We start from the raw sequence: 54,586 nt of genomic DNA, 5'->3' as shown, positions 1-54,586 counted from the left end.
GACGGTGACACTGCGCTAACACCATGCAGTGACAGTGACACCCGTGACAACAGGCGCTGTGCAGTGACACTGGTGACACCAGTGCCAGGCAGTGACACCACACTCACACCCCCCCGGGCTGTCCCTCCTCGTGGGTACTGAGCACTCCCAGCCAGCTCACACCTGGGGCAGTCCCACTGGGGGATGTCACCCTGTCCCCACAGCCCATGGGGGGACATCTGCACCCCGCGGGTGTCCCATGACGGGGCTGTGCAGGGGATGCTCCAGGGATCGGGGGTGTCAGGAATGGGATGCACGGGGGGAAGGGTTACCCTGAGGGGGGGGGGGAGCTCCAGGAAAGGGGGTGCAGTGGGAGAAGGGGTGCTCTGAGGAAGGGATGCACTGGGGAGGGGGAGCAGCAGGGAGGGGGTGTGCTGGGGACGGAGGTGCTCCAGGTAGGGGTGCAGAGGGAGGGGGCGCAGTAGGAGGAGTGTCCGTCTGTCACGAGCCCCCGGCAGCCGCAGCGGAATCGATCCGGCCGCCAATTTGCACAGTCAAATATTTGGCTTCGCGGCGCGGGGCCGGCTCTGCTCGAGCCGCCCCGGTGGGCGCGGGGGTGACGCTGCTCCGCGATCGATGGCGGGACGTGGGACGAGCAGAGCCGGGGCTGTGGCGGGGCTGGGGGCCGTGGTGCAGCACCCCCCGGCCCTCGGAGCCCGCGTGGAGCCCACTCGGGGGGCAGCACACGTGTCACGAGCGCGGGGTCTCAGCCAGGGTGTCCTTCAAGGTGTCCCCTCCGCGGCCATCGATCGCGCTGCCGATGCCACCCAGCCCACGGGAGCTGAGCCGTCTGTCATCGGCGGGGGACACGGGCTTGTCCCCGAGGGGGTTTGGCTGGGAGGGGGCCTAGGGATGCTGGGGCAGCACCCACAGCTGGGCACCACACACCAACAGCCCCACGGCCGAGCTCCAGAGCCCTTCCCCGGTGGGTGCCAACACCCGGGCACGCAGCCCACGCAGGGGGCTCAACCCGCAGCTCCGCCCAGAGCCCCCCAAAATAGGCCCCCAGCAGCCCCACGGACAGCCCGGTGTTTCAGCATCCCCTGAAACCAGCCGCTCCCTCGGCCCCTCTAAACTCGTTAGCGAACGTCAGCCGGGCGGGAGCGAAGCGCCAAATGCGATTACGGCTCCGGCTCGCTCCCTCCTTCCACCCCCGGCCCCATTTATCGCGGGGGCGAGCGGGAGGGAGGCGGAATCAGCGCTTATCTCGGCCGAGAAATCGCGCTCGGGCCCTGATTTATGGCTGGCTGGGAGGGACTCCGGCAGCGCCGAGCACTTAAGGAGCATTAAGAGCAGGGAGGGGTTGTTTGAGGGGCTCCCCCCACTTGGGGGATGCTCTCTGGGGCTGCGCAGCGACCGCCGGGTCTCCCCAGATGGGTGTGACACAGGACCTGTGGGTGCACTGTGGGGCTCAGGGGAGGGTAGAGGAGCGGGAAGGGTGTCTGGCCCCTAAAAGGGGCACGTGTTGGCTGGGGACACTCTTGAGACGGTCCCTGTGCTAAAGGCTGGGACTGGGAACAGCCAGGACGCTGCCTCGCTGGGCCGAGCCCGGGAAGGAGGGTGGGAGCATCCTGGAGACCCCTGTGTGCAGGGAGGAGGGGTGGGCAAGGGCTGGTAGCACCCATCCTTCTCCAAGTGTGGGGACAAGGGGTGGCAGTGGACACAGGGGGAAAACGCTGGCACAGAGAGCCACAGGGGGCCCAGGATCACATCCCAGGAAGGCGGAACTGCTCGGAGCCGACACGGATCCACAGCCCACCCCCCCACCAAGGAAGCTCAGGGCAGGGCTGACGCTCCGAGCAGCTCCTGGAGCAGCTCAGGGATGTTTACCGGGAAGAGAACGAGCGCCCGCCAGCTCCGCCTGCGTGTGCTGAACTTTACAGAGCGCAGCCGTGCCCCGGCATAGGAACGACCTGGGAATGGGCCGGGAAGAGCTGCGGGAGCAGCCGCGGGAGCAGCTGCTGTTCAGTGTTTTATTAAAACAAAAGTGAAGAGCCAGCACCCGCCTCGCCCAGGCTCGGCTCTCCCGCCGGGAAAGCCGCCGAAAGAAGCTCAAACAGAAATGAGTGCGAAGGAGGCAGAGCCCGGGTCTCTGCTCGCTCTAGGGTGTATCAGACCCTCGGATCCACAGCCAAGGGCGACCCACGGGCGATGGCCACAGAATCAGAGGGCGGGAGGGAGGAGAGCGGCCACCTGAACACCCGACCCACGTGAACGAGGTGCTGCCCGTCCCCCCGGGCAGATTTAACACAGTTCCATTAAATCGACGTGAAAGAGGGGAAATCCCAGGTCTAAACTGGGATTAGGAGGGCTGAGCTACAGGGGATCACCCCAGGGACACTGCTGGCAGGGACAGGACCCAAGAGGCCACCTCTTCCCAGGGAAGAGATTGTCCTGGAAGACATTAAAGTGAGATTGTCCCGTATTAAAGTGAGATTGTCCTGGATTAGAATGAGATTGCCCCGGATTAGAATGAGATCGTCCCAGATTAAAGTGCCTCAGCTCACCCAAGTCCCACCATAGAGACCCACAGGGGGGACAACAAGAGCCTCACCCCACAGGCACATCTGGTGGGTGAGCACCTGAGCAGGGAGAAGGTGCCGGAAAAAATCCCCCCTGGCTACATTCACCTTGGGAAGTGTGCAAGGAGACACCTCTTGCTGCTGTCTGCATTCAGCCCGCAAAGCTCATTAACAGAGGTGGCCTTTCAGTGCCCTTTTCAAACCAGGGAATTCAGGCCCCTTTCCCTGACTGAGAGAAAAGGTGAGTTAGGAGATGAGATGCCGGAGCAGGAGGAACAGCAGCCCCCCCAGCCCGGCGACAGCCGCGCCCGCCGCCAGCCGGGCCCAGAGGAAATCCAGGGAATCCTCGAGGCGGGCGTGGAGCCGCAGCACCTGCCGGCGGGTGCTCTCCCGGTCCCCGGAGTTGTCGATGACGTGAGTCGCCCACTGGAGCTTCTCCTCCAGTGGGATCTGGGAGCCGATCCGGGCGTCGGCCGCGGCCGCGTCCAGCCCGTTCCGCCTCATCAGCCGCGCGCGCTGCGCCGGGGGGTCACTGCCGGGGAGCGGGGACGGAGCTCAGGGGGGTGGCAGGGAAAGGGGGTCTGCCTTCCTCGGCCACGAGGGGGGATAATAAAGTGGGAATGGAAAACATTCCCTCGTGTCATTTCTGCCCCAGCCATTATATCGGCACTGCCCGGGATGACCCTCGCTGCACATTTTGGCATTCCCACAGCACCAGGCAGTGCCCCAAATCCTGTCCCAGCTGATGGTGCACAGGCTGCAGAAGGCCCAGAGGAACAACATTCCCTGTATGATGGTGCTAGCTTCCAGGGAAAGCTAAAGAAGCTCCTCAAGTGCACTAGGATAAGGGGAGGTGCCGCAGGATAAAGGGAGATGTCACTTCTCTCGACAAACTTCACACCAGGACAGTGGCTGAGCCCTGAGCAGAGAGATGTGACAGCCCCCTCTAAGAGAGATGGCAGTGTCCCTGTCCTCACATGGTTCCTGGGGCACTTACCAATAAACCAAGACCGTGTATCTCATAAACTTGGTCAACCCGTGGGTCTCGAAGAGCAGAGGGATGTCCAGGATCACGTAGCGGTATCCTGTGGAAATGGCAACACCCCCCAGGAAAGGGAACAGCGTTAACCCCCATTCCCAAATCCCTCCTGCTACACGCACCCCATGGCCACGAAAAGCAAAGGATGCAGGAGCTCCAGCCCAGACCGTTCGCCCTCCTCCCTCTCACAGGGAGGAAACGGTTTCATTCCAAGTTTCCAGAGGAAAAAAAAAAACAACAACCCTAACCTGCCTGCTCTCAGACCAAAGGTGAAGCTGCAGAAATATAATGAGGAGCTGAAACAAGGAGCTGAAATGAGAGCAGCAGTGCCTGGCTGGCGAGAGCGGTAGCCGTGCCGGGCTCTCCCGGGAAGCAGTGTCCACAGCAGGATCTGCTCTCCACTCCTTCCCTTGTCCAAGACTTTGCCAGGCTGCAGTCATCTGAGCCAATCTTCCCTAGCTCAGTTTTCCTGCCTTTGTGCAGAGCTTTGGCTATACAGCTCCGTTTTTCCAAGGGGAGCAAGGAAATCCTTGCAGACCTCTCGTAGCTGTGACACTGAAACACGGGGGAGCCTCTGGGCATGGCCCTGGGGCTGAACCCTCACCAAAACTGGCCAAGTTTGGATTAAAAGCACTGTCACCACGAGGAGCAGAGCTTGCCACAGCCAGTCACCGTCCCCCCAGGCCCTGTGGCCCCCCAGTTTTCCCCATGCCTCCTGGCCAGCGGCATTTGGGGAGGTGGGAGATGCCCTGCTGAGCCTGGGGGAGCAGGAGAGGGAAGCCAGGACTTCAGTCCCCTGTGTGTGCCCCAGCCACAGGGACAACCTCAGGTTTTGCCGCTGCCCCCTTTTTATAATCCAGCCCCCTAAAACCCACGGCAGGCAGAGCCTCGACAGAGACACCACCCAAGGAGCCCCATTCCACCGCATCTCCGCCCCCAGAGGCCGCTTGCTGCCCTCCAGTTTGATCGATCAGAGCTTTCCTTACACAGCGATCCTCAGAGACAACATCCAGCTATCCCAAATCATTAAATCCTGACTAATGAGGACAAAGCTGCCTGCTGAAGCCACACGGCGCTCTCGCCGAGGGCCAGCGCAGCATCCGCCTCCTGAGCCCCGCAGCCCCGGGTTCAAGGCTCCATCTCTGCCTCCCGGCTTTCCTGCCTGTTGCTTCCTTTGTGTCCCTCCTCCTCCTCCTCAGCCTGAAGCAGAGCTTGGCCCCGTGGAGCCCCAGCACAGGCCTGTTCAGCTCTCGCAGGGCTCAGCTCCGATAAGCGCGGCGGATCCAGCCTGGCGCTGTGAAGCCTGTCCACACGGAGACCTCCGGAACAGCTGCTGATCTTATCTGGCATTTCTCCAGCCCTGCCTGACAGCTGCATTTGTTCCACGTAGCAGGGGGAAGGCAGGACTGTGGAACCCACAGCTGTCAGCTCGTTCCTCACCTTATCAGGGCTCAGAGGGCTGCGCAGCTCTGGCCGAGGCCGGGGTGGGCAGCGAAGGATATTCGGCCATCTGGGGAGTGTGACATTATCCAGGGGGTAATCTCAGCACAGGCCCCACAGATACACTTTAAAGCACAGGGGAAGGCGGTGAAGGGCAGCAGTGAAAGGCAGGAGTGAATCAGGAATGAATCCTCCAAAGGCCACCGCAGGCAGAGCACAAAGGCTGTCACTCAACGTCCCTTCCCTTTCCCCGTCCCTGTCCCTCTCCCCGCACTCAGGGACAGCTCCTGCCCGAGAGGAGTCCCCGAGGGCTGGGACTTGGCCTCTTACCGAGCACAAAGTACTTCAAGATCTGCTTCAGCATCTCCTTCAGGATCTCGGGGTGGGTGATGGAGTTCAGCAGCCGCCGTTTCTCCGGCTGGGAGAAGATGATGTCTCCGAGGGCCTCGCGGTTTATCTCGCCGTTCTCCAGGAGGATCTCGGTGCCAAAGTGCCTCAGGATCTGCTGGTGGGCCTTGGAGTGGGGCTGCACCACTGAGAGCATCAAACAGCCAGGGGTGAGGGCTGGTTTTACAACAGTGTTTGCATCAGCAGCTGCCCCCAGACGGGGTCTGGTCATTAACGGATGGAGCTGATCCTCCCGAGGCACCACATCTGCCTCCAGCACATCTGCCTCGGCACCAGCTCCTTCCAACAGCCCTCCCAGCCCAAGGTCCCTTGGAGGGCTGACACCTCCTGGGAGATCAAAGCGTCCTGCAGACATTAATTCAGCACCACAACCCTCCCAGCCCCTGCTGCTGCTCGGGGTGACAAGTCAGCAGGGCGGGCAGGAGGACACGGCCATGGCCACACGCCAGGGCAGGGGCTGGGCTGAGCTGCCTCCCACCAGTGAGGAATCAATCCAAAGGGACCAGGACCAGCTGAAAACCTCAGCACTACGTGAATACACACTCCTACAACCTGGCTGCTACTGAGGTGGGTTTTTTTTTTACTATCTTTGACCTCAGTCACGAAATTCTTCACAAAAAAACCTTCTAAAAGCTCGATCCCAAATCAGCCGTGGCGGGGACTCTGACGTCACAGGAGTGTATAACTTTAAAGCCACCAAAAAAAAAAAAGACACCAACAAAAGGGATGCAGCAATAAAATCATAATTAAGCTCCAGCTGAGGGTAACCACAGCGAAGGAGAGAGCAGATAATCATCTCTCCCAAATCCAGGAACATTGCCACAGGTTGTAACCTCAGGCCAACCTCATAAAAGTCTTTAAGACCAATTTCTTCCTCCCGTGGAATATCACATGGAGGCAGTTTTGGGATGGGTTAAATCCACATAGTAAACAAACACGTATAAAAAAGGAATTGGAGGAAAATAAAGTGATTGGTAGAGACCTGACACAAGGTATCTGTAGTGTTTTCCTACCGTCTCCGAGGGCTTTTAGCACCTCCAGCAAATTTCCTGTACCTCGAGGGGAATTACAGTGCAATAAAATGTTAAAGCATCACAGCTTTGAGTGGCTACACAGTAAGTTCTTCACCAAACAGAAAAGTTCAGGCACTTCCAAATGTGCACCACTGCACCACAGCTCAGCTGCAGCCCCTGGACTGGCCACATGCAGGATCCACAGCCCTCAGAATCCCAGGCTGGTTTGGGTGGGAAGGGACCTTAAAGACCACCCTGTGGGCAGGGATACCTTCCACTAGCCCAGGTTGCTCCAAGCCCTGTCCAACCTGGCCCAGGACACTTCCAGGGATGGAGCAGCCACAGTTCCTCTGGGCAACCTCTCTGTTCCCCTTTTTATCCCTGTGGGATGGAGGGATTAACATCTCACAGCTAATCAGGGAGAGCAGTATCTCTTCCAGTCCTGGAATTGTGGCTCTTCCCTCCAGCCCAGACAGCACATTGGAGAGCAGCAAGAGGTAGGTGAGCAGTGCAGGAGCACAGACCAAATTCCCTCCGACCTGGGATCTCCGGAGCCTCTTTTGGTTTTGTTTTTTTTTTATTTTGGAGCACATTAATTTTAAGTTCTGATCTCTCAGTGTCACCAAGAAAACAACATCCAGCACAGAGGGAAATTCTCTTTCAAGCCTGTAGTGATCCCACCCTACACGTGGGTGGCAGGATGGGTGTCCTGGATGTCAGGGGGGACACACTGGATTAGCCCAGGGATCCACACTAATTCTGCCCAGAGCTGGCTTTCAAACTGGGAAACACCACACTCCAGGAGAGAGAAACTCAGGCCACGATCTCCCCACGGCGTTTCTTAGAACACGATCTTCTTTTTTTTTTTTTTTTCTTTATTAAAAATACATCCCAGCTCCAATCCCCCTCCCTCGGAGGCAGCTCCGCAGCCTCGCGGAGCGGGAGGGAAACACTTGGACGTACCCAGAGCACCCTCTGCCGTCAGCCCTTCCCGGCAGCCATCCCAGTTGTCAGGGGAACCTCAGGGAGCGGGATCGGCCGCGGCAGAGACTCACCCTGCCTGGCGATGAGGTCGGCGTCGATGACGGCGCAGCCCAGCTCCCGCAGCACGGCCACCACCGTGCTCTTCCCCGACGCGATTCCCCCCGAGAGCCCCACCAGGAACATGGTGCTCTGAAAAGGGGGAAAGAAAGGAGCTGCAAAACGGGCCAGGACACGGGGCTGTTTGGTTTGTGCTGGGCACAGCAAATGTTTAGCCCCCCCCAAAAGGGGGGACTTTGTTCCAAGCTCGTTTTCTCGGGGTGTTATTGAGACATGGGCAGGATTTTGGCACCCTCTGGGCTGGGAATCCCTGGGTTAAACGAGGCTTCCCTGAAATCCCCCCTAACCCTGGATGTGCCTCTTGAGCCAGCCCTCAGTTCCTCCAGCTGTTTTATTTATCTGCAGCTGCAGCAACTCGTTCCCCTTTAGCATCTGCACCCACCAAACCATTCTCACCTCCCATAAATCATGGAATCATGGAATGGTTTTGGTCTGGAAGGGATCCTAAAGCCCACCCAGTTCCACCCCTCTGCCATGGGCAGGGACATCTTCCACTGGCCCAGGATGTTCCAAGCTCCATCCAACCTGGTCTTGGACACTTCTAGGGATCCAGGGGCAGCCACAGCTTCTCTGGGAAATCCATTCCAGCCCCTCCCCACCCTCACAGGGATAATTCCTTCCCACTATCCCACCTAACCCTGCCCTCTGGCAGTGGGAAGCCATTCCCTGTGTCCTGTCCCTCCATCCCTTGTCCCCAGTCCCTCTCCAGCTCTCCTGGAGCCCCTTTAGGCCCTGCAAGGGGCTCTCAGGTCTGCCTGGATCTTCTCTTCTCCAGGTGACCCTCCCAGCTGTCCCAGCCTGTCACCCAGAGCTGAGGGGCTCCAGCCCTTGGAGCAGCTCCAGGGCCTCCTCTGGACTTGCTCAGAGGAATCAGAGGAAATTTCTGGTAGGGTTGGTGAGGGTGACAGTGACAAAGAGGAAGAATGCAGACAATATTTGAACATGGGGGAACACAAGCCCTGCTCGATCCTGCAGCCGGGTGTGGCAGATCAGCCACCTCTGACACAATGGGGACACAGAACCCACAAGGCACTCAGTGCATCCCATTCCCACACTGCCTGGCAGCCCAAGGGGCACGGAAACCACGGCTCTGAGCAGCAAAAGTGGTGTTTGTGAGCTGGCAAACACAGCCCTGGACACGGATCCTGTGCCTGCCCATGGCCCCGAGGGCGGGAGGGGAGCCGTGACCCCTCAGCTCCTCTCCCAGAGATCCCTGCTCAACCCACACCCTGCAGTCCTCTACATCCAAAAGGCTCTGTAATGCTGAGGCAGCTCTGGAGGGCTGAGGGGACTCCTGGGAGTATCTGCATCCCAAAAAAGGCAACAGCCATGGGAGGCTGGAAATGGATCCTGTGTCTCCCCTCCAGTCCCAGCCCAGGGGGTCACCCTGTCCAAGGTGACACCACCCTCACAGGGAAGGGGCTGAACCTCCCCAACCCCCCATCTTTTGCCTGTTGTTTTGAGGAGGAACTGGCCCTGAGATCTTTGGCCAGGAGCCACAGGCTGCTGGTGCTCACCCCTCATCCCAAACTCCCACAGAGCCCTGTACCCCAAACCCAACAATCTCAGCCACCATCTCTCTGCCCAAACAGGTTCTGGCCTCTTCCCTCCTTCCAGACACCCCCAGCCCCCCCAAAAAAAAAACTCAGCACCCAGGTACCTTCTGCCTGCACAGTCCCCAAGGAACAGGGGGCTGCAGGAGGGCTGGGAGGGGTCAAACCACAGCACTGTGTCCTCTGGGCTGGAAAACACACACACAAAAGAGACATTTTAGTCATAAATTTGCTCCCACAAACAGGACTCAGAGCCAGAGTTTAGGGGCAGGCAGGGGTGGGGGAGCCCTGTGGCAGCTGAAGGCAGCTCAGCAGAGGGAAGAGGCAGAGCTGGAGCAAAAGGCAGCAGCTGATGCCAGCCCACAGCAGCACCACGTGCTGCTTCCCCTTCCCAGACCAACAGATGGGGAGAACTCCGGCACCAACAAGGGGGGATAACCCAAAGGGAGTCAGAAAGGGCACTCCTGATAAACAGCAGCGCTTTGGGGTGGCTGACAAACACCCCTAAGCAGCACCTGGACCCCCCCGGGGCGCCTTTGTGGGCTCAGTGTGACAGAGGGGCTGTTTGTTTATCCCAGCAGGTGAAAATCCTGCTCTCCCACCAGGATTTCATCCACCTGCTGCAGGAGGAGCCTCACGGCAGCTGCACGGGGAGGCTCCACATGCCCTTTTCTTTTGGAAAAATACACTCAAAACTCCGCTGCCCATGCAGAGCAAACACAGGGCTTTAACTGCAGCGACCCCAGCGTTCTGGCCTCCAGCCTCAGCCGGGACTTGCTCCCAAAAAAATCTTCTATTTCTGTCCCTCCATCGCAGGAATTACTGCAGGGGGAAGCAGCCCTTGGAAGGGCTGTCCTGGAATCCAGGGCCAGCCAGGGCTTGGAACACTCGTGCTGTGTCCAAGGGCCTGCACGGAGCTCAGCACAGGGAAAGAGCCATCAATATTTAACGAGCCTGGGCGTGAAGTGCCCACGAGGGGAGAGCCACTGCTGCAGCTGCCACAGGCAGGAGCCAGGACCAGTTTTTTCCAAAAATACGGTGTTTTTTTGGCTATATTTGGCCCGTGCCAACTAAATCAGAGATAGAGAAAGATAAAACACGAGGCGCAGAGGCCGTTTGGGCTGGAAAACCGGGAGAGCTGCTCCAGCCCTGAGGAACGGGGAGAGAAAGGCACGCAGGGCGCCGGGGAAGGGGTTTTTAAACACTGAGGTGCCCCAAATCCCCCCGTGTCCCGTCTCCTCTGGTTGCTGAGCGCAGCACAAGCCGCCAGCCCCAATCCACCCTCACAGGGATTGGGGACGGAGCTGCAGTGTCCTCCCGCACCACCCTACAGCCCGGCCCTCCCCCTGCGCTGGCACACGGACAGACCCGGCGTTTAGCTCGAGGAGAAGGAGATTAAAAGGAAAAATCATTAAATACGTGGTTAATTGGAGGGGGGAAGAGCCGCCCCATCCCCGCCCTGACCCCCCGTGCCGTGGGACCCTCACCCGCTCACACCCTGCCCGGCTTCACGCGCCCCGCAGTGTCCCGCGCTCCTATTGGCTGACAGGAGCCGGGCGCCTCTCCCAGCCAATCAGCACTGCTCTCATTGGGCTGGGCCCGCCTCCTCCAGCGGGGAGCGGGCGGACACGCGGCCTCGGCGCGGCACGGGTGGCCGAAGGGACCGGGGTGTTGTTCTCCGCCGCGGCGGGGCTGCCCCGGTGTGAGGAAGCCCTCCCGGCCCGGGACGCCCCCAGAGGCTGAAGGGAATTGCAGAGCCGGCCGCAGGGCAGCGCCGCTCCCCATGCCCGCGCAGACTACCGCTCCCGGCATGCCCCGCGGCGCGGCGCCCAATCGCGGCGCGGCGCCCAATCGCGGCGCGCCTTGTTGCGGGGGCGCGGCCGGCGCCCAGGCCCCGTTTCAAGATGGCGGACGACAGTGAGACAGCAGTGAGGCGGCCGCCGGCGCGGCTCCCGCGACCGGCGGCGGGGGAGAACGACCACGAGCACTGCAGCGACTGCGAGAACGAGGCGGAGCGCGGCTCCAACCGCGGGTGAGCGGCGGCCGGGGCCGCGCGGCGCGGCGGCCGCCGGGGCACATTGAAGGGAGGGCAGCGGCCGGGAAGTGAGCGGCGCCCCGCCCCCCGGGCGCGCTGATTGGCGGGCGGGCGGCGTCCCGCGCTGCGGTTGGCCGAGCCGGCTGTCGATCAGCCGGGGGGGCGGGGCGCTGCGGGAGCGTGTCCGGAGCCCGGCGGGGTCGGGCGGGGCCGCGGCGCGGGGGGGCGACCATCGATTTTAGTGCCTTTCCCTGCCAAAAACGAGCCCTTTCGCTGTGTCTCCTCGTCCTGGCCTCGGGATGTGTCTCCCCACATTCCCTCTGCCCTCCCAGCCCATGCCAGGCGTGCCCGCAGTGACACCCAGGGCGGTGATGCCGCTCCCCCGGCGCGTGTGGCATCCCCGGCGCCCTGCAGGAATCCCAGGCTTCTGCACGCCCATCCCGTCGTTATCCTACACACACAGAGCCCGGGGTTTTGCAAGGCTGTGCCCGCACTGTCTTGTGGCTGGAGGTGTGGAATGGTGGGATAACAACAATGAGGATGGGAATGAGCACAGGCAGCGAGGCACGTCCTTATCTCGCTAGGGAAGAGCTGGAATGCCAAAAGAGCATCGTCCTTACTTACTCATTGCCTTAATTAACGCAGTGCCGAGCTCACTGTGCGTCCAGGGTTTGCAGGAGAGGCTTGGTGCACATTCCAGCTGGGAACGGGTGTGTCACCCTGTGGCTTTCCAGAGGTTTTCCAGAGGTTTTGCACCCGGTGCTCCCCTCACCTGGAGCCCCAGCAGGTGTGCAGACCATCAGCCTGAAGAGCCCTTCTCCTTCCCAGGGGCAATCCCGCCTGCCCAGCAACGAGAGTGAATAAAAGGTCACCCAAGAAATATCCCAGAGCCTTTTTTTCCTGACAGCACAGCTGCCCATTTGTGTTTCCTCTGCCCCCCGGGCGTGGCTCTCCGTGTCTCGCTTTAATCGCTTTAGCCGCGCTCGGGGAGGGTTTGATTTTCTTTCCCTCTGACATGATTAGGTTTGTGGGAGCCAGAGCCGAGCAGAGCACAGACAAGGTGCTCAATCACAGCCACTTCCCAGCCCAGAGGTCCCTCCTGCCCTTTCTGCCAGGAAAAGGTGTGTTCTGGAGCCCCCCTCAGGTCCTGCTGTGCCATTCCTGTCACCTGGAGGGGCTGGGGTGTTTTTGGCTGCAGGTGCCACAAGCTGAGTGGGAGATGTCCAGTAGGGAAATAGTTTGGATTGCTTGAGAAATAACATTAAAGGCGTGGCTGGTGGGCACAGGGATGAGGAGCTCCAGGCAGGGGGGCTTTGGAGCTCTCTGGGAAATCTCCTGCCCTCCCAAAAACCTCACGAGGATCCACCCAGGAGAGACCAGGCAGTGGGAAAGGGGGTGGATTTCCTCCTGGATGTTGATTCCATACCAGCACATCCCACTGGGGTGTGGGAGTGTTTCGGGTCACCCCAGTGACACTGTCCCCAAAAACAGGGCAGGGGAAGGGCCTGGAGCTGCTGGGCATTGCAGAGCCACGCTGGGAGTGCTGTCACTGCCAGTCTGTGCTGGGAGCCACTGGGTCCTGGCACTGAGGCTTAAGACATGAAAGTATTCCTTAGTGAAAGCAGCACTTCCTTTCCTTTTAAGGCCAGGAAGGAGGAATTGGGTTTCCCCAGCCTCAGTGCCGTGTCAGCAGTGGGAAGTGGCTGCACTGCTCTCTGCTGTGGCCATCCAAGTTGATTTTTCCACTGAAGACACTCCCACTGTGGTGTTTGTCGTGTTCTCCTTCGTGTGGAGAGCGTGTCCTTCTGCTGTGTCCCTGCTGTTTGGGGAGGGGTTGTTCCCTGACTCTGGAAATGGGCTCAGGCTGGTGGGCTGGAGTGTCCCAGCCCCGTGAAACAGGTCAGCTCCAGGCAGGAAGAGCTTGGGAATTCCCTGAAGCACAGCTGGGTTGTTGCTGGATGTGAGAGGGGAAAAAAAGGAGCTTTTTCCAGAGGGGCAGCTGCCAGTTTGGCAATCCCTGCCAGCACTTCACCAGGAAAGGATGTCCCTGGGACAGCCCCACGTGGAATTCAGCTGTAGGTGTTGTGTGGGGCACAGTGACTGAGCTCTGCCATCTGCAGATCCTCCTCCCTGCCCAGCCCCCTAACGAGATTACGGCCTAAGAACCGCTCCTGATTAGCCCCAGGTTTGGCACACGGATTTTCCAGCACCTAAATAGGGAGCTGGGATCAACTCCTTCTCTCCTCTGACACCTTCCAGCCTCTCACCAGGCTGAGGGAGCTGAGCTGCCCCCCACATTGTGCTTCCTCCCTCACCTTGCGAAAGCAAAGCCCTCAGATTTGGGAATGGAGCAGGATCGCCCACAGATCCAGGGGATAGAGGGGGAGATGCCATGCACCAGTTTGTTACTGGATGTGTCTGGTGTTTTCCAGCCTCCAGAGGCTGGAAGCAGTCAGTTTGAGCGGGTCTCACCCTCAACAAGCCCAGCTGGTGTATTTAGGTGCTTCCAGACCCCGATTTTCGAGATCCCTCAGGTTTTGGGTGTTGTTTTCTGGGCAGTGCTTTGTGCTGGCGCCTTTCCCTCCCACCCAAGGAGCCGTCTGGTAACGGGAAAGGAGGGATGGGAGTGCCAGGCAATGGCCATGATGGTGGTGATGCCTTTCCCAGGAGAAGGGAAGAGTGTTTTCCTCAGCCAGAAGAGAGACCATCGTGATCCCATGGGGGAATTGGAAGATGTTTCTCCAGCGTGCCCTTCTCCACCCACTTCATCTCTCAAAGCACTTTGGAATGGAAGGAGGATCTGGGAGGAAAAAAAAAGGAGGAAAAGAGCCCTAATTGCAGCTGGGATGGCTGGAAGGCTGTTGGGTGAGAGCTGGGCTGGCAGCTCCCCTTCCTGGGGGTGAAACTGCTTCAGCCCCCTCGGCTCCATGGGTTGGGGCAGCTGCAGTAGTTGGGATTTTGGGTGGTGGTGACTTGTCCCAGGGCACTGGTGGGCCATTGTCCTTAATTTCAGTGTCTGAGGAGCTGCAGCTGCCCTATAAAGATGATTTTTGTTTCCTAACTAGTTTTAAAATAGAAAATACCTATAAGTTGTTGGTTCTGAGCGAGCTGGTCCTTCAGGTTTTCCAGCATTTCCCTAAGTGGTGGTGATTCCTCCTCTGGCTTGGATTTCACCTCCTTGATGGAGCAGGATCCTTCCCCAGGCAGATGCAAAACCTCATCCCACCTCCTGCCAGCCCTGATTTCTTCCAGGGCACGCCAGCTTTGCTCATAAATCAGGCAGGGTTTTACCTGTGAGCCTGGCTGGCTTGGGCTGAACTCATTAGCAGCACGCTGGGGCTTGGCAGCTCTGATTGATGGAGCCCCAGCGACGCCCACGGAGTACGAGGGGAGCATTTTGTTTGTCTCATCTGCCACCTGCAGCATCCCGGTGTGGGGGTGAGCTGGGAACACGTGTCCGTCTCCTCTGGAAGGGGCGGCTTCCGGCACAGCTTGGATGTGCTCAAGAATTCCCCTCGTGCTGTGAAAATCGGTCGGAAATGCTTTGGGTGTGTTTTGTCGCTCCTCCGGGGTGGTTTGGCTCGGAGTGGCCGGGATGTGCCCGGGTCCCGCCCCTGCCCCTCCCCGGGGAGTTAGAAAAGCCGTCCCTCGTTTGTCATGGAAATCAATAGCGCTGTCAGCGCTGCTCCGCTGGGATTGGCGCTGCTGTCATGGCCGAGCCGCCGCTCCTGCGTGGAGGCAAAGCCCTCTCGTGGCAGTGGGAAGGAAGGTAAGATCCCCCCAGGGATGGTTCAGCTGCTGCTCCTCTCTCTGCTCTGCTGCAAACAAACACTTCAGGTGCTTCTGGAGAACAGGGTGGGGCTCCTCTTCCCCTCCTTTTGTGGAGCAGCTCATCCTGAGTGCTTGTTCCCCGTGCCAGTAACGCTTCTTGTGTCCCGGTGTTCCACACAGGGCTCTGCTGATGGATTCTCTGATCCTTCTCCTTTGATCCTTGCTGGTTCCCTTTTCCCAGCATGTGCTGCTGGTCTGGTTTTATCCAGGGAAAAGCTTCCCCAGCCCAGCAGCTCCGTGTCCTGCAGAGCAGGACAGTGCAGCCCATCATGTCATCCACAGGCCTCCCATCTCCATCCCTCAAACCCCACATTTCTCCATCCACTTCTCCCTGGTTTCATAACCCACTTGCTACTCAGCTCAGGGATTTCACGGAATGGTTTGGTTGGAAGGGACCTTGAAGATCATGTGGTTCCAACCCCAAACTGCCACCTTCCACTTGTATTTTTTTAACCTCTCTTCCCCTCCCAGCTCCTCCTTGTTCTGTCCTCTCCGAAATAAATAGTTGGATGCCGCTCCAGCACATTTGCCAACGCATTCCTTCTCTCTCCTGCTCCGCCCTCCTCACCACTGAGTTGTGTTTGGTGGAGACACGAAGCTGCTCCAGGGGTGTGTGGTGCTTTGGGGGTCCCAAGGCTGGGCAGGTCAGAGCTGTGGGGTCGTCCCTGCTGTGAGAGCAGCAGTTGTTCTGGGGTGCAAGGAACGAGACACCTCTTGGAGAGTTAAAGTGGCAGAGCCACTCCAGGGTTGAATTTCCCTGTGAGCCCTGACCCTCTTGGAGGCTGTGACCTTGTTTTTGAGGACTGCTGAGGCTCCTGCCAGGCTTGGAGTGCCCCAGCTCTGCAGCAGTAACATCCCCTGTCCTGTGTCAGGGCATCCCCTGGGGGACCATGAGATCACCATCACTTGATCCCACGTGCCGTGCCAGGGGCAGGCACCTCTCCTCTGCTTTCCTCCTGGATTTGCCATCAGCCAGGCCAGGCTCAGTGTGGGGTTTCACCCCTGTGGCTCTTTTGGGGTGATCATCATCAGGGCTGTCCTGCATCCCTGGAAGAAGGAGCATTTCCCACCCTGCAGTCCCAGAAATGTGCTGCTCAGTCTCGATTTTCCAGCTCCAGCATAACAATATAATCATCTCCCAATAAACAGCATCCCTAGAGCGTCACCCCTGCAGGGGGGTGACACTCAGTGCAGTGTCCTTGGCCACCAGCCCTTCCATGGCACCTGGACCTGCTACAGGGCCTTGTCCCCAGGGCTAGATCAGCATTTGCTGCTCCCACATCCATCCTGGGGCTTGGGGAGGAGGAAAAAACCAAAGCTGGGCATCCCACCACCCCGCAGGGTGGATTTGGACACATGTGGCCACACAGGAGGGCTGTGACAGCAGATGGATGGTCACCTGTGGAGCAGGGCACGGTCCCCACTGCAGAGCAGACCTGCAGGGTGGGAGGTGTTGGCTCTGGTCCCTTTTTGGGAGTTCTCTGCTGTGAAGTGGGTGCTTGGCTGCACCCTCTGTGCATGGAGTATTCCCCTGGCTGGAGACTGGCACTCAGCAGGGAGCCTGTATTTTCTTTAGAGAGCTTCAGGAGCTCAGTAAATGCCCTCCCCAAAGAAAACCCCAGGGCTGCAATGATGTTTCTTTTGTTCCCCAGGGGCCTGAGTCCAGCAAATGACAGTGGAGCCAAAAAGAAGAAAAAGAAACCCAAACAGAAGAGAGAGAAAGGAGGAGGAGACCAGCCCGAGCAGGCTCAGGACCAGCCAGTGAAGGTGAGCCCCCCCTTCCCAGAATCCCAGCCCCATCCTGAGCCTTCTCCAGTGCAGCTCAGGGCAAGGAAGGAGTTCTCAGTGCTGGTTTTGGGCACTTGGCTGCTCAGTAAACTTGAGCTGTGCAGTGATTTCCCAGCCTGGTTCCGTGTGTGGGAATTGCTGTTGTGCAGGAGGTGTTTGCAGAGCACTCCAGGGATAATGCAGCCCTTGGCTGGCTGTCCCAGCCACTTCCAGGGTCACACTGGCGCCTCTGAGCAGACACCAGCTGCCTGTCACAGGCAGGAGCTGCCACCTACCTGCAGCAGCACAGGGCTGAAACCTGATGGTGTTGATTTTTGGCTCCCAGCCAGGGAGAGCAGGGGCTATCCTGTTCCCTCTGGGCTCTGCCTGATCCTCTCCAGCAGCATGGGAAGGGTTGTGGGACATGCAGGGTTTGTCCCTGCCAGGGTGGCACCATCCCATCCCCTCTGGTCCTGTGTCAGGGGACACATCAACAGAGACTGTTTTCTGCCTGGTGCCCCGTTCCCATCCAAATATTTGGAATATTTTGTCCATCTGACTGTGCAGAGCTTTCAGCTGGGGCTTTGCGTGTTTCAAACCGAGTTCCCCAGGGCTCAGGGAGCAGCCACTGCAGGAATGCCCAGAACTGGCTGTGGGTTGATCCAGGGGGTCCCTGCAGGGTGTGAGGAGGGGAAGTTTGCTCCTGGGGCTCACAGCACCCTCTTAACTGAACCTGAAAGCATTTTCAGGCAGTTCATCCACCCCCTTTGTCCCAGGAGTGCTAAAAAGCAGGTCTAGGTGTGTGGCTGGTGGAAGGGTTTGTCCATCCTATAAAGGATTGGGGCTGGGAAGGGGCTTCTCCTGCCTACTCTCCCCTTCCTGGCAGTGCCCTGAGGCAGGATCAGCTCCAGGATCCCCTGAGGAGGAGCCAAAATCCAGACCTGATGGCTCAGCTTACTCATTTTGCCTTCCCACCCTCCTTTCTTGCCCTCAGGTGAACTCTTTACCCGCTGAGAGGATCCAGGAGATTCAAAAAGCCATCGAGCTCTTCTCTGTAGGTCAGGGCCCTGCCAAAACCATGGAGGAGGCCAGCAAGAGGAGCTACCAGTTCTGGGACACGCAGCCAGTGCCCAAGCTCGGTATGTGCAGCCCCCTCAGTGTTCTGTGGGCCCTGGGGGAAGCCTTGTGGTCCCCAGGCTGCTCCAGGAAGCCCTGGAAAAGCTGGTGTGTGGCCACCAAGTGAGTCCCTGGCTGGCCTGGCCTTCAAAGGCATCACAGCCACCTCTCCACCATTCAGCACAGAGGGATGAGAACCACTTCAGACATCTGGTTTGATGCCTCCTGCATTTGGACACCCCTTAATCCCAGGCCTTGGCTTGGCTCTCCCCAGCCCTCTGTGCTCGGTTTTCATGCACGGTGTTGCCACATCCTGGACTATCCAGGGTTTCCCATCCAGGGGAAGGTAACCTGGGGTGAGTTGGGGCCAGACAGTGATGGGAGCTGCTCCAGGAGGCAGGTCCATGTGTCCAAGCCCACAGTTTCCAGGTTTTCCTGATGCTTATCACTGGCTGCTCTTCAGTAACTCCCTTCGTGGGGTTGTGTCTGACCTCTCATGCTGAAAATGCCTTATTTGATTCCCCTTCCATGGGAATTCCCTTTCCACGCTGTCAGCACCACTGTGAGGCTTTCTCTGGCTCTCAAAACCTGTTTGCTGGGAGGTGGTCTCAGCTTTGTGCTGGGAAGATCACACAGTGAGGTGGCAGGGGGGTCACGTGAGGCAGCAAAGCCTGGTCTTGCAGTTCCCATTTTTCCTGAGGATCCTGGACATGACAAACTTCATTTCTGCTTGGGAAAAGCCTGGAGGAAAGGTGGGAGGTGTCTTTTGGGGAGGGAGAGGCACAAAGCAACCCATTCCTCTCAATGCCATGGTGCTGGCTGGCTGTCACCATGTCCTAGTGTTCCTCAGGAGCACACTCTGGCACATGAGGATATTTAGAGCTGGATAACAGGATGGCTTTTTTAGGGATTTTTGGGGACCAAATTGCAGAGCAGTTCAGCCCCTGCTCAAAACAGAGAGGGCAGCCAGGGGTGAGCCTTTCGGGGAGCTGCCCGGGCTGGGTGTGATGGGGGAAATTCCTGCTCTGGGCTCTCACCACCTCCCCATTGCCTGGAAACCTTTTCAATGCCTTTTTAAGGGAATTCCTAATTAGCAGGACTCGCTCCTCCTGACATCCCAAATAAAGCTGGAGCTCGAGGTGACATCTCCTGGCTGAACCAGGGCTTGAGGAGTCAGTGGTTTTACAGAACAAAAGTTGTGCTGTTCCCTGCAGCTCCTCCTGGGGCTCAGTGGGCAGGAAGCACGATCACTTGCCAAGTGGCAGAAGCCAGAGCTGGCAGGAGAATTCACCATCCCATGGAGCAACTCCCAGGAAAGTGCTGGCCAAAGGCTGGGATCATGGGGATGGGGAAGGATGAGGACCTGGAGGGTGTAGCTGTGGCTGTGTTTGGTCACCTGAGCAGCACTGGTGGGGTTGTGGAAGGGGAAGATCTCAGGAGGACCATTTGCATCCTGCACATCCATGGAGGAATAAAACAGGCGTTGCTTTGACTGAGGTGTTTGTGTTCAGCCCCACCACTGCCCTGGAAGGAGTTTTGATTCCCTGCCCTGTGTTGTCCCAAACTGGGAGGGTGAAATGCTGCTCCAGGGACCTGGACTGAGAGACATGAGGAGTGTTGGTCAGCAGGTTGAGGCTTGGCCTCACAGAGTGGAGAATTCCATGGCTCCCTGCTCTCTCTTCCAGGAGAGGTGGTGAACACCCACGGCCCGGTGGAGCCGGACAAGGACAATATCCGTCAGGAGCCCTACACCCTGCCCCAGGGCTTCACCTGGGATGCCCTGGACCTCGGGGACAGAGGTGTGGTGAGTACAGGCACACGTTTGTTGGGAGGGCATCTGGGTTGGCACTGCTTTACTTGGGCTGTTGAAGATTGTTCTGGGGATGGGAACGTGTCCTGCACCCCACCGGGAGACTCCAGCTTGGTGTCACACCATCTCCTTGGGCTGGGATGGGTCTGACTTTCCTGGCTGCTGTTCCCTCTCCCCCATCCCATGGTTTCTTCGTGGGGACAGTAAGGATGCCTGAAGCCAGGAGTTTTCCCTTGGGAAGACCTTTTAGACACCTCCAAGGGCAGCCGGGCGTGTCCTGCAGCTCTCCCTGCTCTGCTACAGGACCGTAGTGCCTTTAGCACGGCTGCACGTGGCTGTGGTGGCCACACAGGAAGCATTCAGGGTCCCCTCTGGGGGCAGCTGGGGCAGGTGATGGTTGAGTAACCTCCTTAACCTGCGTGCTCTGTGCTGCTGTAGCTGAAGGAGCTCTACACGCTGCTCAACGAGAACTACGTGGAGGACGACGACAACATGTTCCGCTTCGATTACTCCCCCGAGTTCCTGCTGTGGTGAGTGGCACCAGGAGTGTGCAGCAGAGGGGGTTGGATGCTGACAAGCCTCATCTTAGTGACAGCACTGCAGCTGCCTTTGCTTATCCCATCTCACGTCCTCCTGAGATGTCCCTTCCCCATCTGTCGCCGTGCGCGGTGTCCCAGGGACACTGCCAGGGGGGCTGTCACCCAGCCCTGCCTGCCTGTGGCTCCTTTGAGATAGGGCCAGCCTAAAACTGGCCCTTTCTCCTCTTTGGTTTGATCCCTCAAGTGTTTGTGAACATCCCAGTGGCTGAGGAGTTTCTCAGTGCCCTGGAGCTGTGGGAGGAGGGCGGCTGCCAAGTGATGCTGCCAGCTCCACCTATGGAGTCCTGGTGCAGCAGAGCTGTTTCCTTGGGGTGTTCCTGCATCAAGGAACGTGGATTTCCTCCTGTGTCACTAGTGAGGACTGACCTTGGAGTGCAGGAATTGCCGTGGATCCCAGCATATCTGCCACCCTCCCATCCTTCTGCCTGCCAACAGGACACAGGGTGTCCCAGGGCAGGATGGGAGGCAGGAGCAGGCACTCCTGGGGACATGGGAGGTGACTGTGAGCTGTGTCTCTCCCCAGGGCTCTGCGTCCTCCGGGCTGGCTGCCCCAGTGGCACTGTGGGGTCCGAGTTGTCTCCAGCAAGAAGCTGGTTGGATTTATCAGCGCCATTCCAGCCACTATCCACATCTATGACACGTGAGTGCTGCTCCCCTGCCTTTCTCATCCTGCCTCTTGCTGGCAAGTGGGGCTTTCTGGGAGCACTGAGAGGGTCTGGCTGTGTTGTCCTCCCCAGCCCACAGCCAGACCTGCACCCTGCAGCCTTGCAGGAGAAGGTGGGGGATGTTTGAGGTGGTCAGGGCAGCTCTGCACGAGAACATCTCATAGTTAAGAACTGTGAAGGCTTTTCCTCAACAAGAGAGGTCGGCTCAGAGTTCTGGCTTACAGAATTCATCCAGTGCTGGATGGAGACATAGAATATCCTGAGCTGGAAGGGACCTCTAAGGATCATCCAACTCCTGGCCCTGCACAGACACCCCAGCAATCCCCCCCTGTCCCTCAGAGCATTGTCCAAACCCTCCTGGAGCTCTGGCAGCCTTGGGGCTGTGCCCACTGCCCTGAGGAGCCTGTTCAGTGCCCATCACCCTGTGGGGAAAGAACCTATTCCTGATACCCAACCTAACCCTCTCCTGACACAAATTCAGACCATTTTTCCTGGGAAAACCGTGGGTAACAGCTTAAGGGCAAGCTCTCCAAACCCAGCCCTTGCCCCTTGACCTTCCACGAGGCGTTGCCTTCCCATTCCCTTGAAGGGGCTGGAGGTGAATCACCCAGGGCCTTGGGGTGATCCTCCCAGCTCAGGGTCTCATGCTCTTGCATTCTTCCTTCCCCAAGAGAGAAGAAGATGGTGGAGATAAACTTCCTGTGCGTCCACAAAAAGCTGCGCTCCAAACGGGTGGCTCCGGTGCTGATCCGCGAGATCACGCGGCGGGTGCACCTGGAGGGGATCTTCCAGGCTGTTTACACTGCGGGAGTGGTGCTGCCAAAGCCTGTGGGGACTTGCAGGTGAGTGTGTCTGTGGCTCTCCAAAGGTTTCACTCTGCACATCTCCCGTTCCCGAGGGCCCCTCTGTGACCGGCAGCGCCCGTGGGATTCCCCAGGACGGGAGAGAGTGATCCCAGCCCGCATTCCATCTCCCCGTGCTGTCCTTCCAGGATTAAGCCCCGTGGCTTTGCTAAAGCTGCTGATGTAACACAGGAGAGGAGCCTTTTGCAGCACAGGCACCTCAGGGGGAGCTGCTGGCCTGATGTTCTCTCTTGCCCTCACGGCAGCTACGAGGCCCTCGTGCCCCAGAGGCATCTCCCACCACCGGTGTGTTTCTGCAGGTACTGGCACCGGTCCCTGAACCCTCGGAAACTCATCGAGGTCAAATTCTCCCACCTGAGCAGGAACATGACTATGCAACGTACCACGAAGCTTTACCGGCTGCCAGAGGTGGGTTCCAGCCGGGAGCAGAGCTCAGGAATTGTCTCTGGCTGGGCCAGGCTGGGAGCTGGAGGCACAAACATTCCAGCCGAGGTCGAGTCCTCTGCCTGGAGACCCGGGGTTTGCTCGGCGTGGTAAATGACTCTGTCAAGCAATTGTGCTTTATTTAATCTTTATTTAATCTTTATGTATTTCTGCCCGGGTACCTGCATTCTGAGGGCAAATTCTTGCAGTTAGAGGACCCTGTGAGGTTTTGTTTGATGGTGAGTCACAGCCTGTCCTCCTGGTAAAACAAGCAGGCAGATCTGACAGCCTTCATCTGTCCAAACACAGCCTCGGTGTGACCTTGGAGCGGGTTAGTCCCTCATTCTTCAGTCACACTGATCAGATCTGGCACTGCAGTTGTCCTGCTGGGGAGGTTCCCCAGCTGGATATGAGAGGAAAAAAACCAAACAAAGCATTAAAATTGCCACCACCTTCCCTGACCTTGTTGGCTCCTTTCTGTCGGCCAGAGCTGCCCCGTTTGGGTTGGGAAGTGCTGTTTCAGTGTGGGGCAGCACAAGGCTCCTGCCTCCTGCCATCACACTGGGGTGGAGCTGCTGGTTCCTGCACAGGAGCTCAGCCCCAGAGCAGATCTGGGCATGCTGAGCCATCCCAACCCTAGATTAGTAAGTGAAGCCAACTGGGAATATTACCAGGCAGTTCCTTGCAGAGCAAGGACACGTCTGCCAGCCTGTGCCTGCTGTGAGCGGGAGCAGAGACCTGGAGGGAAGCAGAGACCTGGTGCCATTAGTGGGTAGGAGGCCACTGCCAGTGGGACCTGCCCTGGCACAGGGGGCTGTGGGACGTGCTGTTCTCTCTCTGATCTTTGCCATCACATCCATCCTCTGCTGGGGGCAGGGCTGGGCTGGGGGGCTGAAAACGGGCTGAGCTAAGCAGAGAACATCTCGGTGCCGCTTGCTGGAGAGCCCGTGGGTGACAAAAAAACCACCGTGCAAGCAGCACAATGGGTTTGTCCCACTTTGTGTAGACTCCCAAGACGCCCGGCCTGCGGCCCATGGAGCACAGGGACATCTCTGCCGTGCACAAGCTCTTGACCGAGTACCTGAAGCAGTTCCACCTGACGCCCGTGATGAGCCGAGAGGAGGTGGAGCACTGGTTCTTACCTCAGGAGAACATCATCGACACCTTTGTGGTAGAGGTGAGGGGCAGGGGCAGGGTGATGGGGGGTGTTTGCCTGGGTTTTGCCTCTGCTGGAGCTGTGAGAGCAGCGAGATGCCCTTCCAGGGTGGGAGTTTGCTGGAGGGTGGTGCCTCCGTCCTGGGATGCTCGGAGTCCCCTCCCACCCACTGGAAAAGCCCCCCTAAGGCTCCATCTGGGCTTTCTCCTGGCTCTGACATGTCACGGTGTCACTTCTCCCTTCCAGAGCGCCCCGGGGGAGGTGACAGACTTCCTGAGCTTCTACACTCTGCCCTCCACCATCATGAACCACCCGACTCACAAGAGCCTGAAAGCTGCTTATTCCTTCTACAACGTTCACACCAAGACGCCTCTCATCGACCTCATGAGTGACGCCCTCATCCTCGCCAAGTCGGTGAGGGACGGCAGGGACGGGGTGGCACCAGGGCACCGGGAGGCTCACTGGGTACTGGCAGCTCACTGGGAGCTCACTGGGAGCTCACCAGGAATCCCCTGAGGCACCAGCAGCTCGCTGGGCACCAGCAGCTCAGCAGGAAGCTCATGGCAGGCTGGACACCCTTGTTTTTGTGGGAAGGGCCAGCCACAGGGCCGTTCCTAAAATCCTAAAGGATCTGCCACCAGGAGAGGGATGCAGGGGGGGGTACTCTGAGCCTTCCAGCTGGTGGTGAGCAGAGCTCGGGGTGTCTGCTTATGTCCTACAGCAAACAGTCCTGCTGTGTGTCCACAGCACTTGGATTGAGAGTGGGTACACTGAGGCTGAGCCCTTTTTTTGGGATGCAGAGCTGGGTAGGAGAGGGGGACAGGCAGCTCACAGGTGGGAGGAGCTCTCCAGCACAAGAGCAGGAGCTGATGGCTTTGTGTCTCCCCCGAGCAGAAAGGATTCGACGTCTTCAATGCACTGGATCTCATGGAAAACAAAACCTTCCTGGAGAAGCTGAAGTTCGGGATCGGGGACGGGAACCTGCAGTATTACCTGTACAATTGGAAGTGTCCCAGCATGGCCCCAGAGAAGGTCAGTGCTGTGGGGTGGGGGGTCCTCATGTGTTGGAGGGGGTCTCGTCCCCACAGCCCCAGGGAGATGAGTTTGGTGTCATGCACACCCCTCGGTGCTCCCAGGCTGGCTGGTGTCTGTCACACTGTGGTGACAGGTGAACCCAGTGTCAGCTCCTCTGTGCTGTCCCTGGGGAAAATCCCTGGGCACTCATCTCTCCAAGGCTCGTTTTAGTCTTGGACTAGTGCAGGTTCACCTCACACACCCCTGCACGGACAAGCCCTGCCCTCTGTGGGAGGAGGGCAGGCACAGAGGGCTGCAGGGTGACACATGGGGCACCAGGGTTTGTGGCAGTCACCTGGGAAGCAGTTGCTGTGCCCTGTGAGTCCTCACAGGACCTGGGTGTCACCACACAGCCCTGGGTGTCACCCTGTCCTAGTGGGGTGGGAGGAACAACCACCCCTCTGGAGGGAGCAGGAGAACTTGAGAGGTGTGGGGTTGTTGTGAACAGGATCCCGTGAGGATGAGCTGTGCCACCATGAACCATGGAATCACAGGGTGTCACCTTGTCCCCAGGGCCAGCAGCCACTCCCCACCCAGCTGCTCCCAGTGCTGGGCTGTGGGCACCCTGTCTGCCAGGCTGGGCTGTTTTTAGGCAGCACCTGGTTGCCACTGTCCCTCCACCCTGAAGATGTTCAGCATCTGTCCAGTCCACAGCCCCCTTGGAGAGGATGGTGCTTGAGAACCAGAATCTGCACAGCCACATCCCAGCTAATTAATGCCTTACCAGCTAATTAATGCCTTGATGGCAGTCACGGGGCTTTGCTTCCATGGTGTGAAGCCAGGTCCGTCTCTGGGTACAAAACACACACCCTAAACCAGCCTCACTTGGCCACTGAGCCTTCCAGGAAACCCCAGGAGGTGTCAGCAATCCATTTTCTCACTGGAAGAGCTGGGGGCTTGGAGAGCCTGGTGCTGGGAATGCTCCCAGGACATCTCCTGTGGTGGGGCTGAGCAGGGCTCCAGTGGGTTGGAGACCAGGAACACCCAGCAGGACTTGTCCCAGGACTGGGCTCTGGGAAGCAGCTTCTCCCAAATCATAGAATCATGGAATGGTTTGGGTTGAAGGGACCTTCAAACCCATCCAGTCCTACTCCCTGCCATGGGCAGGGGCACCTTCCAGCAGCCCAGGTTGCTCCAAGCCCCATCCAGCCTAGCCTTGGATGCTCCCAGGGATCCAAGGGCAGCCACAGCTTCTCTGGGCAACCTGTGCCAGGGCCTGCCCACCCTCACAGCCAAGAATTTCTTCCCAATAGAATTCCTTGCCATCATCCCATCTATCCCTGCCCTGTGTCAGTGGGAAGCCATTCCCTGTGTCCTGTCCCTCCATCCCTTGTCCCCAGTCCCTCCCAGCACTCCTGGAACCCCTTTTGGCCCTGGAAGAGGCTCTAAGGTCTCTCTGGAGCCTTCTCCTCTCCAGGTGAGCCCCTCCAGCTCTCCCAGCCTGGCTCCATGACGGAGCTGTTCCCTCAGGAACATCCTTGGCTCATGAGTCAGGTCTGTCTCACAGCCTGGCAGGGTCTGTGGTTCGTCACACCCCAAACATTGGTCACCTCCCCAGAGCTGGGCAAGTGCCCATGTGCTCATTCAGCCACAAGCCCGGGGCTTTGCTGCTCTCAAATATCCCAAAACTGGTGAGGAAACCCACATGGACAACCCTGAGCCCTCCCAGCCGGCACAGTGAGGGGTTGGGAGCTGCATCTGCCTGGAGCCAGGAACGCCGGTGCGCGGGCCCATCCTGACTGCCTATTTCCATTGCCCCCAGGTCGGACTGGTGCTGCAGTAGTGAGCCCTTGCCAGGAGAGCGTGGAGGAGCCGGGCCTGGTGGAGGTGCTGCCCCTCATCCTTTCTGCCAAAGCTGGACCCATGCCAGGCCAGGGGGAACCGGAGCAGCTGCCCACGGCTCCCGCCGCCGCCTCCTTGTCTGGTTTAATTTGCATCCTCTAAAGACACGATCAAGGGAATGTAACTGCTGAAACTAGATCATGATTGGCATAGAATGGAGCTAACGGGTGAATAATAAAAGTATATATTATATATATTTTAAATCTTTCCTGTTCCCAACTGCCACGAGTCGCATTGGGCTGCTGAAGGGCCCCCTCTGGGACTGTTCTCCGTGGGCACAGCGAGGCGGAGGCTGCGGCGCTGGCACGTGGTGGAGCACCGGCACGTGGTGGCCATGGCCAGGTCCTCCTGCCTGCCCCGAGGGTGCTTTGGGCTCTCCCCTGCTCGGCTCTTTGCCCCCAGTTTGCTCCCTCCTCTGTTAAACGGGGTCCCTCCCCGCAGGCTCGGGAGCACGTCGGAATTCCTTCCTAAGGGCTATTTGTGCAAGTGATGCCTTGTCCCATCTCCACCCGCACGTGGGGACTCCAGCTCTTCAACGAGGCGAGCGCTGAACTGAGGGCAGCAGCCCCCGAAGATCCAGGGGGACTCAGCTCTGGCACAGCCTGCTCTGCTCAGACTCCTGGGGCTCCTTCCCTCTAGCGCTGGGGCTGTGGGCACCAGGAGATGCTCCATCACCGCTGCCTCAGCTGCTTTTCTCTGGAAGCATGGAATTTTCTCTGGAAGCATGGAAATATGGAGACATGCCACCGGCATCACCCTGGGCCTTCAGGCTCCCCAGCCACCCTGGTGCCTCCTCCACCAGCTCCCAGCTCGTCATCTTGTGCTGTGGGATCTACCAAGATAAAGGAAACGTTTTCTCTCGTGGAAAAACCTTCATCCCCTCGAGATCCTTCGGGAAAGGAGCGCCTGGACAGCCTCCTGCCGTGTCACGAACCCAGCGCTCCGAGATGCTCCTGCCCTCCCAGCCAAAGGTTTCCAAAGCTGCACACCAAGGCCAAGACCCCCCTGTCTATGCACTCCCACGCCTCCCTGTCCCTGTCGTGTCCCTGTCACACCCTGTGGCACCACAGACCCCCCCTCAGGGTCTCTGCCCACCCCAGCCTGGACCTGCAGGGCCTCAGTGGGGACCAGGAGCCCGTCACGTCCCCCCCGGCAGCGCCATCTCACCCCCCTGCTTGGGGTCCTGTGTCACCTATGCAAGTACCTCTGTGTCCCCTGCTGTGTCCCTGCTGTGCTGGGGGGCTGGGTGTGTGTGGGGGCACCAGTGGGACCCTCCCCTTGCCCCCAGGGCGGGTTTGAGGGCTGTTCCCCCCCGGCTTCCACGGGTGCAGCACCCACGGGTGCTGGGCAGCTGCCTGGGGCAGTGCTGGTTTGGGGGTGGGCTTGGCCCTTACCCCCCCACAGCGGGCCCTGGGGGGTGACAGGGACACCAGGACAGGCTCTGTTAAAATAAAACCTTTATTGACTGGCTTGACCCCGGGGTATAAATGTGTGCCAGGGCAGGGGTGGGGGGGTGTCCCATGCCAGGCACAGTGGGGTGTGTGGTGGCAGGGTCACTGTCATTGCAGCTGGGATTCAGCATGGCCAGGGCTGGTGATGTTTGGGGGTTGCTGTCACCCCTGTGGGGTTTTCTATGGCCTGGTCACCCCGTCCTGGCTGTCACAGCATCTCTGCTCCCTCAGGGCAGGGAGGAGTGGGGCACAGAGGGGGTCCCCCAGCCCCTTGGGTGCTGTCACCACAGGCAGGTGAGCGGTGTCCCTGGGCTGTCCCCACGCGGGTAGCAGGAGGGTGCCCACCCCACGGAGGAGCACGTTGCCCCCCATGGGGGGACATGACCATCCCCCCCGTCCCACGGGGACCTCCCGGGGACCTCACAGGCTCCTGCACTGGACGTGCACGAAGAGCGTGGCCGGGGACAGGGACGCGCCGTCCCTGGAGAGCAGGTGGATGTGCCGGTACCCTGGGGACACAGAGGGGGCTCAGCGGGGGGCAGGGGGACTGTCCCCATCCTCGGGGGGGTCCAGCGGGGGGTCCCCCACCCCACCTGTGCGCAGGCTGGGCAGGGGCAGCGTGAACTGCCCCACGAAGTCGTTGCAGGAGGTGCTGTCGTAGTCCTCCACCACGAAGCGGAGCAGGGCCAGCTCGGGCACCCGCACCTGGAACCGCAGCGTCTCCTCCCAGCGCGGGTTGAACCCTGCGGCACCGGCACGGGGCTGGGCGGGGCCGCCGGGGCCACCCCCCGGCCCTAGGGACCACCCTGACCCACCCACCCACCCTGCACGGGGCGTGGGGGCAGCTGGGGGAGCGGGGGTGATGCTGGGGCTGTGGTGGGGTGTACTGGGAAAAGGGGGTTATATCAGAGCTGGACTGGGCTATACTGGGAGAGTGGGGGTCCTGCTGTGGGTACAGTGGGGTATGCTGGGGAAATGGGTCATACTGGAGGAATGGGGATTTTATCATGGCTGCAGTGGGATATACTGGGGGAACAGGGGTCATAGTGAGGGAAAGGGGTGCTGGACTGGGCCATACTGGGAGAAGAGTGGTCATACAGGGTCCATGGTGGACTATACTGGAGGGAATAGGGATCATACTGGGGCCAGGCTAGGCTATACTGGGGAAATAGGGGTCATACTGGGACTGTGATGGGCTATACTGGGGAGGACAGGCATCAGACTGGGCTTGGGCTGGGTGTACTGGAGGCCAGGAGGGAGCAGGACTGGTGAGGATGGGACACGCTGGGGCCTGCCAGTGACGGGGATCAGGCTGTGCTGGGGACAGAGCACTGGGGTGCCCTGAGGGTGCCCGGGGTGTCCCCCAGACTGACCGTTGTTGAGCTTGTGCCGGGTCTGCTGCCGGGCGCAGTCGGCTGGCACCCCGTGCACCTCCACGCGCACGAAGGGATCCACGATGGAGCTGCCCTTCTCCCTGTTCAGCTTGGGCAGCTGCTGCGCCGTGATCACCTGGGAACAGCGGGCTGGGGCACCAGGGGCACCGCGGGGGGCAGGAGTGTGGGGACAGGGCTGGTGACCCCGGGAGAGGAGATGTGGGTGGCGCTTGGTTGGGACTGGGGACGGTGCAAAGAGGAGGGAGGTGGTTCAGAAGGGTGATACCAGCTGGATTTGGGGATAGAGTTGGTGCCACCCAGGGGAAAGGACATGTGTGGCACATGTTTGGGTGCAGGAACAGGGTTGATGCCCCCAGGAGAAGGGACATGGGTGGTACCCAAACAGATGTGAGGACAGGGTCAGTGTCCCCAGGGCAAGAGAGCTTGGTGGCACCCAAGGAGAAGGTGTGCAGGTGGCACCTGGCTGGCCACAGGGGTTGGCATCACCCCGAGGGGACACAGGTGGCAGCTGCCTGGACATGGGGTTGGTGTCACCCAGCAGGGACACAAGTAGCACCCACGGGGGTCGTGGGGTGCCCTCACCCTGATGTGCAGCTCCAGGCGCCGGGACCCCTCTCCAGGGGGGCTGTGCAGGCAGGGGGGCTTCAGGACGTACCCGCAGCCCCCATTGCCCAGGAAGCGCCCGGTGTTCAGGTCCATCTCGTACCCCGGGGTCTGGAAGTTGAGGGCCACTGTGGGGACAGCGGGACAGGTGTCAGGGCGGGTGGCAGCTCCAGGGGGAGGGGGTGGCAGGTGCCCCGGGGGGCTGAGGGGTCTCACCCAGCTGGCAGCCGGCGTTCCACATCTCCTGGGGGTTGTAGTTGGCCGAGTTCATCTTCAGCCCCAGCGGGTACACCCGGCTCAGCTGCCGCGTGTTGTACCGGACCAGCGCCGGGCCTGGGGAGGGACGAGGCTGAGTGGGACCCACGGGGGCTGCTGTGGGGCCACAGCAGGGGGGGATGGGCCCTGCCTGTCCCTGTGTGCCCAGGGACAGGGGCAGAACCTGCCCAGAGCCTGCGTGGACCCCAAAACCAGGCCCTGCAGTTCAACTCCCAACCCTGGACCTTGAACTTGTAGCTCTCAGACCCTGGATGGTGACCGAGACCTTAATCTGAGCCCAGGATCCCAGAACTTGACCCCACACCTTGGCTTTAGACCCCACACCCTGACCCTGGACCTTGACCCTGACCTCACGCCCTGACTCCAAATCAAAACCCTGGACACTGACCCAGGATTGCTAATCCCAACCCTAGACCCCAGACCTGGACCCCAGACATTGACCCTGGACGCCTGATCTTGAAAATTCACTCAGATCTTAATCTCAGCCCTGGATTCCAGACCCTGACCTTGACATCCATGACCAGACCCAGATCTTGACCCTGGACCCTGATCTCCAACCCCAGACTTTGACCCCAGAGCTCAGTCCCTAGACTGTGACCCAGATCTTAATCCCAACCCCAGATCTCTCCCTGGACCCACATGCCACGTCCTAAAAGCCTGATCCCAGACCCTGATCCTAGTCCTGCATCCTCTGGCCCTAGACCCTGCCAGCAGACTCCCTCCCCAGACCCCAGTCCAGAGCATCCCAACCAAGGCCAGTGTGTCCTTGGAGCCACCCCGGTGGCAGAGCCCATCCCACATCCCAGTGACATTGGGGTCGTTGAGCCACTCTGTCCCCATCCCTGTCCCCATCCCTGCTCCCTGTCCCCATCCTGTCACCCTCACCCGCCTCCTTGATGAGCTTGCGTGCCTTCCTCTCGCTGAAGGAGGACATCTGGCAGGGCCGGGGGTGGCGCAGGGCCTGGGCCAGCCCGGGGAAGGGCACGGCCTGGCAATAAACCACCAGTGCTGACAGCTCCGGGGACACCTGCAGCGCGTCCTTGGCCTGTGGGAGCCACCACGGGGTCAGGGCCCCCCTACCCGCGGGGTCTGCAGAGCCCCCCACCCTGCTAGGGGTGAGTGCTGAGAGCCCCAAGGCCTTGGAGACCCCAAAGGGCTGGAGAGCCTGAGGCAACGGAGACCCCAAGGGGGTGGAGAGTCTGAGGCAATGGAGACCCCAAGGGAGGGGAGGACTTGAGACAATGGAATGATGAACTGTGGGCTGATGGACAAACCAAGCACGCTGAGAACCTGAGGCCATGGAGAGCACAAGGGAATGCACAACCCAAGATGTCAGAGACCCCAAGGTGACCCTGAAGTGATGGAGAACTTGAGGTGACAGAGACCCCTGAGGTGATGGAGAACTGAGGCAATGGAGAACACCCCTCCAAGGTGATGGAGACCCCCAGGGATCGCTCTGGAAGTGATGGAGACCCCAAAGTGAGGGACATCCCACCATGATGGAGAACTTGAGGCGATGGAGACCCCAAAGTGTCAGAAACCCCAGAAATGGAGCACCCAGCCCAGTGGGAAGAGGGAGGCACAGCTGAGGCATCCCCAGTATCAGTCCCCACTCACCACCCCCACAGCACCCAACCCATCACCCCCCCAGCACCATCCCATCACCCACCAGCAGAGGTTTGATCTCCTGCAGCGACTGCAGTGACTGGAAGAGGAGAGAGCGTGGCTGCAGGGGGTGTGCTGGCTGTGCTTACCTGCCCCAGGGCCCAGCACTGCTGGCACACTCCAGGATGCCACAGTCCTCCAGCCCACCAGGATGTCATGGTCCCCCAGCACCACAGCCTCAGGAGAGCCCCTTACCCGCCGGTTGCTTCTGTCCTGCACCTTCTCCTCCTCCTCCTCTTCCTCCTCTTCCTCCTCCTCCGGGTCCAGGAGGGAGGTGACTCCCTGGGGCTCCTGCCACTGGCTCTGGCAGCTTCTTGCCCTTCACCAGGATCTTTTCCTTCAGCTGCTGTGGGAGGAAGGGCCCAGCTCAGGGCTCAGAGGGGGCACGAGGACATGGGCAGAGGGGTGGCCTTACCTCCGGGGAGGGGAGATCGTGGGGGTCCTGCCCCTGCAGCGGCTGTGTCAGCAGCAGGTCCCCCAGGATGGCCTTCATGTGGTGGGCCATGGTGGCCTGCTGCTCCAGCCCACAGTGGTTCTCCAGGGACAGGATGACGGGGTAGGGTGATCTCTGGGCACAGGGGACGGGCAGTGCTCAGCACCAAGCACCCAGCACCCCTCCCGGCGCTGCCAGCACCCCCCTCACCTCGAAGGCCGTCCTGCGGATGCTCTCGATGACGTCGCGGAAGAGGACTTTGGAGGTGAGGGTGTGGCCGTGGTACACGACAGGTTCTCCATCCGAGCCCTCCCAGCAGTCCAGCTCCACGCAGCGGCACCCTGCCCTCAGTGCCCTGCCACCACACACCACCAGCTGAGTCCCCCTGTCCCCCTCGGGCCACCTGGAGCCCCACGGGCCAGGGACACCCACTCGGGGCCAGGGACACCCACTTGGCATAGGCCTCGGTGCTGCTGGTGCCGCCGATCTGGGTGCGGGTCAGGTAGGTGTTGTGGGAGGAGGAGATGAAGTAGTGGCTCAGGGGCTGGCTCATGTCCTGGTGCACCCGGGTGTGCTCCTGGTTGAGGATGTCGCCGGCGGCCGACAGCAGGTACATCATGAAGCCGTCCAGCATCATCAGGTCCTGCTGCCTGGCTGTGGGACACGGTGGTGGCCGTCACAGAGGGCTGGCACTCAGCCCTAAAGCCTAACCCTGGCAGGGTGGCACGCTGGGGGCTGTCCCCACTGGGATGTTCCAGCAGTGCCATGTTCATCCCAGACCTGGGACTGTGGGGCGCAGGGAATACAGAAGTTCCCTTGAGTGTCCCATCTCCATCCTGATGTCACTCTTCCTGCCAGTGACACATTCCCCCTGGAGCTGGCATGGTGGCACCCACGAGGTGTGGAGTTTCCCCGTCCCCACCCTCGCACCCTCTGTCCTCACAGTGCCATGTTCACCCTGGACCTGGCACTGTGGCACCCAGGAGATGTGGAGGTGCCCTTGGTGTCCCCCTCCACACTGATGTCCCCCATCCTGCTAGTGCCACATCCACCCTGAGGGTACTGCTGTGATACCCAAGGGACAGGGAGGTCCTTCATCCCCACCTTGATGTCCCCTGTCCTCCTGGTGCCATGTTCACCTGCACCTGCCGTGGTGGGGCCCAAGGGACACAGAGGTCCTTGGCAGCGTCACATTCACACCAGGGCTGGCACTGCTTCACCCAGGAGACATGGAAATGCACCTGCTGCCCATCCCCACCTGCACATCCCCTGTCCCTGCAGTGCCACAAGGACCAGCAGGGCTGGATGGCTGACACAGGTACCACGCTGGGAAGGGACACAGGGACACCCACCCAAGATTTGGAGGACCCCATACCTGACCAGAGGGGGTGACATCACCAAGCAGAGCCTCATCCCCACACCACCCACGACCTCCCGTCGCTCCAGCGGTGCCCACCCCACCGCCCAGCCCAGCCCTACCCTTGTCATTGAGCTCGTGCTTGCGGATGATGGCGCGGGCCTGGCGCAGGCTGGAGTCCTCTCCCTGATCCCGCAGGAAATCCCGCAGCTCCTCGGCCGACAGGACACGATCCTCGCCCGAGTAGCGCCCGAAAAGCTCCTCCAGCTCCGGCCGCCGCAGGAGCCGCCGGCAAAACTCCTCCAGCTCCCGGCCCTCCAGCCGCTCGTTGCCCGAGTGGTCACACTCCTGACAGGACACAGGTTGGGGATAGGAGAGGGCACATTCCCCCCTCCCCGCCTTGTCCTGCCTGGCAGTGTGTGTGATGAGTTTAGGGGAAGCTCAATCACTGGCATGTCCCCTCTCTCCTCCCACTCACAGCCCTCCCACCCTCCAGTCCGAGATGCAGCAGAGCTCCGGGCCTCGGTTTCCCCAGGTGGAAAGGGAAATGTCACACCTTGGGGACCCTGGGGGCGGTGGGAGGGGCTGGCACCTCACCCCACCCCACCCCACCCCACTGTGTGCTCCTGCTCCTCGTGGGCCCCAACCATAGGTGGTGGTGGGTGGCCTTGGGTGTGAGGAGTTGGTCAGTTCTCTGCAGGAAGCAGAGAAGGAGCAGTTCCCTGCAGTGACAGCAGCAGGGACAGCGGGTGGTGGACCCACAGGACGAGTACCTTGAAGAGTTTGGAGGCATAGACATTGTCCATGTCGATGTTGAGCATCCTCAGCATGTTCTTCACCTCCTGGAAGGACATCTTGTTGTCCTTGTTCTTGTCCGCTTTCTGCAGGACCCCGTGGATCCAACTACGCTGGGTAAGGAAACCACAAACCACCCAGCACAGCCTGTCCCCAAGTCCCCCCAGAGCTCCCACAAAGGATACTGGTCGAGCTTCTCCATCTGGCTCATGGCCTGCAGGCGCCCCATGAGCTTGGCGAGCCCCTGCACCCAGTGCCGGGCGTGCTCCTCGCTGCGGGCCGCCAGGTCCAGGTTCTTGCGGCGGCCCTTGAAGACCAGGGTGAAGCAGTGGCGCTCGGGGAAGGCGGCCCCGTGCTTGCGCAGCCCCTCCGACTGGTGTCCCTCGCGCACCCCCTCGATGTGCGTCACCGAGACTGCAGGGACACCGCGGGGACACCGCGGGGGTGGCGGTGGGCGCGCTGCCTCGGCGTGTCACCCACCCACCCGCGGGCATCCCTGCGGGACACCCCCCCGGGGGACAGCGCTCGGCTCCCGCGGGTGCGGCAAACCGGGCTTAACCCGCTAATCCCAGGCGAGACAGGAGCGGTGCCGCTGTCCCTGCGGCGATGGGGACGCGACGGAGCTGCCTCGAGGCACTGCCAGCTCCGGGCACCCGTCCCAGACGAGAGGGTGGAAAGAGAGGGATGACGCCAGGAGCGGGGACAGAGTCTGGCCAGGATGGGGACGGGACCTCCCAAGGCGGATGGGGAAGGGTGGGGCCTCTGGGAGCTCTTCTTGGGGTGTACTGGGAGGCACTGGGAGGCACTGGGAAGCACTGGGTGCAGTGGGTTGAGGTCCAGATCGGGAGTGGGGGCCTGTGTTCTCAGCTGGGGTTCACATCTTGATGGTCTGGGTCCCAGGCTGGGAGTGCAGGTCCTGGGCTGGGTCTGGGTCCAGGGTGGGAGGTTGGGGTTCAGCTCCCAGGTGGGGATCCAGATGGGGTGCAGGTCCTGGGCTGGGCTCTGGAACTCAGGTGGGGTCTGGGTTCTGGGTGGGGATCCAAATCTTGGGTGGGGGTCTGGGAACAGGGCTGTGGTCTGGGTCCAAGGTGGGGGTCCAGGTGGGGTTCTGGGTGCTGAGAATGGGTTTGGGTCTCGAGTAGGGGTCCAGGTCCTGGTGTAGGGTCTGGGTGAGGCTGGGTCTCATGATGAGGTCTGGATTGTGGGTGGGAGTCCAGGTCCTGGGTTGTGGACTAGGTCCTGGATTAGGCTCTGGGTCTGAGCCCTGGCTGTGAGTCTGGGTCAGGGTCTAGGTCCTGGACGGGGATCTGATCCACGGGCGGGAATCCCTGTGGGCATTTCTGTGGCACTACCCAGGTCCTGGCCCCTCCCTGCAGCTCGTGGCTGTGCAGGATGTGCCCCATTGTCCCCGAGCCCCAGGGGAGGGTCCCCAGCACACTCACAGCTCTGGGGGGAGCGGGTGCGGCCGAAGCGTCCCTCGAAGCTCACGGTCACCCCGTCCTCCTGCAGGCGGAACAGCCGCTCCCGGGAGCCCCCCTTGGTCCTGACCTTCCGGAGTAGGGACCCCTGGAGCATCTGCTTGATGTCCTCGTCCTCCGTCAGGCCTGTGGGGACCAGCCCGTGGGCTGCTGGAGGGCACTGGGAGCATTTGGGGTACGGGGGGTGGGGGCTGGAGGTTCTCAGGGGGTACTGGGGGTGTGGGGTGGGAGTGAGGGGTGTCGGTGCACATCTGTGTGCACATCTGCACGTGCACACCCCTGCACATCCCTTGGGATGGCACGGGACAGACGGGACAGGACAGACGTGATGCCACGGGACAGGATGGAATTGGGTGGGAGAGACACGATGGGACAGAATGGCACAGCACGGGCACGGGACAGGACGGAGGGGTGGGACAGGACAGGGTGAGATGGGCAGGAGAGGGTGATGGGATGGGAAATACGTGACACAATGTGATGGTACAGATGGGACAGGTAGGACTGGACAGGACAGGGTGGGGCAGATGACTGGATGGGGCAGAGTGGGCAGGACAAACATGACAGGACAGGACAGGACAGGATGGGACACGAAGGGACAGGAGTGGGTTGGGATGGGGCAGGAGCACTGCCCCTCCGGAGTGCCTGTCTGGGGGGGTCACAGTGACACAGCCCTGCTGTCAAACCCCAGCCAGGCTGCCCAGATCCCATGTGGAGGGCGCCAGGACAGTGCCAGCAGCAGAGCCCAGGCTGGGAACAATGACGGGGTGGCCTCGGGGGACTCGGGGCCCACGCCCCGGCCGGGACTTTTCCATCTGTTCAGAATGGTTATTTCCTCCCTTCCCTGTTTTGGCAGCCACTCCAACCAACCCCAGCGGCCGTGTCCCTCTCCTGGGCTGGGAAAGGGCAGGTGTGGGGCTCACAGGGAGCACCCTGAGCTGGCCATGGCCTCGGGGATGTGACCACCAGCTGCCACCACCCTGTGTGGTCACACCCTGCCCAAGGTGCAGGACTGAGGGCAGGTGCAGGGACACAGGTGCCACAAGCACATGGATGCGCGGATGCATGGATTCAGGGATGTATGGACACATGGATACCGGTACGTGGGCATGGGGATGGACATGGGGATTGTCAGACATGTGGGCACAGGTGCATGGATACACGGACACATGGACATATGGATCCATGGATACAGAGATGCAGGGATGTCTGGATCCATGGATGCACTGATGCAAGGACATACAGACACATGAATGTCCAAGTGAATGGATGCACAGGTGCATGGATTCACGGATACAGGCACATGAACACATGGATGTACACGCTGACACAGGGATGCACTGGTACATGGACACAAGGCTGGGTGAGTACACAGGTGCAGGGATGTATGGATTCATGGATGCATGGACATAGAGATGCAGGGACAGGTGGATGCAAGGACACACAGACACGTGGGCACACGGGGTCAGGGGTGCACGGGTGTGTGGGTGCATGGACACACAGACCCATGGACACATGGATGTACAGACACATGGATACAGAGATGCAGGGATACGTGGGCATAGGGATACATGGATGCATAGACACATAGAGGTACAGGGACAGGTGGATGCAGGACACACAGACACACGGGCAAGGGGTACATGGATGCACAAGTGTGTGGATGCACAGGCCCAGGGACACAGGGACACATGGACACATGGACACATGGACACAGGGACACATGGACAGAGGGACACATGGATACAGGGACACATGGACACAGGGACACAGGGACACAGGGACAGAGGGACACATGGACACAGACACATGGACACAGTGCTGCACCCAGCTGTGCAGCTCCAGGCCCACAGCCCCATGCCTAAAGCAGCCCGAGGCCCTGCCCTCTGTATCCACTCCAGATCCAGCCACTCCCGTGGGTGCCCCCTGACCTTCCTGCACACACCCCATGGGCCAGAGGGCCCCGGGCCAACAGCGCCATGGGCAGCACCCTTGGGTGGGGAAACTGAGGCAGGGCCTCGGTGAGGGACCCAGGGAGCAGGAGCTGAGCCTTGGGGACAACAAACACCCAGAGTGGGGGCTCCTGTCACCTGTGGTGTGGCCAAACCCTGACCCCGCTGCCCCTCAACAGCTGGGGTGATACACAGATCCCCTGGGGCTGCCGTGGGGACCCCTCCCAGCCACAGGGACCCTTCCCTGATGTGAGCGAATCCATCCACCTCGGGAATGCCCCCTGCCATGGGGACCCATCCCTGCCAGTGGGGACCCCATCTGCTCTGGGGACAATCCCTGCCACGGGGACCCTCGTGGCTTTGTGGACCCCTCCCCACAGCGAGGACCTCATCTAGCCATGAAGACCATTCCCTGGCTATCCTGAGGATCCCAGCCCTGCCATGGGGGTCCCCTCCCTGCCATGACCCCCACCCACGTCAGGGACCCTCGCAGTCACCGCGATCCTTCCCGGCCCCCCTCTGGCACAGCCCTCCCGGGGTTTCTGCCCGGCTCCCCGCGGTCCTCCCGGGACTCACCCATTTTCTTCAGGGCTCTCCCGGAGCGCCAGGAGCCACCGGCACCGTCCGACGGGGCGCGGGGCTGCTCGGGGGCGGGACGCGCCTTCCTGCCGCAGATCATGGTGCGGGACCGCCGCTACTCGCGGTGTGTCCGCGGTGCCCTCGGTGCCCCCGGTGCTCGCGGTAACCCCGGTGTTACCGGTACCGCACTACCCCCGCTGCCCGCGGTAGTTCTGGTGCTCCCGGTGCTCCCGGCCGGTGCAGCCGGGCTGGGCGGTGGCGGAGGTCGGGGCTGGGGCTGGACCGGGACTGGGGCTGGACCGGGGCTGGGCGGCCCCGCCGGGACCGGGGCCGGCCGCGGGGAGGGAGCGGGAGGAGCCACATCGCGGCCCGGGCCGGGTTAACCGTTTGTGCCGGTGGCGGACGGGGCCGCTCCGGGCCGGGGCTGCACCGGGGCTCCTTCTGCACCGGGGCTCCTTCTGCACCGGGCACGGGCCGGGCCAGACGGGGAGTCCCCATTGCCTGCACCGGGGACTGGCCAAGGGACACATCGGTCTCCAACACGGCACCAGTGGGGACCACGGGACTCCTTCCACCAGCTGAGGGACGTGGGGACACACGGGACCCCACTCTGCCACCACACCCGGGGACAGAAGGGACCATGGGACCCCCTCTGCCATCACACCTGGGCACCCAGTCCTGCCGTGCCCACTTGGTCCCCAACCCATGGGCTGGGTGGCACCAGGGCTGAAGGGTTGCAGGCAGGTGCTGGGACCCCCAGGTGACTGTCCCTGCTGGTGGGACAGCAGCAGGAGCCAGGGAGTGGCAGCAGCAGGAGCTGGGCAGTGCCAGTCCCAGAGCCCCACACGAGTGCAGGTCCTTACACGTGTGTGTGGGTGTGGGTGTGTGTGTGCAGCCATGTGTGTGTGCAGCCACAAACACACACACCACAGAATCCCTGAGGCTGGAAAAGCCCTCCAAGAGCATCGAGTCCCCCCTGTGCCCCATCCCCACCTTGTCCCCAGCCCAGAGCACTGAGTGCCACGGCCAGGCCTGCCTTGGACACCTCCAGGGCTGGGGACTCCAAACCTCCCTGGGCAGCCCCTGCCAAGGCCTGACCACCCTTTCCATGATGAAATTCTTTCAGATGTCCAACCTGACGCTCCTCTGGCACAGCTTGAGGCCATTCCCTCTCCTCCTGTCCCTTGTGCCCTTTCCACACACCTTTCCCACAGCCCCACTCGCTGGGGAGGGTGGGTGGCCACTGACTTCTTCCAAAAATCCACAGTGTCCAGGAGAGCTGGGAGGCCACCCCAGGCCTGGTCAGGCTGTGGGGACCAGGAGCTGCAGGACAGGGAGAGGAGGTGACTTTCTGTAGGGTCAGTGTGGCACCAGCACTACCAGACTCTGGGTGGGACAGTTGGGCACCCAGGGGTGACAGCTGGGCAACTTAGAGCAACATCTGGGCAGCATCTGGGCACTCTGGGGCAACTTCTGGGTAAACTGAGGGATACTGGAGTATCTTAGAGCAACATCTGGACACCTGGAGCAACACTTGGACACTGTGGGGTACACCCTAGGTGTACATCTGTACATGCAGGGCAGTACCTGGGCATTTTGAGGGCAATACCTGGGCATCCTGAGTGATGTCTGTGTACCTCTAGCAACATCTGGACACCTAGAGCAACATCTGGGCATTCTTGGGGGGATCTGTGGTTACCCAAGAGCCACATCTGCACCTGCAGGGGAGCATTTGGTCAGCCTGGGCATTGCCCTGGTGCTGCTGCTCAAGACCTGGGCAACTCACACAACATCTGGACAGCTGGGGACACATCTGGCCAGTCCCTTGGTTGTGTTTGGGGATAAAACCGCTCCTGAATATCCTGGGGATGTGGGGACAGCCACAACCACCCCAAAAACGCACTTGCAACCCCATAACCGGGCTCCGTTCCAAGCTCTCTTCCTCCCGTGGAAATTGCATTCCCAGGAATTCAGCAGCAGATGCCCCGAGCCGGTGAAATGAACCGGGATAAACACCTCTCACTGCAAAATCCACAGCACAAACAAATCCCGGTGCGATCCCCCCTCCTCCCCTCTCCCCGCCCGCGGCGTTGCTATTTTCTCCCGCCCGCCGGCGAGTTGGAAAGGATCCCGTGGAAAACAGCATTCCCGGCCGCTTATAGCACAGCACGTGTGCCGTGAATCAGCGCCCGGGAGCCGGGGCTGGATTTGCCGGGAGTGGGAGCCAGAGAGGCCTTGTGGCTGTTCCGAGCAGGAATCCTGAGTCAGAACTCGGAAATGGCCGGGGGGAAGGGGGGGATTTAAAAGGCTTTGCTGATTTTTATTTGTTGTGTTTCTTGTTTATTTCGTTTTATTTCTTTATTTACCTTCAATTTTTTTTTAGGAAGGAAATGTTTCTCCAGGGGTTGAGGGATGGGATTTAGGGGAATTTGGGGGGGGGGGGGTTGCCCCTATTTGGATTTGGGATTTGGAGGTGGGATTAAGGTTGGAAAACTGGAATGTGAGGCAATGATGTTGAAAGCTGCTCTGCATCTCAATCCCAGAATCCAGCCCTGGGAGAATGCTGGATCCAGGCAGTCCTCAGGGCACCCCAGAACATCCCACATCCCCAGGGCACATTGTACCTCCAGGTCACCCATGTGCCCATGTGCCCACAGTGCCCTGCTTCCAAGGAAAGCCCTCAGAGCAGAGGGGGAAGAAGAAGAGGAGAAGAAGGAAAAGCTTCACCTCGAGGGTTCAGGGACCCCAAATTCTGCCCCTTCCTCACTATCATAATTAATAAAGTTGGATAATAACTAACAGTGGATAAAAGTATACACTGGACAAAAGTAAGAGTGGATAAAGCTGGATAATGATTAACAATTGCTCTACCTGAGCCAGATGTTCCCTCTGCGTGCAATGGGATTGTGCCCCTGGCCAGGGCCCTGGTGCCACTGTCCCAGTGCCATATCCCAGTTCCTCAGTGCAGTGTCCCTGTGCAATGTCCCAGTGTCCCAGTGCCATATCCCAGTTCTCCAGTGCACTGTCCCAGTACTTCATCCCAGTTTCCCAGGGCAGTGTCCCAGGCCCCCAGTCCATTCCCCTCATCCCTTTGGTGGGTGGGACAAGTGCCTGGTTGTGGAATCCCACAATGGTTTGGGTTGGAAGGGACCTTAAAGCTCATCCAGTGCCAACCCCTGCCATGGGCAGGGACACCTTCCACTAGCCCAGATTTATCCAAGCCACATCCAACCTGGCCTTGGACACTTCCAGGGATGGGGCAGGCACAAATTCTCTGGGCAACCTGTGCCAGTGTCCCCGAGAATTGCTGTGCCCCTGCACTTCCCACCTGCCCTGTCCTGCTGCACAGCCCAGGTGGGTGAACATCCCAGCGTGCTGTCCCTGTGCCTGGTGCAGTCACGGAGCACTGGAGCACAGTCCCACTGCACTGTCCCACTGCGCTCTCCCTGTCCCACCATCCCACTTTCCCATGCTCTATCCCACTATCCCAGTGCCCTATCCCTCTCTCCCTGTCCCATTATCCCTCTCTCCCTGTCCCATTATCCCTGTCCCATTATCCCTGTCCCCCATCTCTCTCTCCTGTCCCATTATCCCTGTCCCATTATCCCTGTCCCCCATCCCTCTCTCCCTGTCCCCTCCCTCTCCCGGTCCCTGCAGTACCGCCCATCCCCACAAGGCGGCGCCGGGACCTCCCCCCGCACCTTCCCCCACCCACCGGCAGGGGGCGCCCGCACCGCGCTCAGCGCCGGGAACGGGAGGGGAGAGGGGGCGGGGCGTCCCATCCGGGGAGCGGGGCTCTGATTGGAGGGGCCGATGAAAGGCGAGCGCTGATTGGGCGCGGCGCGCCAGGGCCGATGTCAGACGGGTGCTGATTGGCCCCGCGCTGTCCCCACACGGAGGGAGCCGCAGCGGTGCCGGTGCCGGTTCGCGGCCGGTGCGGGGTCCGTGCGGGGCCGGTGCGGGGCTGGTGCCGGTGCCGGTCCCGCCATGGAGGAGCCGAGCTGCGGGGCGCAGTTCCGCGCCGCCGTTCAGGTGATCCAGGGGCTGCCGCGGAGCGGTGAGTAGGGGGGGGGCCGGGGCCGGGGCCGGGCGGCCGCGCCGCCGGGGCGGCCCCGCTGAGCCGTGTCCCGCAGGGGCGTACCGGCCCTCCTACGAGGAGATGCTGCGCTTCTACAGCTACTACAAGCAGGCCACGGCGGGGTGCTGCCAGGGCCCGCGGCCCGGCTTCTGGGACCCCATCGGCCGGTACAAGTGGTAAGAGCGGGGGCTGCCCGGGCTGGGTCCCGGCCCGTGCCCCGGGTCGGGCCGTGCTGACCCGCCCGGCCCCGCAGGGACGCGTGGCACAGCCTGGGCGGGATGTCCAAGGAGGAGGCGATGGCCGCGTACGTGGCGGAGATGAAGAAGGTGGCCCAGAAGGTAACGGGGCGGGCGGCGGGGCCGGGCCGCGCTGCCGGGGCCGCCCGTGTCCAGCCGCGTCCCTCCGCAGGTCATCGACACCGTGCCCATGGACGAGAACACGCGGGACATGTTCCGCTACTTCGAGCCGCTCTACGAGGTGATCCACGACATGCCCCGGCCCCCCGAGTCCTTCTTCAAGAGGAAAGGGGGTGAGTGGGAGCTGCTGCGCCCCGGCTGTGCCCGGCGCATCCCTCCCCTCCGTGCTGCCCTGCTGGCACAGCGCTGCTGCCGGGCCCTGCCTGGGGCTGTTTGGGCACCCCGAGTGTCCCGTTGTGTGACAGAGGTGTCTCTTCAGTCTGGGCTCTCTCTCTCTCTGCAAAACTTCACAGTGAGAGTTTGAGATTTGGCTTCCAAGTGCCCCTTGGCCCCAATCCCTGTAAACAGTGCAGCAGGGAGGCTGAGCTTTCCCTTGGCTCTGGCTCACCTCCAGGTCATCTGATGTAAACATCTGGATAGACCAGCCAGTTTTTTGCACAGAGTGGATGTGGAGAAACTGGGCTTGAGAAATGGGATTATTTAATCCGGGCTGTGCTAGAGGAGAATCCTTCCCAGCCCTTTTCATGCCTCTGGCTGCTCCCTCGTGCTGGGAGGGTGCTGGGGGCCTGTCCCACCGCTGGCTCTGGGCTGTCCTGGGTGTATCTGACTGGTGAGGAGCACCCAGGGGAGCGAGGGGCCAATGTGGGTGCTCACTGTGTCACCAGTGGGTCAGCTCAGCAGCACAGGAGTTTCCAAGGCATTTTCACAGCAGGTGAACTGTCAGTACTTCGGGAGAGCCCTGACTAACAGACTCATTCCCTGCCTGTCCCCTGGCTGTCCTGTGCCTGACAGCTCCCTGTAAGGCTTGGCCTCAGGGTGGCCTCTCCTTCCCGTGGTACCCGGGTGCTTTGTTCTCCATGTGGATGTTGCATCCCTTTGAAAGGCAAACAGGCTCAGTTTTTCACTGGGCTGTAGAAGCTGGGTCCAAACTCCTGGTCATTATCCACTTGGCAGTGCCACTGACAGATGACACTGTCATTTAAACCTAAACCTGGTGGTGTCTGAGGAGCCAACAAGCCCGAGGAGGCTGGGATGGTGTGTAAAGCACTGAACTCCTGGAGCTGTTGAGTCATTGGTGTTAAAGGTTCCCCAACCCACCTGCAGGCTGGGGGATTGCAGCTTTGGTTGCCCCGAACCAGAGCAGAGAGGGGATTTCAGGGCGCAGAGCGTGGCAGGTGCCCCTGGCAGGTGCTCTTGGGGGACAGAGGTGGGAGCGTGGGCACGTTTGGTTTTGTTTGGTTACAAAGTCAACACGCTGTAAAGTGGCACTTGGACCCCAGTGGGTGGGTGCAGGTCCCAACAGATCTCCAGTGAGTTGTGCTTTCACCACAGTCTTGGGAACGTGGCTGGTTGGAGCCGGGTCTGTCCTGCCGTGGTGCTGTGGGAGGTGACAGGACCCTGCCTGACCTGGTGACAGTCCTGGAGCAGGGCAGACAGAACCCTGGAGCAGGCACTAACCCCTGTGCCCCCTCAGTGGGCTCTGGGGGTCCCGTGTCCTGCCCTGCTGGCAAGGACAGGTTGGGAGCAGCAGAGAAGTGCAGGCAAGGAGCAGCAGGGCAGCATTGCCACACACCTGCCTGCCCAGGAGCAGGGATCAAAGTCCTGGGGGTGCTGGAAGCAGGGCTGGGATTAAAGCCATGGGCTCCACGGGGCGGTGGGAAGGGCTGGAACCCCATCAGGACGTTCTTCTTGGGGTGTTGCTGCCCAGACGAGGCTCTTGCAGCCGACGCTTCTTGCGTGAGGCCGTTTGTTGGGGTGGGTTGTGCCGTGGGCCCTGCCAGGGGACAGCACAGTCACCTGGCAGTGTTTACCCAGCTGTCACCCAGCACTGAGCCCTCTGCCTGCTGCCTCCAGGGGGGCCTCGGGGACAGGGACCCCCCTGCACCCCTGGGTGGTCTGGGCTTAGTTCATGTTGGTTCCCCGGGCAGCAGAGCTGAGCCCAGCCGAGAGCCAGCACTGCCAGGACACCACAGCACGTTAATCCTGTGCCTGTTCCCTCCCTGCAGACAGTGGGGAACAGCTGGATGGCCCCATCCAGGATGTGCCCGGGAGCAGCCCGGAGTGCCCCGAGGAATCCCTGCCCGGGGAGCAGCAGGACGGGCAGCACGTGCCAGGTTGGTCTCCCTGGTGTGTCCAGCACCCGGCAGAGACCCCATGGAGGAGGCACCGGGGCTGGGCCTCCACCCACCCACAGAGCTGTTGGCTCCAGACCCCCTGCTCCAGCCCTGCCAGTGTTTCCAGGCAACCTGGGGCTGTTCTTGGGTCCAGCTCTCCGTGCTGGGGGAACCCTGGGTGTGAGGATTTGACTCTGCCTCACCTGTACCTCTGCAAAGGGGTCTAAACTGCAGGCAGTAAGGGAGGGTGACTGGGAAAACATCCCCCTGGAAGGTCCACGATCCGTGTGAGGATGTTCTTCCTCAGCTCAAGCCAATCCCGCCCCTTCCTCGGCACTGGAATTCCCGGGGCCAAGCCCTGGCTCTCCCTGGCTCAGCCCTGGCTTTCCCCACACAGCCCTCGTGCCCACGGCCTCCCTGTGCCCCCCTCGAGGGGCCCCTGGCTGTGCCCGGGGTGGGTGGGCAGGGTGCTCCCTCCCTCAGGGAGGTCCCTCCCGCCTCTCCAGCCTTTCCCCCGGGAGCAAAGATGGTCAGGGAGCAGGTCCTGGCTGTGCCCAGCCCGGGGCCCTGGGGCTGGCAGTGCCTGGGCAGTGTCCCTGCCCGTGGGACAGGAGCTGCCCCGGGGCTGGGGGGGTGTGAACAGACACTGTGGGCTGCAGAAGAGGGAGTTCAGTCCTTGGATTCACAGCCACGAGCTGGGTGCTGTTAACAGAGCCAGTTCCCTCCCTCTGCACCTCAGTTTTTCTCCTCCTGCCCCCCCCCGTGCACACAGGGCCCTCCTTGCCCTCCCAGGGACCTGCTGGCCCCGAGACACGGCCACCACCCCCTGCCCTGCCCGTGGCTGAGCCGGCTGCTTCCCTTGCAGGAGCTGGGCTGGCTCCTGCCACCGAGGGGCTGGAGGGCAGCCAGGTGACCAGTGACTCCGAGGGGGACACCTACTGCGACACCCTGGAGCAGGGGGAGCCCGACAAGGTAACGGGGCTGGGGAGCGCTGGAGGCTCTGCCAGCTGCCAGCCCTGCCCTGCCTGGGCTGCTCAGGCACATCTGCAACTGCACAGACACCTTCACACTGCTCAGAGACCTCCACACTGCTCAGACACCCCCACACTGCTCAGACACACCTCTACACTGCACGGAGACCTCCACACTGCACAGAGACCTCCACACTGCACAGAGACCTCCACACTGCACAGACACACTTCCCCACTGCTCAGACACTGCTGGGAGCCCAGCAAGCCTCACAAAACCTGTGTTGCCACCCAGTGCACCTGTGTGTGCTTGGTGTCACTCCTGGGGCCTGGTCCTGTCCCTCCAGGGGAGGCTGAGGAGCCTCCCCAGCCCCCCTGGTTCCTGGGTGTGACTCTGCTGGGGCACCTGAGCAACACCAGCGGCCGCACACGGGGCTGGTGCTGGCACTTGGGCTGCACTCCTCCCACTTCTCCTGTAGCTGCCTCCTGGTTTGGCACTTGAGGTGTCCACCGTGGACAGGAGGGAGGCAGCCCCCCCTCTTTTGCCATCTGGAGCCTGGGCACCTCACTTCCCTCAGGTTCTGGAGCTCTGTCACCTCCCAGATTGGGTGCTGACTGGTGTTACCAGTGGAGTTCAGCTTCACTCAGCCACTCTCCCCACCACCACAAGGCAGAGAGGGGCACCACTGCTGCCCTGGCATCACCCACTGTGCCCCCCAGCCCCAGGGAGGGCAGTGGGGTCTCAGGGCCCTTCTTCTCCCCCTCACACAGGCTGGGGGACCACGGGGCCTCACCCCAAACGGCATCCAGGCTGGGGCTGAGCCCCTGGAGCCCGAAGGTGCTGGGCAGGGGCCATGGGGTGAAGGCAGAAGAGCCGAGGGGAGCAGCAGCACTGACCTCGGAACCCTGGGCTCCCAGAGAGGTGGGTGCAGCCTTGGCCCCTTCCTGCTGCTCCCCCCTGCAGGCAGGGCTGGCCTGGGGGGCTCTGGGGGGGTGAGACAGGGGCAGGGGCTGTCACCACTCACAGGGGACCGAGTTGGCTCCAGCACCCAGGGGTGGGTCATCAGTAGCTGCAGGAAGCCCTGAGTGTCCCCCCTGTGCACCTCTTGGTCCCCAAGTGTGGTGGTTTTACCCCTCCAGGACACAGCCCCTCCACTGCCTGTTCCTCACAGTGCCTTTGGGTGTGGTGGTGCCAGGGGTGGGCTCTCCCCAGGAGGGCAGGGGGGTGAAAACTGGGCCCTGTGCCCCTGGAGGTCTTGGGGACACCCTGTTACTGTGGTGCCACCCACCCCTGCTGCCAGTGCCTCGGGGGCACCAGCTGCACTGTGGGGAGGGGACAAGGAGCCTCCTGCCACCCTCTATGCTGTCCCCAGATACATTTGGGGGGCTTGCTGCCCCAGAGTGGCATTGCAGGGGTGGTGTCATCACCTTCCCCTGTTAACTGTTCCCACAAACTGGGCTGCTTGACCTTGGGCAGCTGTGCCGAGGCTGATGTGGCCAGGCTGGGCTGTCCCTGGGAGCTGCACTCAGGGGGTGGCAGTGACTCCCTGTGCCCCCCTCGCAGCACAGACTGGCCAGGGCTTTGCCAGGCTGGTCTGGGGCCCGAGGGTGGGCAGGGAGGCAGCTGCCCCAGCCAGGTGTCCTGCTGGTGCTGGGTGTCCTGCCTGGTGCCGGGTGACACAAGGTGACCCACGAGCACCACTGCACCTGCCACATGCGTGGGCTGGAGGTCACCCACTGCCACCAGCACTGCCGGCCCTGGGGACAGCCCCGGTGCCACAGGACTGTGGGGTGGGGCTGGGCTGTGCTGGGGGCAGCCGTGGCGTGGGCAGTGTGTGGCACTCCACGGGAGCCGTCGCTTGCTGCCGGTGCAGGGTGAGCTGTGCCAGCCCCGGGGCTCCTTGGCGGGCTCGCCCAGCCTGCCGTGCCACCCGCGTGCCCGTGTCTGTGCCCCCAGATCTGCGGCCCACGGGGGGGGAGCGGGACCCCGGGCACACCGGCGAGCTCAGCCCGGAGCTGGAGGCCCACGTGGCCAGCGCGGTGCGGGCCCTGCAGGAGGAGCTGCGGCGGGTGCGGGAGCGGCTGAGCCGGCTGGAGACGCTCACCTGGCCACAGGTACCCTCCGGGGGAGGCCGGGACACCACCCCGGGCCGGCGGGGCTCGGCTCCGGGCCCTGGCACCAATGGCCGAGGGGGTGGGGACACCCCGGGGTGTGGTGGCACCTCCCGACGGGGCCAAGGCTGATCTACCCCGGGGTGCAGGCAGGGAGCTGCTGCTCCCTCATTCCCACTGTTCCCCTCATTCCCATTGCCCCTGGGGTCCTGGCCCAGCTGTGGATCCCTCACAGGAGCCCCACATGGGCTCCCTTCAGCCCCTTCCCTCCCTCTCCCAGGGGTGCAGGCACTGGAAGGGGGTGCCAGCTACACCCCAGACCCTGTCCTGTCTTGCAGGGGGACACGGCTGGGACAGAGCCCGACCCGGCACTTGCTCCGCAGGTGAGTTGAGGGTGAGGCAGCGCAGTGGGGTGGCCCTGCTGGCCCATCCCCCACCTCATGGGGCCTGGAGACACTGAGGAGGGCAGGTGACATCCCCAGGGACACCAGGGACGGTGCTGATCATCTCCAGGGGAAGGATGTGAAGGACCACCGAGCAGCGGAGGGCTGGGGCAAGGGGGGTTGTTTGGTGACGCTGGTGCCATCTCTGTGCTCCCCCCACGCCCCCCTCTCTGTCCCCTTGCCAGGTGACGTCCCCGTGGCCCCTGACGGTGTCCCCCCGCACGCTGCTCTTCCTGGCCACCTGGCCCTTCCTCACCCAGTGGCTGCTGCGCCGCTGGCAGGGCAGGAACAGGTGACCAAGAGGCGCCCACCACGGCCCCGCTGCCACCCCATCCTACCCCATCCATCCCGCTTGGCGCCAGCCGGGGGAGCTCCACGGACCCATCGCCTCACCAGCCACGGGGGCTCCGCGGGCGGGACCCACCCCGGGCGGGGGGAGCCCCCGGGAGCCACCAACGCCACCACTGTCACTCAGGGCCAGCCCCGAGGGGAGCGGGGCCGGGATCGCTCGGGATCCACGCGGGATCCGGGGGGTCCCATCCACGCACAGCCGGCCCAGCCGCCCGGACACCGCGGGGTGCTGGGGCACCATCCGAGCCTGCCTCGATTAAAGTTGCCTTTTCGGTGCAGCCCCGCCGCCTGTGCCCTGTGCGGGGAGGGGACGGGGCCCCGCGGCCTGGCCTGGCCACGCACTGTCCCCAAATGGCCACCCGCTGTTCCCACATGGTCACCCCCTCCCGCCGGGCCACCTGCTCCGGCCAGGCCACCCCGCTGTCCCCAACTGGCCACCCACTGTCCCCTCCATATCAGAGGGTCCCGGTGGCAGCTGCCCCGCTCTGTCCCCAGCCTTCCCCCAAGGCCGGGTCCCATCCCCAGGCGAGGGGGGTGGCGGTGCCACCGCGAGGACCCTCTGGGGCCACCAGGCCTCTGCCAGCACCACCCCCGGGCCGGGGGAGCTGGGCAGGGCAGGTGACACAGCGGGTGACACACACACAGCCACCACCCCCGTGTGTCCCACAGCGGGCCCCCCTGCCCCCCTGTTCTCCCCGGGCCCCCCCAAGGCCGTGGGGCCCCCAGCCCAGTCCCGCCCCGGACGTGGGGCCCCAGGGGGACATCGCCAGTGGGGTGGCAGGACCGGGCCCAGGACCAGGGCCAGGACTGGGACAGGGACCGGGAAAAGGCCTCACTCCGCCTTATCCCCCTCCTCCCCCTCCCCCAGGCTTTGGGAGCGCAGCCCCCGCAGCCCCTGGAAAAAAAAAAAAAAAGGGGACGCGGCGTCTTTAAGGAGGGACTTCTTTCCGCTTAGGTTTGTTTACATCTCCTCCGCAGGCTGCAGCGGCCGCCGCACCCACCACAGCCCTGGGATCCTTCCGCCCGCCCCCTCCCCTCCCAGCCCCGCTCCCCGGGCCCACCGGGCACTCCCGCACCCCGCAACCCCGGGCCGGGGGGGCTGTGCTGGGGCGGGCGGTCCCGGAGCCGCAGCACCGCCCGCGGGTCCCTCCGCCCGTTGCGGGGATTCTTTTCGGGGCGGTCCCACTGCGGGGCCGACGGGGGGGTGGGGGGGGCGCGCGCCTGAAGGTCGCGGGACCGCGCACGGGGGGGGCGCCCCCCTCCTCGCGCGCGTGGTACGGCCTGGTCCCACCCCCCGCCGCTCGCGATTGGCTGCGCCGCGCGTGAGTGACGTCCACCTGCGCCAATCGCCGGCCAATCCCGGGAGGGAGGCGTGTCTCGGCGCGCGGCCCCGCCCCCGGGCAGTCCGCCGATTGGCCGCGAGGCGGCGGCGGCTCGCGGCGCTGGACGGGGGCGGGGCCCGGCGCGCGGCCGGGGCGGGGCCGCGGGAGCGGCGCCTGCGCGGGGCGGGGCGCGGCGCGCGAGGGTACTTAAGGCGCGGCGGCGGGCCGGGAGCGGCAGTTCGGAGCGGGCGGCGGCGGGCGCGGGTCGGGGCAGCAGGGGAGGAGCGGGGCGCGGCGGGAGCGTGCGGGGCGCGCGGGAGGGGGGCGGGCCCGGCGGCGTTAACCACTCCCCGGCCCGCCGGGCCATGGCCGGGGCGGCCTGAGCGGGGCCGGGCCCCCATGAGGTGCCGGTAGTGCCCCGTTCAGCCCGGAGCGAGCGCAGCCGAGCACAAGCCGCGATGGCCGACGCGGCGCCCGCTGAGGAAGCGGGGCCGGAGCCCCAGTGCGAAGCGGAACCCCAGTGCGAAGCGGAGCCTCGCTCTGAGGCTCAGCCGGAGCCGCCGGCGCAGCCCGAGCCCGAGGCGCAGCCCGCGGAGGCGCCGGCGGAGGACGGCGATGCGGGGCGGCTGCCGCCCCCCGGGGCGGAGGTGGAGGCGGGCGGCGCCGAGGGGCGGCCGGCGGCGGCTGCGGGCGGAGCGGCGCGTCCCGGCCTCGGCCCGCGGTACCGGGCCGTGGGGCGCGCCGAGGAGTGGCCCGGTAAGAAGAAGCACCGTCGGCGGCCGTCGAAGAAGAAGCGGCGCTGGAAGCCGTACTCGAAGCTGAGCTGGGAGGAGAAGCAGCAGTTCGACGAGCGGCAGAGCCTCCGCGCCTCCCGGCTGCGGGCCGAGATGTTCGCCAAGGGGCAGCCCGTGGCCCCCTACAACACCACGCAGTTCCTCATGGAGGACCACGACCAGGAGGAGCCCGACCTGAAGACCGGGCTGTACCCGCGGCGAGCGGCCGCCAAGTCGGACGACACGAGCGAGGAGGATTTCCTGGAGGAGGCGGCGGACGAGGACGGGGGCAGCGACGGGATGGGGGGGGACGGCAGCGAGTTTCTGCAGAGGGACTTCTCGGAGACCTACGAGCGGTACCATGTGGAGAGCCTGCAGAACATGAGCAAGCAGGAGCTGGTGAAGGAGTACCTGGAGCTGGAGAAGTGCCTGTCGCGCATGGAGGAGGAGAACAACCGGCTGAGGATGGAGAGCAAAAAAGCCGGCGGGGAAGCGGCGGACCCGGCGCGGGTGCAGGCGCTGGAGCGGGAGGTGGACAGGCTGCGAGCCGAGAACCTGCGGCTGCTGCGGGAGCAGGAGCTGCCCCGGCAGGAGAAGGGCCCCTGCAAGCCGGGGGAGTGACACTGGGCACGGGGGGGGCGCGGGGGGGTTTTTACAGTCCCGGGTGGAGCACACGGTCCTTGTACAGAGTCGCCGCGGACCCTTTTTGAGGGGCTGAAGCGCTGGGGGGGGGGAGGCGAGGGCTCCCCCTTTTTGAGGTGGCTGTGATGGGGCGAGGGGGGGGGGGTTGATGTATTGGTGATATCTGGTTTTTGGGGTTATTTTATTTTATTTTTTTTTGTGTCTAAACCAAAAGAGAAAAAAAAAGGAAAAAAAATTCCCCAGGAAAGCTGTAAATTGGCCAAAACTGACTATAAAAAATATAGAGGTCTAATAAATTTAATTACTTGTAACTGTTAGTGGTTTCGGTGTGATTTCTAGAAAATAATCAGGATGGCATTCCAGCAGGGAATACATCTTGGATTATTTTCATTATGTTATAATTGTTGTTTGATTAAAACTAGTTGTAATTCCCCACTTAACACTTTTTTGTTATTATTTCCCTCCCCCCCCCCATTTATTTTCAATTTGAATTCTGCTGAAATAGTTAAAAATACCTGGAAAGGGGGTGAAACGGTGTGTGATGGACACTCACTGAGGTAGGAGTAACCTGAGGTCTGTTTGCCTAAAGGCTCACTTAAACTTGACTTTGTCTCCTCCCAGGTCTGTAGGAATCCAGGTCATCAACTGAAATCTGGGCAAAAATTGCCTAAAAAACACGAAACTATAAATCTACTTAAAGCTACAAGTGAGGGAAAAGCCTTAAAGTTTTGGAGCAGCCCAAGGAAAAGTTTTGGTAGTCAGCACTTGGCCCCTGAAATGGCTGACAGGGAGAGGGGAAGGCGATGGCTCAACCTCCCTCCTGCACCTGAGGGGGGAGGAGGAGGGAAAAGCAGGAAAAGCTCCAAGCAGTGAAGTTTTTTTTTTTTTTTGGGGGGGGACACAGGTAAATTAAGAGGTAAAAAGGTGGAGGAGAAGGCCACGGGGCTTGGAATTGGAGTGAGTTAATGGAAGCTGTACCTGGAGAGGAGGGAGCTGGGATTGAGGCAGGAGCAGGGATTGGCCTGGGCAGAGATCCTGCCCACAGGAATTGGGGGGGGGGGGCGCTTTTACACAAAAATAGAGGGCTCGGGGAGGGGGAGGAGGGCACGGGGGTGTCCCCAGCACAGGTGGGTTGGGACAAAGTCGAGGGTTAAAGCGGCAGCGCTGAGGGGCTGGAAGGGTCAGGCCGATTTTTAACCCTGGCCTGGCCAAACCTCCCTAAAACAGGAGAAAACCAGGCTTTTATAGAAAAGAAAGGGAGTTTATGGCGAGGGGAGGAGGGGACAGGTGGGTTGGTACAAAGCCGGGGGTCAAAGGGGCAGCGCTGAGGCACTGGAAGGGTCACACTGGGTTTAAACCCAGCCTGGGCTTAAACCAGGTTTAAGCTGCAGAGGGGGAAAAACAGCGTTTATTGCGGAACAGAGGGGGGAAGGAGGGGACAGGAGTGTCCCCAGCGCTGCCGGTGCAGGGGGGTCGGTCCCACACTCGGGGTCACCTCAGCCGAGGGAGCCGCCGGGGCGGGGGAGGGTCCCGGGTTTGACGCTCCCCTCTCTGGGGCAGCGGCGGGGGGAGGAAACGGGACCGGGAGCCCCCGGCCCCTTCCCTCTGCCGTGACATCACCGCAGCACGGGGATGATCCATCGGGATGGGATCCCGCGGGATGGGAGAGGGGCCGAGCGCTGTCCCCTCCTCCCCCATCCCGGGCGTTTCTGTCCCTGCCCAGCGATTCCCTCTCCGGCATTCCCGTTTTCTCTCCTGTGCGATGGCACCGGGCTGGGTCCCACAGGGCCCTGGCTCCTGGTCCATGGGGACACCTTGATCCAAGGGGATATTCCCCTTTATCCACTTACCCCAAACCTGCTGTGTTCAACACCCCCAAATAAATATTTTCTCTGCCAATGCTTTAAAAAATAGACCTTAAAAAAAAAAAAAAAAAAACCAAACAAAAAAGGACCATAATGATCAACTCTCCAACCTGCTCTGGCTCCACCAACTTCTCCTGCTTCATTCTGCTGTTTTAATGAACCAGGTTATCCCATTCCCAAGGGAACTCCAGCTCCTGTGTCCAAACCCCCAGCTGACAGGGACCAACAGCATTTGGGGACCTCTGGAACCTCCAAAGGGTCAGGAATGGACAGGGAGCTCACCCCTGGCCAAGAGGAGAGCTCCCCATCCCAACCGTTCCCAGGAGCTCAGAGCCAGGCTGGAGCTGACTGGATGGCAGCAGGAATCAGCCTGGGACCAAAAGGTTGGAATCATGGAACGGTTTTGGGTTGGTTTTGGTTGCTGGGAAAGTGGTGAGGCCTGGCACAGGGTGCCCAGAGAAGCTGTGGCTGCCCCTGGATCCCTGGAAGTGTCCAAGGCCACGTTGGATGGGGCTTGGAGCAACCTGGGCTGGTGGAAGGAGTCCCTGCCCATGGAATGGATGGGCTTTAAGGTCCCTTCCAAGCCCAACCATTCCAGGACTCCATGGGCAGGAATCACCTCACCAGCACTCCATGGATGGTGCTGGACTTGGAGCATCAGCCTTGGAAAAAGGGGGCACTGGGAGACCCTCTGGCAAAGGGCTTTCCCAGCCCCTCCCCTCCCATGGGGTTTGTTTGCTGAGGAAAACAAATTTTGGGAATTTCTGAGCTGAAATTCTGTCCTGGGGAGAGGCAGAAAACACAGCACCAACTCAAAATTTGGGATACCCTACATCCCACCTGTAGGAACAGCCATTCCTCTGGGACAGAGCAGATCCCTGAAAACACTGGAAATAAAAGGAGGAATCAGCCTGGCAATGCTGCAGTGGGGTAAGGGGAGCCCCAAATCCTGTTCCATGTCCCAATCCAGGCCTGAGCCCACCCTGGGTTATAACCCAGGACACAGCACTGGCAGCCCCTCCACGTCCTGCCAGACTTTACCTGCACCTCCCTTCACTGGCTTTACCTTCCAGGACACTCTCATGGAGCTGCTGGGAATATCCTGGTGCCTCTGGGTTGTGAGATGAGCAAGAATTTTGGTAAAAAATTAGGACAGTCTGCAGCTGGTGTGGCCACAACCAAAAACCTGCAGCTCTTGGTGCATCTGGAGCACATCCAAACCCTGG

At 61.4% G+C, this 54,586-nt stretch overlaps 5 protein-coding genes across 6 annotated transcripts; 3 read left to right on the top strand and 2 right to left on the bottom strand.

Annotated features, from left to right (window-relative positions):
* Positions 1 to 1,774: 1,774 nt before the first annotated feature.
* On the bottom strand, positions 1,775 to 10,638 carry DCAKD (dephospho-CoA kinase domain containing). The gene is made up of 6 exons (XM_050327565.1): positions 10,603 to 10,638; positions 9,223 to 9,303; positions 7,517 to 7,634; positions 5,371 to 5,574; positions 3,559 to 3,646; positions 1,775 to 3,093 (listed from the first exon to the last, which is right to left on the bottom strand). The coding sequence occupies exons 3-6, from the start codon at positions 7,626 to 7,628 to the stop codon at positions 2,808 to 2,810; spliced, it is 690 nt and encodes a 229-aa protein (XP_050183522.1). The 5' UTR covers positions 7,629 to 7,634; positions 9,223 to 9,303; positions 10,603 to 10,638; the 3' UTR covers positions 1,775 to 2,807.
* Positions 10,639 to 10,996: 358 nt separating this feature from the next.
* NMT1 (N-myristoyltransferase 1) lies at positions 10,997 to 27,770 on the top strand. Its single transcript, XM_050327475.1, has 12 exons — positions 10,997 to 11,147; positions 16,634 to 16,748; positions 17,743 to 17,887; positions 19,550 to 19,668; positions 20,113 to 20,204; positions 20,797 to 20,913; positions 21,610 to 21,780; positions 22,101 to 22,209; positions 23,231 to 23,401; positions 23,627 to 23,794; positions 24,275 to 24,412; positions 26,217 to 27,770. Exons 1-12 carry the CDS (start codon positions 11,020 to 11,022, stop codon positions 26,235 to 26,237), a joined length of 1,494 nt encoding a protein of 497 aa, XP_050183432.1. The 5' UTR covers positions 10,997 to 11,019; the 3' UTR covers positions 26,238 to 27,770.
* Positions 27,771 to 28,081: 311 nt separating this feature from the next.
* Positions 28,082 to 38,489, bottom strand: PLCD3 (phospholipase C delta 3). Its single transcript, XM_050327474.1, is given in 17 exon segments — positions 28,082 to 28,256; positions 28,341 to 28,490; positions 29,121 to 29,256; positions 29,724 to 29,872; positions 29,961 to 30,077; positions 30,906 to 31,065; positions 31,690 to 31,725; positions 31,881 to 31,985; positions 31,987 to 32,031; positions 32,101 to 32,253; positions 32,329 to 32,473; positions 32,571 to 32,772; positions 33,598 to 33,823; positions 34,249 to 34,378; positions 34,456 to 34,684; positions 35,713 to 35,874; positions 38,274 to 38,489. Coding segments are annotated over 17 exon segments (2,337 nt in total). The 5' UTR covers positions 38,377 to 38,489; the 3' UTR covers positions 28,082 to 28,167.
* Positions 38,490 to 42,162: 3,673 nt separating this feature from the next.
* Positions 42,163 to 49,036, top strand: ACBD4 (acyl-CoA binding domain containing 4). 2 transcript variants are annotated; one of them, XM_050327569.1, is made up of 10 exons: positions 42,163 to 42,308; positions 42,410 to 42,530; positions 42,608 to 42,692; positions 42,763 to 42,883; positions 44,777 to 44,884; positions 45,750 to 45,856; positions 46,624 to 46,774; positions 47,810 to 47,967; positions 48,303 to 48,347; positions 48,593 to 49,036. In XM_050327569.1, exons 2-10 carry the CDS (start codon positions 42,436 to 42,438, stop codon positions 48,701 to 48,703), a joined length of 981 nt encoding a protein of 326 aa, XP_050183526.1. In that variant the 5' UTR covers positions 42,163 to 42,308; positions 42,410 to 42,435; the 3' UTR covers positions 48,704 to 49,036. The 2 variants fall into 2 exon arrangements, with proteins under 2 accessions (XP_050183526.1, XP_050183525.1); XM_050327568.1 differs by having other exon boundaries at positions 42,172 to 42,333.
* A 1,286-nt stretch (positions 49,037 to 50,322) lies between these two features.
* On the top strand, positions 50,323 to 51,806 carry HEXIM1 (HEXIM P-TEFb complex subunit 1). Its single transcript, XM_050327571.1, has one exon. The coding sequence runs from the start codon at positions 50,539 to 50,541 to the stop codon at positions 51,472 to 51,474; it is 936 nt and encodes a 311-aa protein (XP_050183528.1). The 5' UTR covers positions 50,323 to 50,538; the 3' UTR covers positions 51,475 to 51,806.
* The last annotated feature ends 2,780 nt before the right edge of the window (positions 51,807 to 54,586 follow it).

This window comes from Myiozetetes cayanensis, unplaced genomic scaffold, assembly GCF_022539395.1.
Source record: "Myiozetetes cayanensis isolate MyiCay16 unplaced genomic scaffold, myiCay2020 scf34, whole genome shotgun sequence".
Lineage (NCBI taxonomy): Eukaryota > Metazoa > Chordata > Aves > Passeriformes > Tyrannidae > Myiozetetes > Myiozetetes cayanensis.
Note: the sequence above shows the minus strand (reverse complement) of the source record. Positions and strands in the feature narration are given on the sequence as shown.

What these genes read in the sequence shown, in the direction of transcription:
- HEXIM1 (XM_050327571.1), top strand. Translation starts at nt 50,539, where the DNA reads ATGGCCGACGCGGCGCCCGCTGAGGAAGCGGGGCCGGAGCCCCAGTGC.
- ACBD4 (XM_050327568.1), top strand. Translation starts at nt 42,264, where the DNA reads ATGGAGGAGCCGAGCTGCGGGGCGCAGTTCCGCGCCGCCGTTCAGGTG. An exon ending in TGAAGAAGGTGGCCCAGAAG is followed by an intron (nt 42,693 to 42,762) that starts GTAACGGGGCGG and finishes GTCCCTCCGCAG; the next exon opens with GTCATCGACACCGTGCCCAT. An exon ending in CTTCTTCAAGAGGAAAGGGG is followed by an intron (nt 42,884 to 44,776) that starts GTGAGTGGGAGC and finishes CCCTCCCTGCAG; the next exon opens with ACAGTGGGGAACAGCTGGAT.
- NMT1 (XM_050327475.1), top strand. Translation starts at nt 11,020, where the DNA reads ATGGCGGACGACAGTGAGACAGCAGTGAGGCGGCCGCCGGCGCGGCTC. An exon ending in ACTATCCACATCTATGACAC is followed by an intron (nt 20,914 to 21,609) that starts GTGAGTGCTGCT and finishes TCCTTCCCCAAG; the next exon opens with AGAGAAGAAGATGGTGGAGA. An exon ending in TCGACACCTTTGTGGTAGAG is followed by an intron (nt 23,402 to 23,626) that starts GTGAGGGGCAGG and finishes TCTCCCTTCCAG; the next exon opens with AGCGCCCCGGGGGAGGTGAC.
- DCAKD (XM_050327565.1), bottom strand. Translation starts at nt 7,628, where the DNA reads ATGTTCCTGGTGGGGCTCTCGGGGGGAATCGCGTCGGGGAAGAGCACG. An exon ending in CTTGAAGTACTTTGTGCTCG is followed by an intron (nt 3,647 to 5,370) that starts GTAAGAGGCCAA and finishes CCATTTCCACAG; the next exon opens with GATACCGCTACGTGATCCTG. An exon ending in TACACGGTCTTGGTTTATTG is followed by an intron (nt 3,094 to 3,558) that starts GTAAGTGCCCCA and finishes GCTCCCCGGCAG; the next exon opens with TGACCCCCCGGCGCAGCGCG.